Below are 72,089 nucleotides of genomic sequence, written 5' to 3'. Positions count from 1 at the left end.
CGCGTTATGTTTTTCTAACTCCTACTAGTGCATGTAATGTTAGAAACCCATGCAATGCGCACCATCCCGCGATGTTTTTCAGAAACCTGTCCTACATTGCCACCGCATGTTTCCTAACGTCCCCATGATGACCAACCCGTGATGCCTTTCTCCATCCTAGATTGCCACTCACTGCGTATTCTAGTTCAGACCCTCCGATTCATACCACCCTGTGATGTTTTTCTCACTCCTACTAGTGAATGGAAAGTAACACACCCATACAATGCGCACAACCCCGTGATGTTTTTCAGAAACGTATCCTACATTTCCACTGCATGTTTTCTGACCTCTCCATGATGACCATCCCGTGGTTCTCTTCTCCATCCTACATTGCCACTCACTGCCTATCTTTATTCAGACCCTCCTATTCACACCACCTCGTGATATTTTTCTCACTCCTACTAGAGAATGTAATGTAAGAAACCCTTACAATGCGCACGACTCCGCGATGTTTTTCAGAAACCTATCCTACTTTGCCACTGCATGTTTCCTGACCTCCGCATGTTGACCACCCCGTGTTGATTTTCCCCATCCTGGATTGCCACTCACTGCCTATGCTAATTCAGAACCTCCGATTCACACCACCCCGTGATGTATTTCCCACTCCTAGTAGTGAATGTCATGTTAGAAACACATACAATGAGCACCACCCAACGATGTTTATTAGAAACCTATCCTACAGTGCCACTGCAAGTTTCCTGACCTCCCCATGCTGACCACCCCGAGGTGCTTTTCTCCATCCTACATTGCCACTCACTGCCTCTCCTAATCCAGACCTTCGGATTCACACCACCCCGTTATGTTTTTCTAACTGCTACTAGTGCATGTAATGTTAGAAACCCATGCAATGCACACCATCCCGCGATGTTTTTCAGAAACCTGTCCTACATTGCCACCGCATGTTTCCTAACGTGCCCATGATGACCAACCCGTGATGCTTTTCTCCATCCTAGATTGCCACTCACTGCCTATTCTAGTTCAGACCCTCCGATTCATACCACCCTGTGATGTTTTTCTCACTCCTACTAGTGAATATAAAGTAACACACCCATACAATGCGCACAACCCCATGATGTTTTTCAGAAACGTATCCTACATTTCCACTGCATGTTTTCTGACCTCTCCATGATGACAATCCCGTCGTGTTTTCTACATCCTACATTGCCACTCACTGCCTATCCTAATCCAGACCTTCAGATTCACACCACCCCGTGATGTTTTTCTAACTCCTACTAGTGCATGTAATGTTAGAAACCCATGCAATGCGCACCATCCCGCGATGTTTTTCAGAAACCTGTCCTATATTGCCACCGCATGTTTCCTAATGTCCCCATGATGACCAACCCGTGATGCTTTTCTCCATCCTAGATTGCCACTCACTGCCTATTCTAGTTCAGACCCTCCGATTCATACCACCCTGTGATGTTTTTCTCACTCCTACTAGTGAATATAAGGTAACACACCCATACAATGCGCACAACCCCATGATGTTTTTCAGAAACGTATCCTACGTTTCCACTGCATGTTTTCTGACCTCTCCATGATGACAATCCCGTCGTGTTTTCTACATCCTACATTGCCACTCACTGCCTATCCTAATCCAGACCTTCGGATTCACACCACCCCGTGATGTTTTTCTAACTCCTACTAGTGCATGTAATGTTAGAAACCCATGCAATGCGCACCATCCCGCGATGTTTTTCAGAAACCTGTCCTATATTGCCACCGCATGTTTCCTAATGTCCCCATGATGACCAACCCGTGATGCTTTTCTCCATCCTAGATTGACACTCACTGCGTATTTTAGTTCAGACCCTCCGATTCATACCACCCTGTGATGTTTTTCTCACTCCTACTAGTGAATGTAAGGTAACACACCCATACAATGCGCACCACCCCGCGATGTTTTTCAGAAACCTATCCTATTTTGCCACTGCATGTTTCCTGACCTCCACATACTGACCACCCTGTGCTGCTTTTCTCCATCCTACATTGCCACTCACTGCCTATTCTAATTCAGACACTCCGATTCACACCAACCCGTGATGTTTTTCTCACTCCTACTAGGGAATGTAGTGTTACACACATGTACAATGCGCACCACCCCGCGATGTTTTTCAGAATCCTATCCTACATTGCCACTGCATGTTTCCTGACCTCCCCATGCTGACCACCCTGTGGTGCTTTTCTCCATCCTACATTGCCACTCACTGCCTATTCTAATTCAGACACTCCGATTCACACCACCCCATGATGTTTTTCTCACTCCTACTAGTGAATGTAATGTAAGAAACCCTTATAATGCGCACGACCCCGCGATGTTTTTCAGAAACCTATCCTACTTTGCCACTGCATGGTTCCTGACTTCCGCATGCTGACCACCCCGTGTTGATTTTCCCCATCCTGGATTGCCACTCACTGCCTATGCTAATTCAGAACCTCCGATTCACACCACCCCGTGATGTATTTCCCACTCCTAATAGTGAATGTCATGTTAGAAACACATACAATGCGCACCACCCAGCGATGTTTATTAGAAACCTATCCTACAGTGCCACTGCAAGTTTCCTGACCTCCCCATGCTGACCACCCCGAGGTGCTTTTCTCCATTCTACATTGCCACTCACTGCCTATCCTAATCCACACCTTCGGATTCACACCACCCCGTGATGTTTTTCTAACTCCTACTAGTGCATGTAATGTTAGAAACCCATGCAATGCGCACCATCCCGCGATGTTTTTCAGAAACCTGTCCTACATTGCCACTGAATGTTTCCTAACGTCCCCATGATGACCATCTCGTGATGCTTTTCTCCATCCTAGATTGCCACTCACTGCCTATTCTAGTTCAGACCCCCCGATTCATACCACCCTGTGATGTTTTTCTCACTCCTACTAGTGAATGTAAGGTAACACACCCATACATTGCTCACAACCCCGTGATGTTTTTCAGCAACGTATCCTACATTTCCACTGCATGTTTTCTGACCTCTCCATGATGACCATCCCGTGGTGTTTTCTACATCCTACATTGCCACTCACTGCCTATCTTTATTCAGACCCTCCTATTCACACCACCCCTTGATGTTTTTCTCACTCCTACTAGTGAATGTAATGTAAGAAACCCATACAATGCGCACCACCCCGCGATGTTTTTCAGAAACCTATCCTACTTTGCCACTTCATGTTTCCTGACCTCCACATACTGACCACACTGTGCTGCTTTTCTCCATACTATATTGCCACTCACTGCCTATTCTAATTCAGACACTCCGATTCACACCAACCCGTGATGTTTTTCTCACTCCTACTAGGGAATGTAATGTTACACACCCATACAATGCGCACCATCCCGCGATGTTTTTCAGAAACCTATCCTACTTTGCCACTGCATGTTTCCTGACCACCCCATGCTGACCACCCTGTGGTGCTTTTCTCCATCCTACATTGCCACTCACTGCCTATTCTAATTCAGACACTCCGATTCACACCTCCCTGTGATGTTTTTCTCACTCCTACTAGGGAATGTCATGTTACACACCCATACAATGCGCACCACCCCGCGATGTTTTTCAGAAACCTATCCTACATTGCCACTGCATGTTTCCTGACCTCCCCATGCTGACCACCCTGTGGTGCTCTTCTCCATCCTACATTGACACTCAATGCCTCTCTTAATACAGACGATCCGATTCACACCACTGCGTGATGTTTTTCTCACTCTTACTAGTGAATGTAATGTTAGAAAGCCATACAATGCGCACCACCCCGCAATGTTTTTCAGAAACCAATCCTACACTGCCACTGCCTGTTTCCTGACCTCCCCATGCTGATCACACGGTGGTGCTTTTCTCCATCCCACATTGCCACTCACTGCCTTTCCTAATACAGACCCTTTGATTCACACCACCCCGTGATGTTTTTCTCACTCCGACTAGTGAATGTAATGTTACACAAACATACAATGCGCACCACCCAGGGATGTTTTTCAGAAACCTATCCTACATTGCCAATGCATGTTTCCTGACCTCCCCATGCTGACCACCCCGTGGTGCTTTTCTCCATCCCACATTGCCACTCACTGCCTTTCCTAATACAGACCCTTTGATTCACACCACCCCGTGATGTTTTTCTCACTCCGACTAGTGAATGTAATGTTACACACCCATACAATGCGCACCACCCAGGGATGTTTTTCAGAAACCTATCGTACATTTCCACTGCATGTTTTCTAACCGCCCTACGCTGACCATCCCGAGGTGCTTTTCTCTATCCTACCTTGCCACTACCTGCCTATCCTAATTGAGATACTCCGATTCATACCACCCTGTGATGTTTTTCTCACTCCTACCAGTGAATGGCCTGTTAGAAACCCTTACAATGCGAACCACCCCGCGATGTTTTTCAGAAACTATCCTACAATGCCACGGCATGTTTCCTAACCTCCGCATGCTGACCACCTCGTGTTGCTTTTCCCCATCCTGGATTGCCACTCACTGCCTATCCTAATTCAGACCGTCTGATTCTCACCACCCTGTGATGTTTTTCTCACTCCTACTAGTGAATGGCTTGTTAGAAAGCCGTACAGTGCGCCCCACCCCGTGATGTTTTTCAGAAACCTATCCTATATTGCCACGGCATAATTCCTGACCTCGCCATGCTGACCACCCCCTGGTGCTTTTTCCATCCCACATTGCCACTCATTGCCTATCCTTATTCAGACCCTCCGATTCACAGCTACCGAGATGTTATACTCACTCCTACTAGTGAATGTCATGTTAGAAACCCATACAATGCAGACCACTCCGCAATGTTTTTCATAATCTTGGCTACATTGCCACTGCAAGTTTCCTGACCTCCGCATGCTGACCAACCCGTGGTGCTTTTCTCCACACAACATTGCCACTCACTGCCTATCTTAAGTCACACCCTCCGATTCACACCACCCCGCGATGTTTTTCTAACTCCTACTAGTACATGTAATATTAGAAACCCATGCAATGTGCACAATCCCGCGATGTTTTTCAGAAACCTGTCCTACATTGCCACCGCATGTTTCCTAATGTCCCCATGATGACCAACCCGTGATGCTTTTCTCCATCCTAGATTGCCACTCACTGCCTTTTCTAGTTCAGACCCTCCGATTCATACCACCCTGTGATGTTTTTCTCACTCCTACTAGTGAATGTAAGGTAACACACCCGTACAATGCGCACAACCCTGTGATGTTTTTCCGAAACGTATCCTACATTTCCACTGCATGTTTTCTGACCTCTCCATGATGACCATCCCGTGGTGCTTTTCTCCATCCTACATTGCCACTCACTGCCTATCTTTATTCAGACCCTCCTATTCACACCACCTCGTGATGTTTTTCTCACTCCTAGTAGTGAATGTAATGTAAGAAACCCTTACAATGCGCACGATCCCGCGATGTTTTTCAGAAACCTATCCTACTTTGCCACTGCATGATTCCTGACCTCCGCATGCTGACCACCCCATGTTGATTTTCCCCATCCTGGATTGCCACTCACTGCCTATGCTAATTCAGAACCTCTGATTCACACCACCCCGTGATGTATTTCCCATGCCTAGTAGTGAATGTCATGTTAGAAACACATACAATGCGCACCACCCAGCGATGTTTATTAGAAACCTATCCTACAGTGCCACTGCAAGTTTCCTGACCTCCCCATGCTGACCACCCCGAGGTGCTTTTCTCCATCCTACATTGCCACTCACTGCCTATCCTAATGCAGACCCTCCTATTCACACCACCCCTTGATGTTTTTCTCATTCCTACTAGTGAATGTAATGTAAGAAACCCATACAATGCGCACCACCCCGGGATGTTTTTCAGAAACCTATCCTACTTTGCCACTGCATGTTTCCTGACCTCCCCATGCTGACCACACTGTCGTGCTTTTCTCCATCCTACATTGACACTCACTTCCTATTCTAATTCAGACACTCCGATTCACACCACCCCGTGATGTTTTTCTCACTCCTACTAGGGAATGTCATGTTACACACCCATACAATGCGCACCACCCCGCGATGTTTTTCAGAAACCTATCCTACATTGCCACTGCATGTTTCCTGACCTCCCCATGCTGACCACCCTGTGGTGCTTTTCCCCATCCTACATTGACACTCAATGCCTCTCTTAATACAGACCATCCGATTCACACCACTGCGTGATGTTTTTCTGACTCTTACTAGTGAATGTAATGTTAGAAAGCCATACAATGCGCACCACCCCGCAATGTTTTTCAGAAACCAATCCTACACTGCCACTGCCTGTTTCCTGACCTCCCCATGCTGATCACACGGTGGTGCTTTTCTCCATCCTAGATTGCCACTCACTGCCTATCCTAAATTAGTCCCTCCGATTCATAGCACCCCGTGATGTTTTTCTTACTCCGAATAGTGAATGTAATTTTACACACCCATACAATGCGCACCACCCTGGGATGTTTTTCAGAAACCTATCCTACATTGCCACTGCAATGTAATGTTACAAACCCATACAATGTGCACCACGTCGCCATGTTTTTCAGAAACCTATCCTACATTGCCACTGCCTCTATCCTGACCTCCCCATGCTGACCACCCCGTGGAGCTTTTCTCCATCCTCTCACTGCCTATCCTTGTTCAGACACTCCGATTCACAGCTACCGTGATGTTTTTCTCACTCCTACTAGTGAATGTCATGTTAGAAACCCATACAATGCGCACCACTCCACAGTGTTTTTCATAAACCTGTCCTATATGGCCAATGCAAATTTTCTGACCTCCGCATGCTGACCACCCCGTGATGCTTTTCTGCATCCTACATTGCCACTTACTGCCTATCTTAATTCACACCCTCTGATTCACACCATCCCGTGATGTTTTTCTCACTCCTACTAGTGTATGTAATGTTAGAAACCCATACAATGCGCCCTACGCCGGGATGTTTTTCAGAAACCTATCCTACATTGCCACTGCATGTTGCCTGACCTCCCCATGCTGACCACGCCGTGGTTCTTTTCTCCATCCTAGATTGCCACTCACTGCCTATCCTTAATCAGACCCTCCGATTCACTCCACCCCGTGATGTTTGTCTCACTCCTACTAGTGAATGTAATGTTAGAAACCAATACAATGCGCACCACCCTGCGATGTTTTTCAGAAACCTATCCTACATTGCTACTGCCTGTTTTCTGACGTCCCCATGATGACTACCCCCTGGTGCTTTTCTCCATCCTACATTGCCACTAACTGCGTATCCTAATTCAGACCATCTGAATAACACCATCCCGTGATGTTTTTCTCACTTCTATTAATGAATGTAATGATACACACCCTTACAATGTGCAGCACCCCACGATGTTTTTCAGAAACCTATCCTACATTGCCACTGCATGTTTCCTGACCTCCCCATGCTGACCACCCCGTGGAGCTTTTCTCCATCCTCCATTGCCACTCACTGACTATTCTAATTCAGACCTTCTGATTCACACCACCCCATGATCATTTTCTCACTCCTACTAGTGAATGGCCTGTTAGAAACCCTTACAATGCGCACCACCCGCGATGTTTTTCAGAACCCTATCCTACTTTTCCAATGCATGTTTCCTGACCTGCCCATGCTGACCATCCTGGGGTGCTATTCTCCATCCTACCTTGCCACTCACTGCCTATCCTAACTCAGACCACAGGATTCACATCACCCGGTGATGTTTTTCTCAGTCCTACCAGTGAATGGCCTGTTAGAAACCCTTGCAATGTGCACCACCCTGCGATGTTTTTCAGAAACCTATCCTACATTGCCAATGCATGTTTCCTGACCTCCCCAGGCTGACACCTCCGTGGTGCTTTTCTCCATCCTACATTGCCACTCACTGCCTATCCGAATTAGACCCTCCGATTCACACCAAGCCGTGAGGTTTTTCTCACTCCTACTTGTGAATGTAATGTTAGAAACCCATACAAGGCACATCACCCCGCGATGTTTTTCAGAAACATATTCTACTTTGCCACTGCATGTTTCCTGACCTCCGCATGCTGACCACCCCGTTTTGCTTTACCTCATCCTAGATTGCCACTCAGTGCCTATGCTATTTTGGACCCTCTGATTCACACCTCCCCGTGATGTTTTTCTCACTCCTACTAGTGAATATAATGTTACACATCCATACAATACGCACCACCCTGCGATGTTTTTCTGAAACCTATCCTACATTGCCACTGCATGTTTTCTGACCTCCGCATGCTGACCACTCCCTGTTGCTTTTCCCCATCCTAGATTGCCACTCACTGCCTATCCTAATTCACACCCTCTGAATCACAGGAACCCGTGATGTTTTTCTCACTCCTACTAGTGAATGGCCTTTTAGAAAATCTTACAATGCGCACCACCCCGCGATGTTTTTCAGAAACCTATCCTATATTGCCAGTGCATGTTTCCTGACCTCCCCATGCTGTGCCCCCATCGTGCTTTTCTCCATCCTAGATTGCCACTCACTCCCTATCCTAATTCAGACCGTCTGATTCACACCACCCCGAGATGTATTTCTCACTCCTACTCATGAACAGTCTGTTTGAAACACTTACAATGCGCACCACCCCATGAAGTTTTTCAGAAAGCTATCCTACATTGCCACTGCATGTTTCCTGACCTCCCCATGCTGACCTCCCCCTGGTGATTTTCTCCATCCTTCATTGCGCCTCAATGCCTATCCTAATTCCGACCCTCCTATTCACACCACCCCGTGATGTTTTTCTCACTCCTACTAGTGAATGTAATGTGAGAAACCCATACAATGCACACCACCCCCGGGAAGTTTTTCAGAAACCTATCTTACTTTGCCACTGCATGTTTCCTGACCTCCCCATGCTGACCACCCCATGGTGCTTTTCTCCATCCTACATTGCCACTCACTGCCTATCCTTATTGAGAACCTCTGATTCACTGCATCCCGTGATGATTTTCTCACTCCGACTAGTGAATGGCCCTTTGGAAACCCTTACAATGCGCACCATCCCTCGATGTTTTTGAGAAACCTATCCTACATGGCCACTGTATGTTTCCTGACCTCCCCATGCTGACTACCCCGTGGTGCTTTTCTCCATCCTACATTGCCACTCACTGCCTATCCTAATTCAGACCCTTCGATTCGCACCACCCTGTGATGTTTTTCACACTCCTGCTAGTGAATATAATGTTACACACCCATACAATGCGCACCAATCCGCGATGTTTTTAGAAACCTATCCTACGTTGCCACTGTATGTTTCCTGACCTCCCCATGCTGACCACCCTTTGGTGCTTTTCTCCATCCTACATTGCCACTTACTGCCTATCCTAATTCAGACCCTCTGATTCACACCACCCCGTGATGTTTTCTCAATCATACTAGTGAATGTCATGTTAGAAACCCTTACAATGCGCACCACCCCGCGATGTTTTTCAGAAACCTATCCTACTTTGCCTCTGCATGTTTCCTGACCTCCCCATGCTGACCACTCCATGATGCTTTTCTACATCCTACATTACCACTCACTCCCCATTCTAATTCAGATTCCCGAATCACACAAAACCCGTGATGTTTTTCTCACTTCTCCTAGAGAATGGCCTGTTAGAAACCCTTACACTGCGCAGCACCCAGCGATGATTTTCAGAAACCTATCCTACATTGCCACTGCATGTTTCCTGACCTCCCCATGCTGACCACTCCTTTGTGCTTTTCTTCATCCTACATTGCCACTAACTGCCATCCTAATTCAGACCCTATGAATCACACCACCCCATGATGTTTTGCTCACACCTATTATGAATGGCCTGTTAGAAACACTTACAATGCGCACCACCCTGCGACGTTTTTCAGAAAACTATCCTACATTGCCAGTGCATGTTTCCTGACCTCCCCATGCTGACCACCCCGTGGTGCTTTTCTTCATCCTACATTGCAAGTCACTGCCTATCCTAATTCAGACCCTCTGATTTACACCACCCTGTGATGTTTTTCTCACTCCCACCAGTGAATGGCCGGTTAGAAACCCATACAATGCCCACCACCCCGCGATGTTTTTAAGAAACCTATCCTACATTGCCACTGCATGTTTCCTGACCTTCACGTGCTGACCACCCCTTGGTGCTTTTCTCCATCCTACATTGCCACTCACTGCCTATAGTTATTCAGACCCTCCTATTCACACCACCCCGTGATGTTTTTCTCACTTCTACTAGTGAATGTAATGTAAGAAACCCATACAATGTGCACCACCCCGCGATGTTTTTCAGAAACCTATCCTACTTTGCCACTGCATGTTTCCTGACCTACACATACTGACAACCCTGTGCTGCTTTTCTCCATCCTACATTGCCACTCACTGCCTATTCTAATTCAGACACTCCGATTCACACCAACCCGTGATGTTTTTCTCACTCCTACTAGGGAATGTAATGTTACACACCCATACAATGCGCACCACCCCGCGATGTTTTTCAGAAACCTATCTTACATTGCCACTGCATGTTTCCTGACCTCCCATGCTGACCACCCTGTTGTGCTTTTCTCCATCCTACATTGCCACTCACTGCCTATTCTAATTCAGACACTCCGATTCACACCACCCCGTGATGTTTTTCTCACTCCTACTAGTGAATGTCAGGTAAGAAACTCTTACAATGCGCACGACCCCGCGATGTTTTTCAGAAACCTATCCTACTTTGCCACTGCATGATTCCTGACCTCCGCATGCTCACCACCCCGTGTTGACTTTCCCCATCCTGGATTGCCACTCACTGCCTATGCTAATTCAGAACCTCTGATTCACACCACCCCGTGATGTATTTCCCACTCCTAATAGTGAATGTCATGTTAGAAACACATACAATGCGCACCACCCAGCGATGTTTATTAGAAACCTATCCTACATTGCCACTGCAAGTTTCCTGACCTCCCCATGCTGACCACCCCAAGGTGCTTTTCTCCATCCTACATTGCCACTCACTGCCGATCCTAATCCAGACCTTCGGATTCACACCACCCCGTGATGTTTTTCTAACTCCTACTAGTGCATGTAATGTTAGAAACCCATGCAATGCGCACCATCCCGCGATGTTTTTCAGAAACCTGTCCTATATTGCCATGGCATATTTCCTGACCTCGCCATGCTGACCACCCCCTGGTGCTTTTTCCATCCTACATTGCCACTCACTGCCTATCCTTATTTAGACCCTCCGATTCACAGCTACCGTGATGTTATTCTCACTCCTACTAGTGAATGTCATGTTAGAAACCCATACAATGCAGACCACTCTGCAATGTTTTTCATAAACTTGGCTACATTGCCACTGCAAGTTTCCTGACCTCCGGATGCTGACCAACCCGTGGTGCTTTTCTCCACACAATATTGCCACTCACTGCCTTTTCTAGTTCAGACCCTCCGATTCATACCACCCTGTGATGTTTTTCTCACTCCTACTAGTGAATGGAAGGTAACACACCCATACAATGCGGACAACCCCGTGATGTTTTTCAGAAACGTATCCTATATTTCCACTGCATGTTTTCTGACCTCTCCATGATGACCATCCCGTGGTGCTTTTCTCCATCCTACATTGCCACTCACTGCCTATCTTTATTCAGACCCTCCTATTCACACCACCTCATGGTGTATTTCTCAGTCCTACTAGTGAATGTAATGTAAGAAATCTTTACAATACGCACGACCCCGCGATGTTTTTCAGAAACCTATCCTACTTTGCCATTGCATGTTTCGTGACCTCCGCATGCTGACCACCCCGTGCTGATTTTCCCCATCCTGGATTGCCACTCACTGCCTATGCTAATTCAGAACCTCCGATTGACACCACCCCGTGATGTATTTCCCACTCCTAGTAGTGAATGTCATGTTAGAAACACATACAATGCGCACCACCCAGCGATGTTTATTAGAAACCTATCCTACAGTGCCTCTGCAAGTTTCCTGACCTCCCCATGCTGACCACCCCGAGGTGCTTTTTTCCATCCTACATTGCCACTCACTGCCTATCTTAATCCAGACCTTCGGATTCATACCACCGCGTTATGTTTTTCTAACTCCTACTAGTGCATGTAATGTTAGAAACCCATGCAATGCGCACCATCCCGCGAAGTTTTTCAGAAACCTGTCCTACATTGCCACCGCATGTTTCCTAACGTCCCCATGATGACCAACCCGTGATGCCTTTCTCCATCCTAGATTGCCACTCACTGCGTATTCTAGTTCAGACCCTCCGATTCATACCACCCTGTGATGTTTTTGTCACTCCTACTAGTGAATGGAAAGTAACACACCCATACAATGCGCACAACCCCGTGATGTTTTTCAGAAACGTATCCTACATTTCCACTGCATGTTTTCTGACCTCTCCATGATGACCATCCCGTGGTTCTCTTCTCCATCCTACATTGCCACTCACTGCCTATCTTTATTCAGACCCTCCTATTCACACCACCTCGTGATATTTTTCTCACTCCTACTAGAGAATGTAATGTAAGAAACCCTTACAATGCGCACGACTCCGCGATGTTTTTCAGAAACCTATCTTACTTTGCCACTGCATGTTTCCTGACCTCTGCATGCTGACCACCCCGTGTTGATTTTCCCCATCCTGGATTGCCACTCACTGCCTATGCTAATTCAGAACCTCCGATTCACACCACCCCGTGATGTATTTCCCACTCCTAGTAGTGAATGTCATGTTAGAAACACATACAATGAGCACCACCCAACGATGTTTATTAGAAACCTATCCTACAGTGCCACTGCAAGTTTCCTGACCTCCCCATGCTGACCACCCCGAGGTGCTTTTCTCCATCCTACATTGCCACTCACTGCCTCTCCTAATCCAGACCTTCGGATTCACACCACCCCGTTATGTTTTTCTAACTGCTACTAGTGCATGTAATGTTAGAAACCCATGCAATGCACACCATCCCGCGATGTTTTTCAGAAACCTGTCCTACATTGCCACCGCATGTTTCCTAACGTGCCCATGATGACCAACCCGTGATGCTTTTCTCCATCCTAGATTGCCACTCACTGCCTATTCTAGTTCAGACCCTCCGATTCATACCACCCTGTGATGTTTTTCTCACTCCTACTAGTGAATATAAGGTAACACACCCATACAATGCGCACAACCCCATGATGTTTTTCAGAAACGTATCCTACGTTTCCACTGCATGTTTTCTGACCTCTCCATGATGACAATCCCGTCGTGTTTTCTACATCCTACATTGCCACTCACTGCCTATCCTAATCCAGACCTTCGGATTCACACCACCCCGTGATGTTTTTCTAACTCCTACTAGTGCATGTAATGTTAGAAACCCATGCAATGCGCACCATCCCGCGATGTTTTTCAGAAACCTGTCCTATATTGCCACCGCATGTTTCCTAATGTCCCCATGATGACCAACCCGTGATGCTTTTCTCCATCCTAGATTGACACTCACTGCGTATTTTAGTTCAGACCCTCCGATTCATACCACCCTGTGATGTTTTTCTCACTCCTACTAGTGAATGTAAGGTAACACACCCATACAATGCGCACCACCCCGCGATGTTTTTCAGAAACCTATCCTATTTTGCCACTGCATGTTTCCTGACCTCCACATACTGACCACCCTGTGCTGCTTTTCTCCATCCTACATTGCCACTCACTGCCTATTCTAATTCAGACACTCCGATTCACACCAACCCGTGATGTTTTTCTCACTCCTACTAGGGAATGTAGTGTTACACACCCGTACAATGCGCACCACCCCGCGATGTTTTTCAGAATCCTATCCTACATTGCCACTGCATGTTTCCTGACCTCCCCATGCTGACCACCCTGTGGTGCTTTTCTCCATCCTACATTGCCACTCACTGCCTATTCTAATTCAGACACTCCGATTCACACCACCCCATGATGTTTTTCTCACTCCTACTAGTGAATGTAATGTAAGAAACCCTTATAATGCGCACGACCCCGCGATGTTTTTCAGAAACCTATCCTACTTTGCCACTGCATGGTTCCTGACTTCCGCATGCTGACCACCCCGTGTTGATTTTCCCCATCCTGGATTGCCACTCACTGCCTATGCTAATTCAGAACCTCCGATTCACACCACCCCGTGATGTATTTCCCACTCCTAATAGTGAATGTCATGTTAGAAACACATACAATGCGCACAACCCAGCGATGTTTATTAGAAACCTATCCTACAGTGCCACTGCAAGTTTCCTGACCTCCCCATGCTGACCACCCCGAGGTGCTTTTCTCCATTCTACATTGCCACTCACTGCCTATCCTAATCCACACCTTCGGATTCACACCACCCCGTGATGTTTTTCTAACTCCTACTAGTGCATGTAACGTTAGAAACCCATGCAATGCGCACCATCCCGCGATGTTTTTCAGAAACCTGTCCTACATTGCCACTGAATGTTTCCTAACGTCCCCATGATGACCATCTCGTGACGCTTTTCTCCATCCTAGATTGCCACTCACTGCCTATTCTAGTTCAGACCCCCCGATTCATACCACCCTGTGATGTTTTTCTCACTCCTACTAGTGAATGTAAGGTAACACACCCATACATTGCTCACAACCCCGTGATGTTTTTCAGCAACGTATCCTACATTTCCACTGCATGTTTTCTGACCTCTCCATGATGACCATCCCGTGGTGTTTTCTACATCCTACATTGCCACTCACTGCCTATCTTTATTCAGACCCTCCTATTCACACCACCCCTTGATGTTTTTCTCACTCCTACTAGTGAATGTAATGTAAGAAACCCATACAATGCGCACCACCCCGCGATGTTTTTCAGAAACCTATCCTACTTTGCCACTTCATGTTTCCTGACCTCCACATACTGACCACACTGTGCTGCTTTTCTCCATACTATATTGCCACTCACTGCCTATTCTAATTCAGACACTCCGATTCACACCAACCCGTGATGTTTTTCTCACTCCTACTAGGGAATGTAATGTTACACACCCATACAATGCGCACCATCCCGCGATGTTTTTCAGAAACCTATCCTACTTTGCCACTGCATGTTTCCTGACCACCCCATGCTGACCACCCTGTGGTGCTTTTCTCCATCCTACATTGCCACTCACTGCCTAATCTAATTCAGACACTCCGATTCACACTTCCCTGCGATGTTTTTCTCACTCCTACTAGGGAATGTCATGTTACACACCCATACAATGCGCACCACCCCGCGATGTTTTTCAGAAACCTATCCTACATTGCCACTGCATGTTTCCTGACCTCCCCATGCTGACCACCCTGTGGTGCTTTTCTCCATCCTACATTGACACTCAATGCCTCTCTTAATACAGACCATCCGATTCACACCACTGCGTGATGTTTTTCTCACTCTTACTAGTGAATGTAATGTTAGAAAGCCATACAATGCGCACCACCCCGCAATGTTTTTCAGAAACCAATCCTACACTGCCACTGCCTGTTTCCTGACCTCCCCATGCTGATCACACGGTGGTGCTTTTCTCCATCCCACATTGCCACTCACTGCCTTTCCTAATACAGACCCTTTGATTCACACCACCCCGTGATGTTTTTCTCACTCCGACTAGTGAATGTAATGTTACACAAACATACAATGCGCACCACCCAGGGATGTTTTTCAGAAACCTATCCTACATTGCCAATGCATGTTTCCTGACCTCCCCATGCTGACCACCCCGTGGTGCTTTTCTCCATCCCACATTGCCACTCACTGCCTTTCCTAATACAGACCCTTTGATTCACACCACCCCGTGATGTTTTTCTCACTCCGACTAGTGAATGTAATGTTACACACCCATACAATGCGCACCACCCAGGGATGTTTTTCAGAAACCTATCGTACATTTCCACTGCATGTTTTCTAACCGCCCTACGCTGACCATCCCGAGGTGCTTTTCTCTATCCTACCTTGCCACTACCTGCCTATCCTAATTGAGATACTCCGATTCATACCACCCTGTGATGTTTTTCTCACTCCTACCAGTGAATGGCCTGTTAGAAACCCTTACAATGCGAACCACCCCGCGATGTTTTTCAGAAACTATCCTACAATGCCACGGCATGTTTCCTAACCTCCGCATGCTGACCACCTCGTGTTGCTTTTCCCCATCCTGGATTGCCACTCACTGCCTATCCTAATTCAGACCGTCTGATTCTCACCACCCTGTGATGTTTTTCTCACTCCTACTAGTGAATGGCTTGTTAGAAAGCCGTACAGTGCGCCCCACCCCGTGATGTTTTTCAGAAACCTATCCTATATTGCCACGGCATAATTCCTGACCTCGCCATGCTGACCACCCCCTGGTGCTTTTTCCATCCCACATTGCCACTCATTGCCTATCCTTATTCAGACCCTCCGATTCACAGCTACCGAGATGTTATACTCACTCCTACTAGTGAATGTCATGTTAGAAACCCATACAATGCAGACCACTCCGCAATGTTTTTCATAATCTTGGCTACATTGCCACTGCAAGTTTCCTGACCTCCGCATGCTGACCAACCCGTGGTGCTTTTCTCCACACAACATTGCCACTCACTGCCTATCTTAAGTCACACCCTCCGATTCACACCACCCCGCGATGTTTTTCTAACTCCTACTAGTACATGTAATATTAGAAACCCATGCAATGTGCACAATCCCGCGATGTTTTTCAGAAACCTGTCCTACATTGCCACCGCATGTTTCCTAATGTCCCCATGATGACCAACCCGTGATGCTTTTCTCCATCCTAGATTGCCACTCACTGCCTTTTCTAGTTCAGACCCTCCGATTCATACCACCCTGTGATGTTTTTCTCACTCCTACTAGTGAATGTAAGGTAACACACCCGTACAATGCGCACAACCCTGTGATGTTTTTCCGAAACGTATCCTACATTTCCACTGCATGTTTTCTGACCTCTCCATGATGACCATCCCGTGGTGCTTTTCTCCATCCTACATTGCCACTCACTGCCTATCTTTATTCAGACCCTCCTATTCACACCACCTCGTGATGTTTTTCTCACTCCTAGTAGTGAATGTAATGTAAGAAACCCTTACAATGCGCACGATCCCGCGATGTTTTTCAGAAACCTATCCTACTTTGCCACTGCATGATTCCTGACCTCCGCATGCTGACCACCCCATGTTGATTTTCCCCATCCTGGATTGCCACTCACTGCCTATGCTAATTCAGAACCTCTGATTCACACCACCCCGTGATGTATTTCCCATGCCTAGTAGTGAATGTCATGTTAGAAACACATACAATGCGCACCACCCAGCGATGTTTATTAGAAACCTATCCTACAGTGCCACTGCAAGTTTCCTGACCTCCCCATGCTGACCACCCCGAGGTGCTTTTCTCCATCCTACATTGCCACTCACTGCCTATCCTAATGCAGACCCTCCTATTCACACCACCCCTTGATGTTTTTCTCATTCCTACTAGTGAATGTAATGTAAGAAACCCATACAATGCGCACCACCCCGGGATGTTTTTCAGAAACCTATCCTACTTTGCCACTGCATGTTTCCTGACCTCCCCATGCTGACCACACTGTCGTGCTTTTCTCCATCCTACATTGACACTCACTTCCTATTCTAATTCAGACACTCCGATTCACACCACCCCGTGATGTTTTTCTCACTCCTACTAGGGAATGTCATGTTACACACCCATACAATGCGCACCACCCCGCGATGTTTTTCAGAAACCTATCCTACATTGCCACTGCATGTTTCCTGACCTCCCCATGCTGACCACCCTGTGGTGCTTTTCCCCATCCTACATTGACACTCAATGCCTCTCTTAATACAGACCATCCGATTCACACCACTGCGTGATGTTTTTCTGACTCTTACTAGTGAATGTAATGTTAGAAAGCCATACAATGCGCACCACCCCGCAATGTTTTTCAGAAACCAATCCTACACTGCCACTGCCTGTTTCCTGACCTCCCCATGCTGATCACACGGTGGTGCTTTTCTCCATCCTAGATTGCCACTCACTGCCTATCCTAAATTAGTCCCTCCGATTCATAGCACCCCGTGATGTTTTTCTTACTCCGAATAGTGAATGTAATTTTACACACCCATACAATGCGCACCACCCTGGGATGTTTTTCAGAAACCTATCCTACATTGCCACTGCAATGTAATGTTACAAACCCATACAATGTGCACCACGTCGCCATGTTTTTCAGAAACCTATCCTACATTGCCACTGCCTCTATCCTGACCTCCCCATGCTGACCACCCCGTGGAGCTTTTCTCCATCCTCTCACTGCCTATCCTTGTTCAGACACTCCGATTCACAGCTACCGTGATGTTTTTCTCACTCCTACTAGTGAATGTCATGTTAGAAACCCATACAATGCGCACCACTCCACAGTGTTTTTCATAAACCTGTCCTATATGGCCAATGCAAATTTTCTGACCTCCGCATGCTGACCACCCCGTGATGCTTTTCTGCATCCTACATTGCCACTTACTGCCTATCTTAATTCACACCCTCTGATTCACACCATCCCGTGATGTTTTTCTCACTCCTACTAGTGTATGTAATGTTAGAAACCCATACAATGCGCCCTACGCCGGGATGTTTTTCAGAAACCTATCCTACATTGCCACTGCATGTTGCCTGACCTCCCCATGCTGACCACGCCGTGGTTCTTTTCTCCATCCTAGATTGCCACTCACTGCCTATCCTTAATCAGACCCTCCGATTCACTCCACCCCGTGATGTTTGTCTCACTCCTACTAGTGAATGTAATGTTAGAAACCAATACAATGCGCACCACCCTGCGATGTTTTTCAGAAACCTATCCTACATTGCTACTGCCTGTTTTCTGACGTCCCCATGATGACTACCCCCTGGTGCTTTTCTCCATCCTACATTGCCACTAACTGCGTATCCTAATTCAGACCATCTGAATAACACCATCCCGTGATGTTTTTCTCACTTCTATTAATGAATGTAATGATACACACCCTTACAATGTGCAGCACCCCACGATGTTTTTCAGAAACCTATCCTACATTGCCACTGCATGTTTCCTGACCTCCCCATGCTGACCACCCCGTGGAGCTTTTCTCCATCCTCCATTGCCACTCACTGACTATTCTAATTCAGACCTTCTGATTCACACCACCCCATGATCATTTTCTCACTCCTACTAGTGAATGGCCTGTTAGAAACCCTTACAATGCGCACCACCCGCGATGTTTTTCAGAACCCTATCCTACTTTTCCAATGCATGTTTCCTGACCTGCCCATGCTGACCATCCTGGGGTGCTATTCTCCATCCTACCTTGCCACTCACTGCCTATCCTAACTCAGACCACAGGATTCACATCACCCGGTGATGTTTTTCTCAGTCCTACCAGTGAATGGCCTGTTAGAAACCCTTGCAATGTGCACCACCCTGCGATGTTTTTCAGAAACCTATCCTACATTGCCAATGCATGTTTCCTGACCTCCCCAGGCTGACACCTCCGTGGTGCTTTTCTCCATCCTACATTGCCACTCACTGCCTATCCGAATTAGACCCTCCGATTCACACCAAGCCGTGAGGTTTTTCTCACTCCTACTTGTGAATGTAATGTTAGAAACCCATACAAGGCACATCACCCCGCGATGTTTTTCAGAAACATATTCTACTTTGCCACTGCATGTTTCCTGACCTCCGCATGCTGACCACCCCGTTTTGCTTTACCTCATCCTAGATTGCCACTCAGTGCCTATGCTATTTTGGACCCTCTGATTCACACCTCCCCGTGATGTTTTTCTCACTCCTACTAGTGAATATAATGTTACACATCCATACAATACGCACCACCCTGCGATGTTTTTCTGAAACCTATCCTACATTGCCACTGCATGTTTTCTGACCTCCGCATGCTGACCACTCCCTGTTGCTTTTCCCCATCCTAGATTGCCACTCACTGCCTATCCTAATTCACACCCTCTGAATCACAGGAACCCGTGATGTTTTTCTCACTCCTACTAGTGAATGGCCTTTTAGAAAATCTTACAATGCGCACCACCCCGCGATGTTTTTCAGAAACCTATCCTATATTGCCAGTGCATGTTTCCTGACCTCCCCATGCTGTGCCCCCATCGTGCTTTTCTCCATCCTAGATTGCCACTCACTCCCTATCCTAATTCAGACCGTCTGATTCACACCACCCCGAGATGTATTTCTCACTCCTACTCATGAACAGTCTGTTTGAAACACTTACAATGCGCACCACCCCATGAAGTTTTTCAGAAAGCTATCCTACATTGCCACTGCATGTTTCCTGACCTCCCCATGCTGACCTCCCCCTGGTGATTTTCTCCATCCTTCATTGCGCCTCAATGCCTATCCTAATTCCGACCCTCCTATTCACACCACCCCGTGATGTTTTTCTCACTCCTACTAGTGAATGTAATGTGAGAAACCCATACAATGCACACCACCCCCGGGAAGTTTTTCAGAAACCTATCTTACTTTGCCACTGCATGTTTCCTGACCTCCCCATGCTGACCACCCCATGGTGCTTTTCTCCATCCTACATTGCCACTCACTGCCTATCCTTATTGAGAACCTCTGATTCACTGCATCCCGTGATGATTTTCTCACTCCGACTAGTGAATGGCCCTTTGGAAACCCTTACAATGCGCACCATCCCTCGATGTTTTTGAGAAACCTATCCTACATGGCCACTGTATGTTTCCTGACCTCCCCATGCTGACTACCCCGTGGTGCTTTTCTCCATCCTACATTGCCACTCACTGCCTATCCTAATTCAGACCCTTCGATTCGCACCACCCTGTGATGTTTTTCACACTCCTGCTAGTGAATATAATGTTACACACCCATACAATGCGCACCAATCCGCGATGTTTTTAGAAACCTATCCTACGTTGCCACTGTATGTTTCCTGACCTCCCCATGCTGACCACCCTTTGGTGCTTTTCTCCATCCTACATTGCCACTTACTGCCTATCCTAATTCAGACCCTCTGATTCACACCACCCCGTGATGTTTTCTCAATCATACTAGTGAATGTCATGTTAGAAACCCTTACAATGCGCACCACCCCGCGATGTTTTTCAGAAACCTATCCTACTTTGCCTCTGCATGTTTCCTGACCTCCCCATGCTGACCACTCCATGATGCTTTTCTACATCCTACATTACCACTCACTCCCCATTCTAATTCAGATTCCCGAATCACACAAAACCCGTGATGTTTTTCTCACTTCTCCTAGAGAATGGCCTGTTAGAAACCCTTACACTGCGCAGCACCCAGCGATGATTTTCAGAAACCTATCCTACATTGCCACTGCATGTTTCCTGACCTCCCCATGCTGACCACTCCTTTGTGCTTTTCTTCATCCTACATTGCCACTAACTGCCATCCTAATTCAGACCCTATGAATCACACCACCCCATGATGTTTTGCTCACACCTATTATGAATGGCCTGTTAGAAACACTTACAATGCGCACCACCCTGCGACGTTTTTCAGAAAACTATCCTACATTGCCAGTGCATGTTTCCTGACCTCCCCATGCTGACCACCCCGTGGTGCTTTTCTTCATCCTACATTGCAAGTCACTGCCTATCCTAATTCAGACCCTCTGATTTACACCACCCTGTGATGTTTTTCTCACTCCCACCAGTGAATGGCCGGTTAGAAACCCATACAATGCCCACCACCCCGCGATGTTTTTAAGAAACCTATCCTACATTGCCACTGCATGTTTCCTGACCTTCACGTGCTGACCACCCCTTGGTGCTTTTCTCCATCCTACATTGCCACTCACTGCCTATAGTTATTCAGACCCTCCTATTCACACCACCCCGTGATGTTTTTCTCACTTCTACTAGTGAATGTAATGTAAGAAACCCATACAATGTGCACCACCCCGCGATGTTTTTCAGAAACCTATCCTACTTTGCCACTGCATGTTTCCTGACCTACACATACTGACAACCCTGTGCTGCTTTTCTCCATCCTACATTGCCACTCACTGCCTATTCTAATTCAGACACTCCGATTCACACCAACCCGTGATGTTTTTCTCACTCCTACTAGGGAATGTAATGTTACACACCCATACAATGCGCACCACCCCGCGATGTTTTTCAGAAACCTATCTTACATTGCCACTGCATGTTTCCTGACCTCCCATGCTGACCACCCTGTTGTGCTTTTCTCCATCCTACATTGCCACTCACTGCCTATTCTAATTCAGACACTCCGATTCACACCACCCCGTGATGTTTTTCTCACTCCTACTAGTGAATGTCAGGTAAGAAACTCTTACAATGCGCACGACCCCGCGATGTTTTTCAGAAACCTATCCTACTTTGCCACTGCATGATTCCTGACCTCCGCATGCTCACCACCCCGTGTTGACTTTCCCCATCCTGGATTGCCACTCACTGCCTATGCTAATTCAGAACCTCTGATTCACACCACCCCGTGATGTATTTCCCACTCCTAATAGTGAATGTCATGTTAGAAACACATACAATGCGCACCACCCAGCGATGTTTATTAGAAACCTATCCTACATTGCCACTGCAAGTTTCCTGACCTCCCCATGCTGACCACCCCAAGGTGCTTTTCTCCATCCTACATTGCCACTCACTGCCGATCCTAATCCAGACCTTCGGATTCACACCACCCCGTGATGTTTTTCTAACTCCTACTAGTGCATGTAATGTTAGAAACCCATGCAATGCGCACCATCCCGCGATGTTTTTCAGAAACCTGTCCTATATTGCCATGGCATATTTCCTGACCTCGCCATGCTGACCACCCCCTGGTGCTTTTTCCATCCTACATTGCCACTCACTGCCTATCCTTATTTAGACCCTCCGATTCACAGCTACCGTGATGTTATTCTCACTCCTACTAGTGAATGTCATGTTAGAAACCCATACAATGCAGACCACTCTGCAATGTTTTTCATAAACTTGGCTACATTGCCACTGCAAGTTTCCTGACCTCCGGATGCTGACCAACCCGTGGTGCTTTTCTCCACACAATATTGCCACTCACTGCCTTTTCTAGTTCAGACCCTCCGATTCATACCACCCTGTGATGTTTTTCTCACTCCTACTAGTGAATGGAAGGTAACACACCCATACAATGCGGACAACCCCGTGATGTTTTTCAGAAACGTATCCTATATTTCCACTGCATGTTTTCTGACCTCTCCATGATGACCATCCCGTGGTGCTTTTCTCCATCCTACATTGCCACTCACTGCCTATCTTTATTCAGACCCTCCTATTCACACCACCTCATGGTGTATTTCTCAGTCCTACTAGTGAATGTAATGTAAGAAATCTTTACAATACGCACGACCCCGCGATGTTTTTCAGAAACCTATCCTACTTTGCCATTGCATGTTTCGTGACCTCCGCATGCTGACCACCCCGTGCTGATTTTCCCCATCCTGGATTGCCACTCACTGCCTATGCTAATTCAGAACCTCCGATTGACACCACCCCGTGATGTATTTCCCACTCCTAGTAGTGAATGTCATGTTAGAAACACATACAATGCGCACCACCCAGCGATGTTTATTAGAAACCTATCCTACAGTGCCTCTGCAAGTTTCCTGACCTCCCCATGCTGACCACCCCGAGGTGCTTTTTTCCATCCTACATTGCCACTCACTGCCTATCTTAATCCAGACCTTCGGATTCATACCACCGCGTTATGTTTTTCTAACTCCTACTAGTGCATGTAATGTTAGAAACCCATGCAATGCGCACCATCCCGCGAAGTTTTTCAGAAACCTGTCCTACATTGCCACCGCATGTTTCCTAACGTCCCCATGATGACCAACCCGTGATGCCTTTCTCCATCCTAGATTGCCACTCACTGCGTATTCTAGTTCAGACCCTCCGATTCATACCACCCTGTGATGTTTTTGTCACTCCTACTAGTGAATGGAAAGTAACACACCCATACAATGCGCACAACCCCGTGATGTTTTTCAGAAACGTATCCTACATTTCCACTGCATGTTTTCTGACCTCTCCATGATGACCATCCCGTGGTTCTCTTCTCCATCCTACATTGCCACTCACTGCCTATCTTTATTCAGACCCTCCTATTCACACCACCTCGTGATATTTTTCTCACTCCTACTAGAGAATGTAATGTAAGAAACCCTTACAATGCGCACGACTCCGCGATGTTTTTCAGAAACCTATCTTACTTTGCCACTGCATGTTTCCTGACCTCTGCATGCTGACCACCCCGTGTTGATTTTCCCCATCCTGGATTGCCACTCACTGCCTATGCTAATTCAGAACCTCCGATTCACACCACCCCGTGATGTATTTCCCACTCCTAGTAGTGAATGTCATGTTAGAAACACATACAATGAGCACCACCCAACGATGTTTATTAGAAACCTATCCTACAGTGCCACTGCAAGTTTCCTGACCTCCCCATGCTGACCACCCCGAGGTGCTTTTCTCCATCCTACATTGCCACTCACTGCCTCTCCTAATCCAGACCTTCGGATTCACACCACCCCGTTATGTTTTTCTAACTGCTACTAGTGCATGTAATGTTAGAAACCCATGCAATGCACACCATCCCGCGATGTTTTTCAGAAACCTGTCCTACATTGCCACCGCATGTTTCCTAACGTGCCCATGATGACCAACCCGTGATGCTTTTCTCCATCCTAGATTGCCACTCACTGCCTATTCTAGTTCAGACCCTCCGATTCATACCACCCTGTGATGTTTTTCTCACTCCTACTAGTGAATATAAGGTAACACACCCATACAATGCGCACAACCCCATGATGTTTTTCAGAAACGTATCCTACGTTTCCACTGCATGTTTTCTGACCTCTCCATGATGACAATCCCGTCGTGTTTTCTACATCCTACATTGCCACTCACTGCCTATCCTAATCCAGACCTTCGGATTCACACCACCCCGTGATGTTTTTCTAACTCCTACTAGTGCATGTAATGTTAGAAACCCATGCAATGCGCACCATCCCGCGATGTTTTTCAGAAACCTGTCCTATATTGCCACCGCATGTTTCCTAATGTCCCCATGATGACCAACCCGTGATGCTTTTCTCCATCCTAGATTGACACTCACTGCGTATTTTAGTTCAGACCCTCCGATTCATACCACCCTGTGATGTTTTTCTCACTCCTACTAGTGAATGTAAGGTAACACACCCATACAATGCGCACCACCCCGCGATGTTTTTCAGAAACCTATCCTATTTTGCCACTGCATGTTTCCTGACCTCCACATACTGACCACCCTGTGCTGCTTTTCTCCATCCTACATTGCCACTCACTGCCTATTCTAATTCAGACACTCCGATTCACACCAACCCGTGATGTTTTTCTCACTCCTACTAGGGAATGTAGTGTTACACACCCGTACAATGCGCACCACCCCGCGATGTTTTTCAGAATCCTATCCTACATTGCCACTGCATGTTTCCTGACCTCCCCATGCTGACCACCCTGTGGTGCTTTTCTCCATCCTACATTGCCACTCACTGCCTATTCTAATTCAGACACTCCGATTCACACCACCCCATGATGTTTTTCTCACTCCTACTAGTGAATGTAATGTAAGAAACCCTTATAATGCGCACGACCCCGCGATGTTTTTCAGAAACCTATCCTACTTTGCCACTGCATGGTTCCTGACTTCCGCATGCTGACCACCCCGTGTTGATTTTCCCCATCCTGGATTGCCACTCACTGCCTATGCTAATTCAGAACCTCCGATTCACACCACCCCGTGATGTATTTCCCACTCCTAATAGTGAATGTCATGTTAGAAACACATACAATGCGCACAACCCAGCGATGTTTATTAGAAACCTATCCTACAGTGCCACTGCAAGTTTCCTGACCTCCCCATGCTGACCACCCCGAGGTGCTTTTCTCCATTCTACATTGCCACTCACTGCCTATCCTAATCCACACCTTCGGATTCACACCACCCCGTGATGTTTTTCTAACTCCTACTAGTGCATGTAACGTTAGAAACCCATGCAATGCGCACCATCCCGCGATGTTTTTCAGAAACCTGTCCTACATTGCCACTGAATGTTTCCTAACGTCCCCATGATGACCATCTCGTGACGCTTTTCTCCATCCTAGATTGCCACTCACTGCCTATTCTAGTTCAGACCCCCCGATTCATACCACCCTGTGATGTTTTTCTCACTCCTACTAGTGAATGTAAGGTAACACACCCATACATTGCTCACAACCCCGTGATGTTTTTCAGCAACGTATCCTACATTTCCACTGCATGTTTTCTGACCTCTCCATGATGACCATCCCGTGGTGTTTTCTACATCCTACATTGCCACTCACTGCCTATCTTTATTCAGACCCTCCTATTCACACCACCCCTTGATGTTTTTCTCACTCCTACTAGTGAATGTAATGTAAGAAACCCATACAATGCGCACCACCCCGCGATGTTTTTCAGAAACCTATCCTACTTTGCCACTTCATGTTTCCTGACCTCCACATACTGACCACACTGTGCTGCTTTTCTCCATACTATATTGCCACTCACTGCCTATTCTAATTCAGACACTCCGATTCACACCAACCCGTGATGTTTTTCTCACTCCTACTAGGGAATGTAATGTTACACACCCATACAATGCGCACCATCCCGCGATGTTTTTCAGAAACCTATCCTACTTTGCCACTGCATGTTTCCTGACCACCCCATGCTGACCACCCTGTGGTGCTTTTCTCCATCCTACATTGCCACTCACTGCCTAATCTAATTCAGACACTCCGATTCACACTTCCCTGCGATGTTTTTCTCACTCCTACTAGGGAATGTCATGTTACACACCCATACAATGCGCACCACCCCGCGATGTTTTTCAGAAACCTATCCTACATTGCCACTGCATGTTTCCTGACCTCCCCATGCTGACCACCCTGTGGTGCTTTTCTCCATCCTACATTGACACTCAATGCCTCTCTTAATACAGACCATCCGATTCACACCACTGCGTGATGTTTTTCTCACTCTTACTAGTGAATGTAATGTTAGAAAGCCATACAATGCGCACCACCCCGCAATGTTTTTCAGAAACCAATCCTACACTGCCACTGCCTGTTTCCTGACCTCCCCATGCTGATCACACGGTGGTGCTTTTCTCCATCCCACATTGCCACTCACTGCCTTTCCTAATACAGACCCTTTGATTCACACCACCCCGTGATGTTTTTCTCACTCCGACTAGTGAATGTAATGTTACACAAACATACAATGCGCACCACCCAGGGATGTTTTTCAGAAACCTATCCTACATTGCCAATGCATGTTTCCTGACCTCCCCATGCTGACCACCCCGTGGTGCTTTTCTCCATCCCACATTGCCACTCACTGCCTTTCCTAATACAGACCCTTTGATTCACAACACCCCGTGATGTTTTTCTCACTCCGACTAGTGAATGTAATGTTACACACCCATACAATGCGCACCACCCAGGGATGTTTTTCAGAAACCTATCGTACATTTCCACTGCATGTTTTCTAACCGCCCTACGCTGACCATCCCGAGGTGCTTTTCTCTATCCTACCTTGCCACTACCTGCCTATCCTAATTGAGTTGCTCCGATTCATACCACCCTGTGATGTTTTTCTCACTCCTACCAGTGAATGGCCTGTTAGAAACCCTTACAATGCGAACCACCCCGCGATGTTTTTCAGAAACTATCCTACAATGCCACGGCATGTTTCCTAACCTCCGCATGCTGACCACCGCGTGTTGCTTTTCCCCATCCTGGATTGCCACTCACTGCCTATCCTAATTCAGACCGTCTGATTCTCACCACCCTGTGATGTTTTTCTCACTCCTACTAGTGAATGGCTTGTTAGAAAGCCATACAGTGCGCCCCACCCCGCGATGTTTTTCAGAAACCTATCCTATATTGCCACGGCATAATTCCTGACCTCGCCATGCTGACCACCCCCTGGTGCTTTTTCCATCCCACATTGCCACTCATTGCCTATCCTTATTCAGACCCTCCGATTCACAGCTACCGAGATGTTATACTCACTCCTACTAGTGAATGTCATGTTAGAAACCCGTACAATGCAGACCACTCCGCAATGTTTTTCATAATCTTGGCTACATTGCCACTGCAAGTTTCCTGACCTCCGCATGCTGACCAACCCGTGGTGCTTTTCTCCACACAACATTGCCACTCACTGCCTATCTTAAGTCACACCCTCCGATTCACACCACCCCGCGATGTTTTTCTAACTCCTCCTAGTGCATGTAATGATAGAAACCCATGCAATGCGCACAATCCCGCGATGTTTTTCAGAAACCTGTCCTACATTGCCACCGCATGTTTCCTAACGTCCCCATGATGACCAACCCGTGATGCTTTTCTCCATCCTACCTTGCCACTAACTGCCTATCCTAATTGAGACGCTCCGATTCACACCACCCCGTGATGTTTTTCTCACTCCTACCAGTGAATGGCCTGTTAGAAACCCTTACAATGAGAACCACCCGCGATGTTTTTCAGAAACTATCCTACAATGCCTCGGCATGTTTCCTAACCTCCGCATGCTGACCACCCCGTGTTGCTTTTCTCCATCCTAGATTGCCACTCACTGCCTTTTCTAGTTCAGACCCTCCGATTCATACCACCCTGTGATGTTTTTCTCACTCCTACTAGTGAATGGCTTGTTAGAAAGCCATACAATGCGCACCACCCCGCGATGTTTTTCAGAAACCTATCCTATATTGCCACGGCATATTTCCTGACCTCGCCATGCTGACCACCCCCTGGTGCTTTTTCCATCCTACATTGCCACTCACTGCCTATCCTTATTCAGACCCTCCGATTCACAGCTACCGTGATGTTATTCTCACTCCTACTAATGAATGTCATGTTAGAAACCCATACAATGCAGACCACTCCGCAATGTTTTTCATAATCTTGGCTACATTGCGACTGAAAGTTTCCTGACCTCCGCATTCTGACCAACCCTTGGTGCTTTTCTCCACACAACATTGCCACTCACTGCCTATCTTAAGTCACACCCTCCGATTCACACCACCCCGCGATGTTTTCTAACTCCTACTAGTGCATGTAATATTAGAAACCCATGCAATGCGCACAATCCCGCGATGTTTTTCAGAAACCTGTCCTACATTGCCACCGCATGTTTCCTAATGTCCCCATGATGACCAACCCGTGATGCTTTTCTCCATCCTAGATTGCCACTCACTGCCTTTTCTAGTTCAGACCCTCCGATTCATACCACCCTGTAATGTTTTTCTCACTCCTACTAGTGAATGTAAGGTAACACACCCGTACAATGCGCACAACCCTGTGATGTTTTTCAGAAACGTATCCTACATTTCCACTGCATGTTTTCTGACCTCTCCATGATGACCATCCCGTGGTGCTTTTCTCCATCCTACATTGCCACTCACTGCCTATCTTTATTCAGACCCTCCTATTCACACCACCTCGTGATGTTTTTCTCACTCCTAGTAGTGAATGTAATGTAAGAAACCCTTACAATGCGCACGATCCCGCGATGTTTTTCAGAAACCTATCCTACTTTGCCACTGCATGATTCCTGACCTCCGCATGCTGACCACCCCATGTTGATTTTCCCCATCCTGGATTGCCACTCACTGCCTATGCTAATTCAGAACCTCTGATTCACACCACCCCGTGATGTATTTCCCATGCCTAGTAGTGAATGTCATGTTAGAAACACATACAATGCGCACCACCCAGCGATGTTTATTAGAAACCTATCCTACAGTGCCACTGCAAGTTTCCTGACCTCCCCATGCTGACCACCCCGAGGTGCTTTTCTCCATCCTACATTGCCACTCACTGCCTATCCTAATGCAGACCCTCCTATTCACACCACCCCTTGATGTTTTTCTCATTCCTACTAGTGAATGTAATGTAAGAAACCCATACAATGCGCACCACCCCGGGATGTTTTTCAGAAACCTATCCTACTTTGCCACTGCATGTTTCCTGACCTCCCCATGCTGACCACACTGTCGTGCTTTTCTCCATTCTACATTGACACTCACTTCCTATTCTAATTCAGACACTCCGATTCACACCACCCCGTGATGTTTTTCTCACTCCTACTAGGGAATGTCATGTTACACACCCATACAATGCGCACCACCCCGCGATGTTTTTCAGAAACCTATCCTACATTGCCACTGCATGTTTCCTGACCTCCCCATGCTGACCACCCTGTGGTGCTTTTCCCCATCCTACATTGACACTCAATGCCTCTCTTAATACAGACCATCCGATTCACACCACTGCGTGATGTTTTTCTGACTCTTACTAGTGAATGTAATGTTAGAAAGCCATACAATGCGCACCACCCCGCAATGTTTTTCAGAAACCAATCCTACACTGCCACTGCCTGTTTCCTGACCTCCCCATGCTGATCACACGGTGGTGCTTTTCTCCATCCTAGATTGCCACTCACTGCCTATCCTAAATTAGTCCCTCCGATTCATAGCACCCCGTGATGTTTTTCTTACTCCGAATAGTGAATGTAATTTTACACACCCATACAATGCGCACCACCCTGGGATGTTTTTCAGAAACCTATCCTACATTGCCACTGCAATGTAATGTTACAAACCCATACAATGTGCACCACGTCGCCATGTTTTTCAGAAACCTATCCTACATTGCCACTGCCTCTATCCTGACCTCCCCATGCTGACCACCCCGTGGAGCTTTTCTCCATCCTCTCACTGCCTATCCTTGTTCAGACACTCCGATTCACAGCTACCGTGATGTTTTTCTCACTCCTACTAGTGAATGTCATGTTAGAAACCCATACAATGCGCACCACTCCACAGTGTTTTTCATAAACCTGTCCTATATGGCCAATGCAAATTTTCTGACCTCCGCATGCTGACCACCCCGTGATGCTTTTCTGCATCCTACATTGCCACTTACTGCCTATCTTAATTCACACCCTCTGATTCACACCATCCCGTGATGTTTTTCTCACTCCTACTAGTGTATGTAATGTTAGAAACCCATACAATGCGCCCTACGCCGGGATGTTTTTCAGAAACCTATCCTACATTGCCACTGCATGTTGCCTGACCTCCCCATGCTGACCACGCCGTGGTTCTTTTCTCCATCCTAGATTGCCACTCACTGCCTATCCTTAATCAGACCCTCCGATTCACTCCACCCCGTGATGTTTGTCTCACTCCTACTAGTGAATGTAATGTTAGAAACCAATACAATGCGCACCACCCTGCGATGTTTTTCAGAAACCTATCCTACATTGCTACTGCCTGTTTTCTGACGTCCCCATGATGACTACCCCCTGGTGCTTTTCTCCATCCTACATTGCCACTAACTGCGTATCCTAATTCAGACCATCTGAATAACACCATCCCGTGATGTTTTTCTCACTTCTATTAATGAATGTAATGATACACACCCTTACAATGTGCAGCACCCCACGATGTTTTTCAGAAACCTATCCTACATTGCCACTGCATGTTTCCTGACCTCCCCATGCTGACCACCCCGTGGAGCTTTTCTCCATCCTCCATTGCCACTCACTGACTATTCTAATTCAGACCGTCTGATTCACACCACCCCATGATCATTTTCTCACTCCTACTAGTGAATGGCCTGTTAGAAACCCTTACAATGCGCACCACCCGCGATGTTTTTCAGAACCCTTATCCTACTTTTCCAATGCATGTTTCCTGACCTGCCCATGCTGACCATCCTGGGGTGCTATTCTCCATCCTACCTTGCCACTCACTGCCTATCCTAACTCAGACCACAGGATTCACATCACCCGGTGATGTTTTTCTCAGTCCTACCAGTGAATGGCCTGTTAGAAACCCTTGCAATGTGCACCACCCTGCGATGTTTTTCAGAAACCTATCCTACATTGCCAATGCATGTTTCCTGACCTCCCCAGGCTGACACCTCCGTGGTGCTTTTCTCCATCCTACATTGCCACTCACTGCCTATCCGAATTAGACCCTCCGATTCACACCAAGCCGTGAGGTTTTTCTCACTCCTACTTGTGAATGTAATGTTAGAAACCCATACAAGGCGCATCACCCCGCGATGTTTTTCAGAAACATATTCTACTTTGCCACTGCATGTTTCCTGACCTCCGTATGCTGACCACCCCGTTTTGCTTTACCTCATCTTAGATTGCCACTCAGTGCCTATGCTATTTTGGACCCTCTGATTCACACCTCCCCGTGATGTTTTTCTCACTCCTACTAGTGAATATAATGTTACACATCCATACAATACGCACCACCCTGCGATGTTTTTCTGAAACCTATCCTACATTGCCACTGCATGTTTTCTGACCTCCGCATGCTGACCACTCCCTGTTGCTTTTCCCCATCCTAGATTGCCACTCACTGCCTATCCTAATTCACACCCTCTGAATCACAGGAACCCGTGATGTTTTTCTCACTCCTACTAGTGAATGGCCTTTTAGAAAATCTTACAATGCGCACCACCCCGCGATGTTTTTCAGAAACCTATCCTATATTGCCAGTGCATGTTTCCTGACCTCCCCATGCTGTGCCCCCATCGTGCTTTTCTCCATCCTAGATTGCCACTCACTCCCTATCCTAATTCAGACCGTCTGATTCACACCACCCCGAGATGTTTTTCTCACTCCTACTCATGAACAGTCTGTTTGAAACACTTACAATGCGCACCACCCCATGAAGTTTTTCAGAAAGCTATCCTACATTGCCACTGCATGTTTCCTGACCTCCCCATGCTGACCTCCCCCTGGTGATTTTCTCCATCCTTCATTGCGCCTCAATGCCTATCCTAATTCCGACCCTCCTATTCACACCACCCCGTGATGTTTTTCTCACTCCTACTAGTGAATGTAATGTGAGAAACCCATACAATGCACACCACCCCCGGGATGTTTTTCAGAAACCTATCTTACATTGCCACTGCATGTTTCCTGACCTCCCCATGCTGACCACCCCATGGTGCTTTTCTCCATCCTACATTGCCACTCACTGCCTATCCTTATTGAGAACCTCTGATTCACTGCATCCCGTGATGATTTTCTCACTCCGACTAGTGAATGGCCCTTTGGAAACCCTTACAATGCGCACCATCCCTCGATGTTTTTGAGAAACCTATCCTACATGGCCACTGTATGTTTCCTGACCTCCCCATGCTGACTACCCCGTGGTGCTTTTCTCCATCCTACATTGCCACTCACTGCCTATCCTAATTCAGACCCTTCGATTCGCACCACCCTGTGATGTTTTTCACACTCCTGCTAGTGAATATAATGTTACACACCCATACAATGCGCACCAATCCGCGATGTTTTTAGAAACCTATCCTACGTTGCCACTGTATGTTTCCTGACCTCCCCATGCTGACCACCCTTTGGTGCTTTTCTCCATCCTACATTGCCACTTACTGCCTATCCTAATTCAGACCCTCTGATTCACACCACCCCGTGATGTTTTCTCAATCATACTAGTGAATGTCATGTTAGAAACCCTTACAATGCGCACCACCCCGCGATGTTTTTCAGAAACCTATCCTACTTTGCCTCTGCATGTTTCCTGACCTCCCCATGCTGACCACCCCATGATGCTTTTCTACATCCTACATTACCACTCACTCCCCATTCTAATTCAGATTCCCGAATCACACAAAACCCGTGATGTTTTTCTCACTTCTCCTAGAGAATGGCCTGTTAGAAACCCTTACACTGCGCAGCACCCAGCGATGATTTTCAGAAACCTATCCTACATTGCCACTGCATGTTTCCTGACCTCCCCATGCTGACCACTCCTTTGTGCTTTTCTTCATCCTACATTGCCACTAACTGCCATCCTAGTTCAGACCCTATGAATCACACCACCCCATGATGTTTTGCTCACACCTATTATGAATGGCCTGTTAGAAACACTTACAATGCGCACCACCCTGCGACGTTTTTCAGAAAACTATCCTACATTGCCAGTGCATGTTTCCTGACCTCCCCATGCTGACCACCCCGTGGTGCTTTTCTTCATCCTACATTGCAAGTCACTGCCTATCCTAATTCAGACCCTCTGATTTACACAACCCTGTGATGTTTTTCTCACTCCCACCAGTGAATGGCCGGTTAGAAACCCATACAATGCCCACCACCCCGCGATGTTTTTAAGAAACCTATCCTACATTGCCACTGCATGTTTCCTGACCTTCACGTGCTGACCACCCCTTGGTGCTTTTCTCCATCCTACATTGCCACTCACTGCTATCCTACTTAAGACCCTCCGATGCATACCACCCCGTGATGTTTTTCTCACTCCTACTGTTGAATGCCCTGTTAGAAATCCTTACAATGCACACCACCTCTTGATGCTTTTCAGAATCCTATTCTACATTGTCATTGCATTCGTCCTTAACTCCCCATGCTGACCAACCCATGGTGTTTTTGTCTATCCTAAATTGCAACTCACAGCCTATCCTAATTCAGACCCTCCAAATCACACCACCCCGTGATGTTTTTCTCAATCCTACAAGTGAATGGCCTGTTAGAAACCCTTACAATGCGCACTATTCCTCAATGTTTTCAGAAACGTATCCTACATTGCCACTGCATGTTTCCTGACCTCCACATGATGACCACCCCGTGGTGCTTTTCTCCATCCTACTTTGCCACTCAGTGCCTATCCTAGTTCAGAACCTCCGATTCACACCACACCGTGAAGGTTTTCTCGCTCCTCCTAGTAAATGGCCTGTTAGAAACCCTTACACTGCGCACCACCCTGCGATGTTTTTCACAAACCTATCCTACATTGCCACTGCATGTTTCCTGACCTCCCCATGCTGACCACCCCTTGTTGCTTTTCTCCATCCTACATTGCCACTCACTGCCTATCCTAATTCAGACCCTCCGATTCACACCACCCCGTGAAGTCTTTCTCACTTATACTAGTGAATGGCCTGTTAGGATCCCTTACAATGCGCACCATTTCATGATGGTTTTCAGAAACTTATCCTACATTGCCACTGCATGTGTCCTGACCTCCCCATGCTAACCTACCCATGGTGCTTTTCTCCATCCTACATTACCACTCACTGCCTGTTCTAATTCAGACCCTCAGATTGACACCACCCCGTGATTTTTTTCTCACTACTCCTAGTGAATGGCCTGTTATAAACTCTTACAGTGCACACACTCCGCGATACTTTTCACAAACCTATCCTACATGGTCACTGCAGGTGTCCTGACCTCCCCATACTGACCACCCTGTGGTGCTTTTCTCCATCCTACATTGGAACTCACTGGCTATCCTAATTCAGACCCTCTGCTTTACACCACCCTGTGATGTTTTTCTCACTCCTACCAGTGAATGGCCTGTTAAAAACTGTTACAATGCGCACTACCCCGGGATGTTTTTCAGAAACCTATCCTACAATGCCATTGCGTGTTTCCTGACCTACTCATGCTGACCACCCCGTCGTGCTTTTCTCCATCCTACATTGCCACTCACTGCCTATCATAATTCCTACCTCCGATACACACCACTCCATGATGTTTTTTTCACTCCTACTAGTGAATTGCCTGTTAGAAACCCTTACACTGCGCACCACCCTGTGATGTTTTTCAGAAACCTATCCTACATTGCCACTGCATGTTTCCTGACCTCCCCATGCTGAACACCCCTTGTTGCTTTTCTCCATCCTACATTGCCACTCACTGCCTATCCTAATTCAGACTCTCCGATTCACACCACCCCGTGAAGTCTTTCTCACTGATACTAGTCAATGGCCTGTTACGATCCCTTACAATGCACACCACTTAGAGATGGTTTTCAAAAACTTATCCTACATGGCCACTGCATGTTTCCTGATCTCCCCATGCTGACCAACCCATGGTGCTTTTCTCCATACTACATTGCCACTCACTGCCTATCCTAATTCAGTGCCTCTGATTCACACCACCCCGTGATGTTTTTCTCACTCCTCCTAGTGAATGGCCTGTTAGAGACCCTTACAATGTGCACCACCACGGGATGGGTTTCAGAAACCTATCCTACAAGGCCACAGCATGTTTCCTGACCTCCCCATGCTGACCAACCCGTGGTGCATTTCGCCATCCTAAATTGCCACTCACTTCCTATCCTAATTCAGTCCCTCTGATTCACACCACCCTATGATGTTTTTCTGACTCCTTCTACTGAATGGCTGTTAGAGACTCTTACAATGCGCACCACCCTGCGATGTTTTTCAGAAACCTATCCTACATTGCCACTGCATGTTTCCTGACCTCCCCATGCTGACCACCCCTTGGTGCTTTTATCCATCCTACATTCCCATTAACTGCCATCCAAATTCAGACCCTCCTATTCACACCACTCCATGGTGTTTTTATCACTCCTACTAGTGAATGGCCTGTTAGAAACCCTTACAATGCACACCACCGCGAGATGCTTTTCAGAAACCTATCCTACCTTGCCACTGCATGTTTAGTGACCTACCCATGCTGACAACCCCGTGGTGCATTTCTCCATCCTACATTGCCACTCACTCCCTATCCTTATTCAGACTCTCCGATTCACAATACCCCGTGATGCTTTTTTTTACTCCTACTAGTGAATGACCAGTTAGAAACCCTTACAATGTGCCCCACCCCGCGATGTTTTTCAGAAAGTTATCCTACACAGTCACTGCATGTGTCCTGACATCCCCATGCTGAGAACCATGGTGCTTTTCTCCATCCTACATTGCCACTCATGGCCTAACCAAATTCAGACTCTCTGAATCACACCACCCCATGATGTTTTTCTCACTCCTACTAGTGAATGGCCTGTTAGAAACCCGTACAATGGGCAACACTCTGCGATGTTTTTGAGAAAACTATCCTACATTGCCACTCCATGTTTAGTGACCTCCACATGGTGACCACCCCTTGGTGCTTTTCTCCAGCCTACATTGCCACACACTGCCTATCCAAATTCAGACTCTCCGAGTCACACAATCCCGTGATGTTTTTTTCACTGCTACTAGTGAGTGGCCTGTTAGAAACCCTTACAATGCACACCACCCTGTGATGCTTTTCAGAAACATATCCTAGAGTGTCACTGCATGTGTCCTGACCTCCCCATGCTTACCACACCGTGGTGCTCTTCTCATCCTACATTGCCACTCACTGTTATCCTAATTCAGACCCTCCGATTCACACGACCCCTTGATGTTTTTCTCACTCTTACTAGTGAATGGCCTGTTAGAAACCCTTACAATGGGCACGGCCCTCGATGTTCTTGAGAAACCTATTCTACATTGCCACTGTATGTTTAGTTACCTCCACATGAAGACCACCACTTGGTGCTTTTCTCCATTCTACATTGCCACACACTGCCTATGCTATTTCAGACTCTCCGAGTCACACAATCCCGTGATGTTTTTTTCACTCCTATGAGTGAATGGCCTGTTAGAAACACTTACAATGCGCACCACCCCGTGATGATTTTCAGAAACATATCCTACATTGTCACTGCATCTGTCCAGATCTCCCCATGCTGACCAAACAATGGTGCTTTTCTCCATCCTACATTGCAACTCACTGGCTATCCTAATTCAGACCCTCTGATTTACACCACGCTGTGATGTTTTTCTAACTCCTCCTAGTGAAAGGCATGTTAGAAATCCTTACAATGCGCACCACCCCGCGAAGTTTTTCAGAAACCTATCCTACATTGCCACAGCATGTTTCCTGACCTCCCCATGCTGACCACCCCGTGGTGCTTTTCTAAATCCTACATTGCCACTCACTGCTATCCTAATTAAGACCCTCCGATTCATACCACCCCGTGATGTTTTTCTCACTCCTACTTCTGAATGGCCTGATAGAAACTCTTACAATGCGCACCACCCGTGATGCTTTTCAGAAACCTCTACTGCTTTGCACTGCATGTTTCTTGACCTCCACATGCTGACCACCCCGTGGTGCTTTTCTCCATCCTACATTGCCACTCACTGCTATCTTAATTAAGACCCTCCAATTCATAGCACCCCATGATGTTTTCTCACTCCTACTAGAGAATGGCTTCTTAGAAACACTTACAATAGGCACCACCCCGTGATGTTTTTCAGAAACGTATCCTACTTTTGTACTGCATGTTTCCTGACCCCCCCCCATGCTGACCACCCCGTGATGCTTTTCTACATCCTACATTGCCACTCACTGCCTATCCTAATTCAGACCCTCGGATTCACACCACCCCATGATGATTTTCTCACTCCTCCTAGTGAATGGCCTGTTAGAAACCCTTACACTGCACAACATCCGGCGTTGTTATCAGAAACCTATCCGACATTGCCATTGCATGTTTCCTAACCTCCCCATGCTGACCACCCTATGGTGCTTTTCTGCATCCTACATTGCCAGTCACTGCCTACCCTATTTCAGACCGTCAGATTCACAACACACAGTGGTGTTTTTCTTACGCCTCCTAGTGAATGGCCTGTTAGAAACATTTACAATGCGCACTCCCCTGCGATGTTTTTCAGAAACCTATCCTACGTTGCCACTGCATGTTTCCTGTCCTCCACTTGCTGACCACCATTTGTGCTTTTCTCCATCCTACATTGCCACTAACTGCCATCCTAATTCAGATTCCCGAATCACACCAAACCCGTGATGTTTTCCTCACTCCTTCTAGTTAATGGCCTGTTAGAAACACTTACAATGTGCACCACCACGCGATGTTTTTCAGAAACTTATCCTACATTGTCACTGCATGTGTCCTGACCTCCCCATGCTGACCAACCCGTGGTGCTTTTGTCCATCCTACATTGCAACTCACTGCTTATCTTAATACAGACCCTCCAAATCACACCAGCCCGTGATGCTTTTCTCACTCCTCCTAGTGAATGGCCTGTTAGAAACCCTTCAACTGCGCACCACTTTGTGATGTTTTTCAGAAACCTATCCTACATTGCCAATGCATGTTTCCTGACCTCCCCATGCTGACCAACCCTTGGTGCTTTTCTTCATCCTGCATTGACACTAACTGCCATCCTAATTCAGACCCTCCGCTTCACACCACCCTGTGATGTTTTTCTCACTCCTGCTAGTGAATGGCCTTTTAGAAACCCTTACAATGCGCACCACTTCGTGATGATTTTCAGAAACTTTTCCTACATTGCCACTGCATGTTTCCTGACTTCCCCATGCTGACCAAAACATGGTGCTTTTCTCCATCCTACATTACCACTCGCTGCCTATCCTGATTCAGACCTTCCGATTCACACCACCCCATGATATTTTTCTAACTCCTCCTTGTGAATGGCCTGTTTGAAAACATTACACTGTGCACCACCCCGCGATGTTTTTCACAAACCTATCCGACATTGCCACTGCATGTTTCCAGCACTCCCCATGCTGACCACCCCGTCGTGCTTTTCTCCATCCTACATGCCACTCACTGCTTATCTCAATTCAGACCCTCCGATTCACACCACCCCGTGATGTTTTTGTCACTCCTGCTACTAAATGGCTGTTAGAAACCCTTACACTGTGCACCACCCTGCGATGTTTTTCAGAAACCTATCCTACATTGCCACTGCATGTTTCCTGACCTCCCCATGCTGACCAACCCGTGGTGCTTTTCTCCATCCTACATTGCCACTCAAGGCCTATCCTAATTCAGTCCCTCCTATTCAAAACGCGTGATGTTTCTCTCACTCCTCCTAGTTAATGGCCTGTTAGAAACCCTTAAAATGCGCACCACCCCGTGATACTTTTCAGAAACCTATCCTACAGTGTCACTGCATGTGTCCTGACCTCCACATTCAGACCCCACCGTGGTGCTTTTCTCCATCCTACATTGCCACTCACTGCCTATCCTAATACAGACTATCCGATACACAACACCCATTGATGTTTTTCTCACTCCAACTAGTGAATGGTCTGTTAGAAACCCTTACATTGCGCACCTCCCAGCGATGTTTTTCAGAAACCTATCCTACACTGCAAATACATGTTTCCTGACCTCCCCATGCTGACCACATCGTGGTGCTTTTCTCCTTCCTACATTGCCACTCTCTGTTATCCTAATTCAGACCCTCTGATTCACACAACCCCGTGATGTTTTTCTCACTCCTCCTACTAAATGGCCTGTTAGAAATCCTTACAATGTGCACCACCCCGCGATGTTTTTCAGAAACCTATCCTACGTTGCCACTGCATGTTTCCTGACCTCCCCATGCTGACCACCCCGTGGTGCTTTTCTCCATCCTACATTGCCACCCACTGCTATCCTAATTAAGACCCTCCGATTCATACCACCCCATGATGTTTTCTCTCTCCTACTTGTGAATGGCCTGTTAGAAACCCTTACAATAGGGACCACCCCATGATGCTTTTCAGAAACGTATCCTACTTTGGTGCTGCAAGTTTCCTGACCCCCCTTGCTGACCACCCCGTGATGCTTTTCTACATCCTACATTGCCACTCACTCCCCATTCTAATTCAGATTCCCGAATCACACCAAACCTGTGATGTTTTCCTCACTCCTCCTAGTAAATGGCCTGTTGAAACCCTTGAAATGTGCACCACCACGTGATGTTTTTCAGAAACCTATCCTACATTGTCACTGAATGTGTCCTGACCTCCCCATGCTGACCAATCCGTGGTGCTTTTGTCCATCCTACATTGCAACTCGCTGCCTATCCTAACTCAGACCCTCGGATTCACACCACCCCGTGATGATTTTCTCACTCCTCCTACTGAATGGCCTGTTAGAAACCCTTACACTGCGCAACATCCGGCATTGTTATCAGAAACCTATCCGACATTGCCATTGCATGTTTCCTAACCTCCTCATGCTGACCAGCCCGTGGTGCTTTTCTCCATCCTACATTGCCACTCACTGCTATCCTAATTAAGACCCTCCGATTCATACCACCCCATGATGTTTTCTCTCTCCTACTTGTGAATGGCCTGTTAGAAACCCATACAATAGGCACCACCCCGTGATGTTTTTCAGAAACGTATCTTACTTTGGTGCTGCATGTTTCCTGACCCCCCCATGCTGAACACCCCGTGATGCTTTTCTACATCCTACATTGCCACTCACTCCCCATCCTAATTCACATTCCCGAATCACACCAAACCTGTGATGTTTTCCTCACTCCTCCTAGCGAATGGCCTGTTGAAACCCTTGAAATGTGCACCACCATGTGATGTTTTTCAGAAACCTATTCTACATTGTCACTGCATGTGTCCTGACCTCCCCATGCTGACCAATCCGTGGTGTTTTTGTCCATCCTACATTGCAAATCACTGCCTATCCTAATTCAGAACCTCGGATTCACACCTCCCCGTGATGATTTTCTCACTCCTTCTACTGAATGGCCTGTTAGAAACGCTTACACTGCGAAACATCCGGCATTGTTATCAAAAACCTATCCGACATTGCCATTGCATGTTTCCTAACCTCCCCATGCTGACAACCCTGTGGTGCTTTTCTCCATCCTACATTGCCACTCACTGCCTACCCGAATTCAGACCGTCCGATTCACAACACACAGTGATGTTTTTCTCACTCCTCCTAGTGAATGGCCTGTTAGAAACACTTCCAATGTGCACCACCCTGCGATGTTTTTCAGAAACCTATCCTACATTGCCACTGCATGTTTCCTGTCCTCCACTTGCTGACCACCCATTGGTGCTTTTCTCCATCCTACATTGCCACTAACTGCCATCCTAATTCAGACCCTCCGATGCACACCACCCCGTGAGGTTTTTCTCACTCCTACTAGTGAATGGCCTGTTAGCAACGCTTACAATGCGCACCACTTCGTGATGGTGTTCAGAAACTTATCCTACATTGCCACTGCATGTTTCCTGACCTCCCCATGCTGACCAACCCGTGGTGCTTTTCTCCATCCAAATTACAATACACTGCCTATCCTAATTCAGACCCTCTGATTCACACCACCACGTGATGTTTTTCTCACTACTCCTCGTGAATGGCCTTTTATAAACCCTTAGAGTGCCCACCACCCGCGAGGTTTTTCAGAAACATATCCTACATTGTCCCTCCATGTGTCCTGACCTCCCCATGCTGACCACCCCGTGGTGCTTTTCTCCATCCTACATTGCCACTCACTGCCTATCCTAATTCAGACACTCTTATTTACACCACCCCATGATGTTTTTCTCACTCCTACCAGTGAATGGATGTTAGAAACCCTTACAATGCGCACCACCACTCGATGTTTTTCAGAAACCTATGCTACATTGCGACTGCATGTTTCCTGACCTCCCCATGCTGACAACCCCGTGGTGCTTTTCTCCATGCTTCATTGACACACACTGCCTATCCTAATTCTGACCCTCCAAATCACAACACCCCGTGATGTTTTTTTCACTCCTCCTAGTGAATGACCTGTTACAAATCCTTACAATGCGCACACCCCACGAAGGTTTTCAAGAACCAGTCTTACATTGCACTGCATGTTTCCTGACCTCCCTATGCTGACCACCCCGTGATGCTTTTCTACATCCTACATTGCAACTCACTCCCCATCCTAATTCAGATTCCTGAATCACACCAAACCCGTGATGTTTTCCTCACTCCTTCGAGTTAATGGCCTGTTAGAAACCCTTACAATGTGCACCACCACGCGATGTTTTTCAGAAACTTATCCTACATTGTCACTGCATGTGTCCTGACCTCCCCATGCTGACCAACCCGTGGTGCTTTTGTCCATCCTACATTGCAACTCACTGCTTATCTTAATACAGCCCCTCCAAATCACACCACCCTGTGATGTTTTTCTCATTCCTCCTAGGGAATGGCCTGTTAGAAACCTTTCAACTGCGCACCACCGTGTGATGTTTTTCAGAAACCTGTCCTACATTGCCTCTGCATGTTTCCTGACTTCCCCATGCTGACCAAAACATGGTGCTTTTCTCCATCCTACATTACCCTTCGCTGCCTATCCTGATTCAGACCGTCCGATTCACACCACCCCTTGATGTTTTTCTCACTCCTGCTAGTGAATGGCCTTTTAGAAACCCTTACAATGCGCACCACTTCGTGATGATTTTCAGAAACTTTTCCTACATTGCCACTGCATGTTTCCTGACTTCCCCATGCTGATCAAAACATGGTGCTTTTCTCCATCCTACATTACCACTCGCTGCCTATCCTGATTCAGACCTTCCGATTCACACCACCCCATGATATTTTTCTAACTCCTCCTTGTGAATGGCCTGTTTGAAAACATTACACTGTGCACCACCCCGCGATGTTTTTCACAAACCTATCCGACATTGCCACTGCATGTTTCCAGCACTCCCCATGCTGACCACCCCGTCGTGCTTTTCTCCATCCTACATGCCACTCACTGCTTATCTCAATTCAGACCCTCCGATTCACACCACCCCGTGATGTTTTTGTCACTCCTGCTACTAAATGGCTGTTAGAAACCCTTACATTGCGCACCTCCCAGCGATGTTTTTCAGAAACCTATCCTACACTGCAAATACATGTTTCCTGACCTCCCCATGCTGACCAACCCGTGGTGCTTTTCTCCATCCTACATTGCCACTCAAGGCCTATCCTAATTCAGTCCCTCCTATTCAAAACGCGTGATGTTTCTCTCACTCCTCCTAGTTAATGGCCTGTTAGAAACCCTTACAATGCGCACCACCCCGTGATACTTTTCAGAAACCTATCCTACAGTGTCACTGCATGTGTCCTGACCTCCACATTCAGACCCCACCGTGGTGCTTTTCTCCATCCTACATTGCCACTCACTGCCTATCCTAATACAGACTATCCGATACACAACACCCATTGATGTTTTTCTCACTCCAACTAGTGAATGGTCTGTTAGAAACCCTTACATTGCGCACCTCCCAGCGATGTTTTTCAGAAACCTATCCTACACTGCAAATACATGTTTCCTGACCTCCCCATGCTGACCACACCGTGGTGCTTTTCTCCTTCCTACATTGCCACTCTCTGTTATCCTAATTCAGACCCTCTGATTCACACAACCCCGTGATGTTTTTCTCACTCCTCCTACTAAATGGCCTGTTAGAAATCCTTACAATGTGCACCACCCCGCGATGTTTTTCAGAAACCTATCCTACGTTGCCACTGCATGTTTCCTGACCTCCCCATGCTGACCACCCCGTGGTGCTTTTCTCCATCCTACATTGCCACCCACTGCTATCCTAATTAAGACCCTCCGATTCATACCACCCCATGATGTTTTCTCTCTCCTACTTGTGAATGGCCTGTTAGAAACCCTTACAATAGGGACCACCCCGTGATGCTTTTCAGAAACGTATCCTACTTTGGTGCTGCATGTTTCCTGACCCCCCTTGCTGACCACCCCGTGATGCTTTTCTACATCCTACATTGCCACTCACTCCCCATTCTAATTCAGATTCCCGAATCACACCAAACCTGTGATGTTTTCCTCACTCCTCCTAGTAAATGGCCTGTTGAAACCCTTGAAATGTGCACCACCACGTGATGTTTTTCAGAAACCTATCCTACATTGTCACTGAATGTGTCCTGACCTCCCCATGCTGACCAATCCGTGGTGCTTTAGTCCATCCTACATTGCAACTCGCTGCCTATCCTAACTCAGACCCTCGGATTCACACCACCCCGTGATGATTTTCTCACTCCTCCTACTGAATGGCCTGTTAGAAACCCTTACACTGCGCAACATCCGGCATTGTTATCAGAAACCTATCCGACATTGCCATTGCATGTTTCCTAACCTCCTCATGCTGACCAGCCCGTGGTGCTTTTCTCCATCCTACATTGCCACTCACTGCTATCCTAATTAAGACCCTCCGATTCATACCACCCCATGATGTTTTCTCTCTCCTACTTGTGAATGGCCTGTTAGAAACCCATACAATAGGCACCACCCCATGATGTTTTTCAGAAACGTATCTTACTTTGGTGCTGCATGTTTCCTGACCCCCCCATGCTGAACACCCCGTGATGCTTTTCTACATCCTACATTGCCACTCACTCCCCATCCTAATTCAGATTCCCGAATCACACCAAACCTGTGATGTTTTCCTCACTCCTCCTAGCGAATGGCCTGTTGAAACCCTTGAAATGTGCACCACCATGTGATGTTTTTCAGAAACCTATCCTACATTGTCACTGCATGTGTCCTGACCTCCCCATGCTGACCAATCCGTGGTGTTTTTGTCCATCCTACATTGCAACTCACTGCCTATCCTAATTCAGAACCTCGGATTCACACCTCCCCGTGATGATTTTCTCACTCCTTCTACTGAATGGCCTGTTAGAAACGCTTACACTGCGAAACATCCGGCATTGTTATCAGAAACCTATCCGACATTGCCATTGCATGTTTCCTAACCTCCCCATGCTGACAACCCTGTGGTGCTTTTCTCCATCCTACATTGCCATTCACTGCCTACCCGAATTCAGACCGTCCGATTCACAACACACAGTGATGTTTTTCTCACTCCTCCTAGTGAATGGCCTGTTAGAAACACTTCCAATGTGCACCACCCTGCAATGTTTTTCAGAAACCTATCCTACATTGCCACTGCATGTTTCCTGTCCTCCACTTGCTGACCACCCATTGGTGCTTTTCTCCATCCTACATTGCCACTAACTGCCATCCTAATTCAGACCCTCCAATGCACACCACCCCGTGAGGTTTTTCTCACTCCTACTAGTGAATGGCCTGTTAGCAACGCTTACAATGCGCACCACTTCGTGATGGTGTTCAGAAACTTATCCTACATTGCTACTGCATGTTTCCTGACCTCCCCATGCTGACCAACCCGTGGTGCTTTTCTCCATCCAAATTACAATACACTGCCTATCCTAATTCAGACCCTCTGATTCACACCACCACGTGATGTTTTTCTCACTACTCCTCGTGAATGGCCTTTTATAAACCCTTAGAGTGCCCACCACCCGCGAGGTTTTTCAGAAACATATCCTACATTGTCCCTCCATGTGTCCTGACCTCCCCATGCTGACCACCCCGTGGTGCTTTTCTCCATCCTACATTGCCACTCACTGCCTATCCTAATTCAGACACTCTTATTTACACCACCCCATGATGTTTTTCTCACTCCTACCAGTGAATGGCCTGTTAGAAACCCTTACAATGCGCACCACCACTCGATGTTTTTCAGAAACCTATGCTACATTGCGACTGCATGTTTCCTGACCTCCCCATGCTGACAACCCCGTGGTGCTTTTCTCCATGCTTCATTGACACACACTGCCTATCCTAATTCTGACCCTCCAAATCACAACACCCCGTGATGTTTTTTTCACTCCTCCTAGTGAATGACCTGTTACAAATCCTTACAATGCGCACACCCCGCGAAGGTTTTCAAGAACCAGTCTTACATTGCACTGCATGTTTCCTGACCTCCCTATGCTGACCACCCCGTGATGCTTTTCTACATCCTACATTGCCACTCACTCCCCATCCTAATTCAGATTCCTGAATCACACCAAACCCGTGATGTTTTCCTCACTCCTTCGAGTTAATGGCCTGTTAGAAACCCTTACAATGTGCACCACCACGCGATGTTTTTCAGAAACTTATCCTACATTGTCACTGCATGTGTCCTGACCTCCCCATGCTGACCAACCCGTGGTGCTTTTGTCCATCCTACATTGCAACTCACTGCTTATCTTAATACAGCCCCTCCAAATCACACCACCCTGTGATGTTTTTCTCACTCCTCCTAGGGAATGGCCTGTTAGAAACCTTTCAACTGCGCACCACCGTGTGATGTTTTTCAGAAACCTGTCCTACATTGCCTCTGCATGTTTCCTGACTTCCCCATGCTGACCAAAACATGGTGCTTTTCTCCATCCTACATTACCCTTCGCTGCCTATCCTGATTCAGACTGTCCGATTCACACCACCCCTTGATGTTTTTCTCACTCCTGCTAGTGAATGGCCTTTTAGAAACCCTTACAATGCGCACCACTTCGTGATGATTTTCAGAAACTTTTCCTACATTGCCACTGCATGTTTCCTGACTTCCCCATGCTGACCAAAACATGGTGCTTTTCTCCATCCTACATTACCACTCGCTGCCTATCCTGATTCAGACCTTCCGATTCACACCACCCCATGATATTTTTCTAACTCCTCCTTGTGAATGGCCTGTTTGAAAACATTACACTGTGCACCACCCCGCGATGTTTTTCACAAACCTATCCGACATTGCCACTGCATGTTTCCAGCACTCCCCATGCTGACCACCCCGTCGTGCTTTTCTCCATCCTACATGCCACTCACTGCTTATCTCAATTCAGACCCTCCGATTCACACCACCCCGTGATGTTTTTGTCACTCCTGCTACTAAATGGCTGTTAGAAACCCTTACACTGTGCACCACCCTGCGATGTTTTTCAGAAACCTATCCTACATTGCCACTGCATGTTTCCTGACCTCCCCATGCTGACCAACCCGTGGTGCTTTTCTCCATCCTACATTGCCACTCAAGGCCTATCCTAATTCAGTCCCTCCTATTCAAAACGCGTGATGTTTCTCTCACTCCTCCTAGTTAATGGCCTGTTAGAAACCCTTACAATGCGCACCACCCCGTGATACTTTTCAGAAACCTATCCTACAGTGTCACTGCATGTGTCCTGACCTCCACATTCAGACCCCACCGTGGTGCTTTTCTCCATCCTACATTGCCACTCACTGCCTATCCTAATACAGACTATCCGATACACAACACCCATTGATGTTTTTCTCACTCCAACTAGTGAATGGTCTGTTAGAAACCCTTACATTGCGCACCTCCCAGCGATGTTTTTCAGAAACCTATCCTACACTGCAAATACATGTTTCCTGACCTCCCCATGCTGACCACACCGTGGTGCTTTTCTCCTTCCTACATTGCCACTCTCTGTTATCCTAATTCAGACCCTCTGATTCACACAACCCCGTGATGTTTTTCTCACTCCTCCTACTAAATGGCCTGTTAGAAATCCTTACAATGTGCACCACCCCGCGATGTTTTTCAGAAACCTATCCTACGTTGCCACTGCATGTTTTCTGACCTCCCCATGCTGACAACCCCGTGGTGCTTTTCTCCATCCTACATTGCCACCCACTGCTATCCTAATTAAGACCCTCCGATTCATACCACCCCATGATGTTTTCTCTCTCCTACTTGTGAATGGCCTGTTAGAAACCCTTACAATAGGGACCACCCCGTGATGCTTTTCAGAAACGTATCCTACTTTGGTGCTGCATGTTTCCTGACCCCCCTTGCTGACCACCCCGTGATGCTTTTCTACATCCTACATTGCCACTCACTCCCCATTCTAATTCAGATTCCCGAATCACACCAAACCTGTGATGTTTTCCTCACTCCTCCTAGCAAATGGCCTGTTGAAACCCTTGAAATGTGCACCACCCCGCGATGTTTTTCACAAACCTATCCGACATTGTCACTGCATGTTTCCAGAGCTCGCCATGCTGACCACCCCGTCGTGCTTTTCTCCATGCAAAAGCCACTCACTGCTTATCCCAATTCAGACCCTCCGATTCACACCACCCCGTGATGTTTTTCTCACTCCTCCTACTGAATGGCTGTTAGAAACCCTTACAATGCGCACCACCCTGCGATGTTTTTCAGAAACCTATCCTACGTTGCCACTGCATGTTTCCTGACCTCCCCATGCTGACCACCCCTTGGTGCTTTTATCCATCCTACATTGCCATTAACTGCCATCCTAATTCAGACCCTCCTACTCACACAACTCCGTGGTGTTTTTATCACTCCTACTAGTGAATGGCCTGTTAGAAACCCTTACAATGCACACCACCCCGAGATGCTTTTCACAAACCTATCGTACCTTGCCACTGCATGTTTCCTACCTCCCCATGCTGACAAACCCGTGGTGCTTTTCTACATCCTACATTGCCACTCACTCCCCATCCTAATTCAGATTCCTCAATCACACCAAACCCGTGATGTTTTCCTCACTCCTTCGAGTTAATGGCCTGTTAGAAACACTTACAATGTGCACCACCACGCGATGTTTTTCAGAAACTTATCCGACATTGTCACTGCATGTGTCCTGACCTCCCCATGCTGACCAACCCGTGGTGCTTTTGTCCATCCTACATTGCAACTCACTGCTTATCTTAATACAGCCCCTCCAAATCACACCACCCTGTGATGTTTTTCTCACTCCTCCTAGGGAATGGCCTGTTAGAAACCTTTCAACTGCGCACCACCGTGTGATGTTTTTCAGAAACCTATCCTACATTGCCACTGCATGTTTCCTGACCTCCCCATGCTGACCAACCCTTGGTGCTTTTCTCCATTCTACATTGACACTAAGTGCCATCCTAATTCAGAACCTCCGCTTCACACCACCCCGTGATGTTTTTCTCACTCCTGCTAGTGAATGGCCTTTTAGAAACCCTTACAATGCGCACCACTTCGTCATGGTTTTCAGAAACTTTTCCTACATTGCCACTGCATGCTTCCTGACTTCCCCATGCTGACCAACACATGGTGCTTTTCTCCATCCTACATTACCACTCGCTGCCTATCCTGATTCAGACCGTCCGATTCACACCACCCCTTGATGTTTTTCTAACTCCTCCTTGTGAATGGCCTGTTAGAAAACATTACACTGTGCACCACCCCGCGATATTTTTCACAAACCTATCTGACATTGCCACTGCATGTTTCCAGACCTCCCCATGCTGACCACCCCGTCGTGCTTTTCTCCATGGTAAAAGCCACTCAATGCTTATCCCAATTCAGACCCTCCGATTCACACCACCCCGTGATGTATTTCTCACTTCTCCTACTGAATGGCTGTTAGAAACCCTTACAATGCGCACCACCCTGCAATATTTTTCAGAAACCTATCCTACCTTGCCACTGCATGTTTCCTGACCTCCCCATGCTGACCAACCCATGGTGCTTTTCTCCATCCTACATTGCCACTCAAGGCCTATCCTAATTCAATCCCTCCGATTCAAAACACAACGTGATGTTTGTCTCACTCCTCCTAGTTAATGGCCTCTTAGAAACCCTTACAATGAGCACCACCCCATGATACTTTTCAGAAACCTATCCTACAGTGTCGCTGCATGTGTCCTGACCTCCACATTCTGACCACACCGTGGTGCTTTTCTCCATCCTACATTGCCACTCACTGCCTATCCTAATACAGACTATCCGATACACAACACCCACTGATGTTTTTCTCACTCCAACTAGTGAATGGTCTGTTAGAAACACTTACATTGCATACCACCCAGCAATGTTTTTCAGAAAACTATCCTACATTGCAAATACATGTTTCTGACCTCCCCATGCTGACCACACCGTGGTGCTTTTCTCCATCCTACATTGCCACTCACTGTTATCCTAATTCAGACCCTCCGATTCACACAAGCCCTTGATGTTTTTCTCACTCCTCCTACTGAATGGCCTGTTAGAAACCCTTACAATGTGCACCACCCTGCGATGTTTTTCAGAAACCTATCCTACCTTGCCACTGCATGTTTAGTGACCTCCCCATGCCAACAACCCCGTGGTGCATTTCTCCATCCTACATTGCCACTCACTCCCTATCCTTATTCAGACTCTCCGATTCACAACACCCCGTGATGCTTTTTTTTACTCCTACAAGTGAATGACCTGTTAAAAACCGTTACAAAGCGCACCACCCTATGATGCTTTTCAGAAACATAACCTAGAGTGTCACTGCATGTGTCCTGACCTCCCCATGCTAACCAAACCGTGGTGCTCTTCTCCATCCTACCTTGCCACTCACTGTTATCCTAATTCAGACCCTCCGATTCACACCACCCCTTGATGTTTTTCTCACTCTTACTAGTGAATGGCCTGTTAGAAACCCTTACAATGTGCACCACCCTGCGATGTTTTTGAGAAAACTATCCTACATTGCCACTGCATGTTTAGTGACCTCCACATGGTGACCACCCCGTGGTGCTTTTCTCCATCCTACATTGCCACACACTGCCTATCCTAATTCAGACTCTCCGAGTCACACAATCCCGTGATGTTTTTTTCACTCCTACTAGTGAATGGCCTGTTAGAAACCCTTACAATGCGCACCACCCTGTGATGCTTTTCAGAAACATATCCTGCAGTGTCACTGCATGTGTCCTGACCTCCCCATGCTTACCACACCGTGGTGCTCTTCTCCATCCTACATTGCCAATCACTGTTTTCCTAATTCAGACCCTCCAATTCAAACCACCCCTTGATGCTTTTCTCACTCTTACTAGTGAATGGCCTGTTAGAAACCCTTACAATGGGCACCACCCTCGATGTTTTCAGAAACCTGTCCTACATTGCCACTGCATGCTTAGTGACCTCCAAATGAAGACAACCCCGTGGTGTTTTCGCCATCCTACATTGCCACACACGGCCTATCCTTATTCAGACTCTCCGAGTCACACAATCCCTTGATGTTTTTTTCACTCCTACTAGTGAATGGCTTGTTAGAAACATTTACAATGCGCACCACCCCGCGATGTTTTTTAGAAACCTATCCTACGTTGCCATTGCATGTTCCTGACCTCCCCATGCTGACCACCCCTTGGTGCTTTTATCCATCCTACATTGCCATTAACTGCCATCCTAATTCAGACCCTCCTATTCACACCACTCCGTGGTGTTTTTATCACTCCTACTAGTGAATCGCCTGTTAGAAACCCTTACAATTCACAGCAACCCGAGATGCTTTTCACAAACGTATCCTACCTTGCCACTGCATGTTTCCTGACCTCCCCATGCTGACCACCCCATGATGCTTTTCTCCATCCTACATTGCCACTCACTTCCCATCCTAAATGAGATTCCCGAATCACACCAAACCCGTGATGTTTTTCTCACTCCTCCTAGTGAATGGCCTGTTAGAAATCCTTACAATGCGCACCACCCCGCGAAGTTTTTCAGAAACCTAACTTACATTGCCACAGCATGTTTCCTGACCTACCCAGGCCGACCATTCCGTGGTGCTTTTCTCCATCCTACATTGCCACTCACTGCTATCCTAATTAAGACCCTCCGATTCATACCACCCCGTGATGTTTTTCTCACTCCTACTAGTGAATGGCCTGTTAGAAACCATTACAATGCGCACCACACCGTGATGTTTTTCAGAAACCTATTCTACTTTGCACTGCATGTTTCTTGACCTCCCCATGCTGACCACCGTGTGGTGCTTTTCTCCATCCTACTTTGCCACTCACTGCTATCCTAATTAAGACCCTCTGATTCATACCACCCCATGATGTTTTCTCACTCCTACTAGTGAATGGCCTGTTAGAAACCCTTACAATAGGCACCACCCCGTGAAGTTTTTCAGAAACATATACTACTTTGGTACTGCATGTTTCCTGACAACCCATGCTGACCACCCCGTGATGCTTTTCTACATCCTACATTGCCACTCACTCCCCATCCTAAATCAGATTCCCAAATCACACCAAACCTGTGAGGTTTTCCTAAATCCTCCTAGTGAATGGCCTGTTGAAACCCTTGAAATGCGCACCACCACGTGATGTTTTTTAGAAACCTATCCTACATTGTCACTGCATGTGTCCTGACCTCCCCATGCTGACCAATCTGTGGTGCTTTTGTCCATCCCACATTGCAACTCACTGCCTATCCTAATTCAGACCATCTGTTTCACAACACACAGTGATGTTTTTCTAACTCCTACTACTGAATGTAATGTTACACACCCATACAATGCGCACCACCCCGCGATGTTTTTCAGAAACCTATCCTACATTGCCACTGCATGTTTCCTGACCTCCCCATGCTGACCACCCCGTGGTGCTTTTCTCCATCCTACATTGACACTCAATGCCTATCCTAATTCAGACCCTATGATTCACACCACCCTGTGATGTTTTTTCACTCCTACTAGTGAATGTAATATTACACACCCATACAATGCGCACCACCCCGCGATGTTTTTCAGAAACCTATCCTACATTGCCACTGCATGTTTCCTGACCTCCCCATGCTGACCACCCCGTGGTGCTTTTCTCCATCCTACATTGCCACTCACTGCCTATCCTAGTTCAGACCCTATGATTCACACCACCCCGTGATGTTTTTCTCACTCCTACTATTGAATGTAATGTTACACACTCATACAATGCGCACCACCCGCGATGTTTTTCAGAAACCTATCCTACATTGCCACTGCATGTTTCCTGACCTCGCCATGCTGACCACCGCGTGGTGTTTTCTCCATCCTACATTGCCACTCACTGCTTATCCAAATTCAGACCCTAGGATTCACACCAACATGTGATGTTTTTCTCACTCCTCCTACTGAATGGCCTGTTAGAAACCCTTACAATGCGCACCACCCCGCGAAGTTTTCAGAAACCTATCCTACATTGTCACTGCATGTTTCCTGACTTCCCCATGCTGACCACACGTTGTGTTTTTATCCATCCTACATTGCCACTAACTGCCATCCAATTCACATCCTCCGATTCACACCACCCCGTGATGTGTTTCTGAATCCTCCTAGTGAATGGCCTGTTATAAACCCTTACAATGCTCATTACCATGCGATGTTTTTCAGAAACCGATCCTACATTGCAATTGCATGTCCTGACCTCCACAGGATGACCACCCCTTGGTGCTTTTCTCCATCCTACATTGCCACTCACTGCCTATCCTAATTCAGACCCTCAGATTCACACCACCACGTGATGTTTTTCTCACTCCTAATAGTGAATGGCCTCTTATAGACCCTTACAATGCGCACCACCCTGCAATGCTTTTCCGAAACCGATTCTACATTGCCACTCACTGCTTATCCTAATTCAGACCCTCCCATTCACACCACCCTGTGATGATTTTCTCACTCCTCCTATTGAATGCCCTGTTGGAAACCCTTACAATGCGCAACATCCGGGGATGTTTTCAGAAACCTATCTTACATTGCCACTGCATGTTTCCTGAACTCCCCATGCTGACCACCCCTTGGTGCTTTTCTCCATCCTACATTACCACTCACTGCCTATACTAACTCAGACCATCCGAATCACACCACCCCGTGATGTTTTTTTCACTCCTCCTAGTGAATGGCGTGTTAGAAATCCTTACAATGTGCACCACCCGAAGATATTTTTCAGAAATTTATCCTACATGGCCACTGCATGTTTCCTGACCTCCCCATTCTGACCACCCATTGGTGCTTTTCTCCATCCTACCTTGCCACTCACTGCCTATCCTAATTCAGACCCTCAGATTCACACCACCACGTGATGTTTTTCTCACTCCTAATAGTGAATGGCCTCTTATAGACCCTTACAATGCGCAACACCCTGCAAAGTTTTTCCGAAACCGATTCTACATTGCCACTCACTGCTTATCCTAATTCAGACCCTCCCATTCACACCACCCTGTGATGATTTTCTCACTCCTCCTATTGAATGCCCTGTTGGAAACCCTTACAATTCGCACCACCCCGCGAAGTTTGGCAGAAACCTATCCTACATTCTCAGCGCATGTATCCTGACCTCCCCATGCTGACCACCCCACGGTGCTTTTCTCCATCCTACATTGCAACTCCCTGCCTATCCTAATTCAGACCCTCCAAATCACACCACCCCGTGTTGTTTTTCTCACTCCTTCTACTGAATGGCCGTTTAGAAATCCTTACAATGCGCACCACCCCGATGTTTTTCAGAAACCTATCCTACATTGCCACTGTATGTTTCCTGACCTCCCCATGCTGACCACATCTGGTGGTTTTCTCCATCCTACATTGCCACTCACTGCTTTTACTAATTCAGACCCTCGGATTCACACCACTCCGTGATGTTTTTATCATTCCTTCTAGTGAATAGCCTGTTAGTAACCCTTACAATACACACCACCCAGCGATGTTTTTCAAAAAGCTATCCTACATTGGCCCTGCATGTTTACGGACCTCCCAATGCTGACCACCCCGTGGTGCTTTTCTCCATCCTACATTACCACTCACTGCCTATCCTAATTAAGACCCTCCGATTCACACCACCCCGTGAATTTTTCTCACTCCTACTAGTGAATGGCCTATTAGAAACCCTTACAATACGCACCACCCCGCGATGTTTTTCAGAAACCTGTAATACATTGCCAATGCATGTTTCCTGACCTCCGCATGCGGCCATCCCGTGGTGCTTTTCTCCATCCTACATTGCCTCTCGCTGCGTATACTAATTCAGACCCTCGGATAGACACTACCCAGTGATGTTTTTCTCAGTCCTTATATTGAATGGCCTGATAGAAACCCTTACAATGCGCACCACCGGCAATGTTTTTGAGAAACGTATCTTACATTGCCATGGCATGTTTCCTGACCTCCCCATAGTAACCACCCGTGGTGCTTTTCTCCATCCTACATTGCCACTCACTGCCTATCCTAATGAAGACCCTCGAATTCACACCTACCTGTGATGTTTTTCTCACTAGTACTATTGAAAGGCCTGTTAGAAACCCTTACAATGCGCACCATCCTGCGATGTTTTTCAGAAACCTATCCTACATTGCAACTACATGTTTCCTGACCTCCCCATGCTGACCACCCCTGGTGCTTTTCTCCATCCTACATTGCCACTCACTGCCTATCCTAATTCACACGCTAGGATTCACACCACTCTGTGATGTTTTAATCACTCCTTCTAGTGAATGGCCTGTTAGAACCCTTACAATACGCACCACCCCGCGATGTTTGTCAAAAAGCTATCCTACATTGCCCCTGCATGTTTCCGGACCTCGCCATGCGGAACACCACGAGCTGCTTTTCTCCATCCTAGATTGCCACACACTACCTATCCTAATTCAGACCTTCCGATTCACACCACCCCTTGATTTTTTCTCACTCCTACTAGTGAATGGCCTGTTAGAAACCCTTACAATATGCACCACCCCGCGATGTTTTTCAGAAACCTATCCTACGTTGCCAATACATGTTTCCTGACCTCACCATGCGGCCATTCTGTGGTGCTTTTCTCCATCCTACATTGCCTCTCGCTACGTATCCTAATACAGACCCTCGGATACACACCACCCTGTGATGTTTTTCTCACTCCTAATATTGAATGGCCTGATAGAAACGTTTACAAGGAGCACCACGCGGCGATGTTTTTGAGAAAACTATCCTAAATTGCCACTGCATGTTTAGTGACCTCCACATGATGACCACCCCGTGGTGCTTTTCTCCATCCTACATTACCACTCACTGCCTATCCTAATTAAGACCCTCCGATTCACACCACCCCGTGATGTTTGTCTCACTCCTCCTGCTGAATGGCCTGTTAGAAACCCTTACAATGCACACCACACTGCGACGTTTTTTAGAAACCTATCCTACATTGCCACTGCATGTTTGCTGACCTCCCCAGGCTCAACACCCCTTTGTGGTTTTATCCATCCTACATTGCCACTAACAGCCATACTAATTCAGACCCTCTGATTCACATAACCCCGCGATGTTTTAATCACTCCTACTAGTTAATGGACTGTTAGAAAACCTTACAATTCGCACCACCCCGCGATATTTTTCAGAAACCTATCCTACATTGCCACTGTATGTTTCCTGACCTCCCCATGCTGACCACATCTGGTGATTTTCTCCATCCTACATTGCCACTCACTGCCTATATTAATTCAGACCCTCAGATTCAAACCACTCCGTGATGTTTTTATCATTCCTTCTAGTGAATAGCCTCTTAGAAACCCCTACAATACGCACCACCCAGCGATGTTTTTTTTTTTTTTTTTTTTTTGTCTTTTTCGTTTTTATCGGTACCAGGGATGGAACTCACGACTGCCTGCTTGTAAGGCAGGCGCTTATGCCGCTGAGCTAAATCCCCAGCCCCCCAGCGATGTTTTTCAAAAAGCTATCCTACATTGCCCCTCCATGTTTCCTGACCTCCCCATGCTGATCACCACGAGCTGCTTTTCTCCAACCTGCATTGCCACTCACGGCCTATCCTAATTCAGACCTTCCGATTCACACCACCCCTTGATTTTTTCTCACTCCTACTAGTGAATGGCCTGTTAGAAACCCTTACAATATGCACCACCCCGCGATGTTTTTCAGAAACCTATCCTACATTGCCACGGCATGTTTCCTGACCTCCCCATGCTGACCACCCCGTGGTGCTTTTCTCCATCCTACATTGCCACTCACTGCCTATCCTAATTCAGACCCTCCGATTCACACCACCCCGTGATGTTTGTCTCACTCCTCCTGCTGAATGGCCTGTAAGAAACCCTTACAATGCGCACCACCCTGCGATGTTTTTCAGAAACCTATCCTACATTGCCACTGCATGTTTGCTGACCTTCCCATGCTAAACACCCCTTGGTCCTTTTATCCATCCTACATTGCCACTAACTGCCATCCTAAATCAGACCCTCCGATTCACATGACCCAATGATGTTTTTCTCACTCCTACTAGTGAATGGCCTGTTGGAAACCCTTACAATGCTCAGCACCCCGTGATATTTTTCACAAACCTATCCTACATTGCCACTGCATGTTTCCTGACCTACCCATGTTGACCACCCCTTGGTGTTTTCTCCATCCTACGTTGCCACTCACTGCCTATCCTAATTCAGTCCCTCTGGTTCACACCACCCTGTGATGTTTTTCTCACTCCTACTAGTGAATGGCCTCTTAAAGACCTTACAATGCGCACCACCCTGCAATGTTTTTCCGAAACCTATTCTACATTGCCACTCACTGCTTATCCTAATTCAGACTCTCCCATTCACACCACCCTGTGATGATATTCTCACTCCTCCTATTGAATGGCCTGTTGGAAACCCTTACAATGCGCAACATCCTGCGATGTTTTCAGAAAACTATCTTACATTGCCACTGCATGTTTCCTGAAAGCCCCATGCTGACCACCCCGTGGTGCTTTTCTCCATCCTACATTAACACTCACTGCCTATACTAACTCAGACCCTCCGAATCACACCACCCCGTGATGTTTTTTTCACTCCTAGTGAATGGCGTGTTAGAAATCTTTACAATGCGCATCACCCAGTGATATTTTTCAGAAACCTATCCTACATTGCAACTACATGTTTCCTGACCTCCCCATGCTGACCACCCCTGGTGCTTTTCTCCATCCTACATTGCCACTCACTGCCTATCCTAATTCACACCCTAGGATTCACACCACTCTGTGATGTTTTAATCATTCCTTCTTGTGAATGGCCTGTTAGAAACCCTTACAATACGCACCACCCCGCGATGTTTGTCAAAAAGCTATCCTACATTGCCCCTGCATGTTTCCGGACCTCCCCATGCTGACCACCACGAGCTGCTTTTCTCCATCCTACATTGCCACTCACTGCCTATCCTAATTCAGACCTTCCGATTCACACTACCCCTTGATTTTTTCTCACTCCTACTAGTGAATGGCCTGTTAGAAACCCTTACAATGCGCACCACCCCGCGATGTTGTTCAGAAACCTATCCTACATTGCCATGGCAGGTTTTCTGATCTCCCCATATTGACCACCCGTGGTGCTTTTCTCCATCCTACATTGCAACTTACTGCCTATCCTAATTCACATCATCAGATTAACACCACCTCGTGATGTTTTTCTCACACCTACTAGTGAATGGCCTATTAGATACCCTTAGAATGCGCACCACCCCGCAATGTTTTTCAGAAACCTATCCTATATTGCCACTGTATGTTTCCTGACCTCCAAATGCTGACCACATCTGGTGATTTTCTCCATCCTACATTGCCACTCACTGCCTATACTAATTCAGACCCTCAGATTCACACCACTCTGTGATGTTTTTATCATTCCTTCTAGTGAATAGCCTGTTAGAAACCCCTACAATTCGCACCACCCTGTGATGTTTTACAAAAAGCTATCCTACATTGCCCCTGCATGTTTCCTGACCTCCCCATGCTGACCACCACGAGCTGCTTTTCTCCATCCTACATTGGCACTCACTGCCTATCCTAATTCAGACCTTCCGATTCACACCACCCCTTGATTTTTTCTCACTACTACTACTGAATGGCCTGTTAGAAACCCTTACAATACGCACCACCCCGCGATGTTTTTCAGAAACCTATCCTACATTGCCACTGCATGTTTCCTGACCTCCCCATGCGGACCACCCCTTGGTGCTTTTATCCATCCAACATTGCCACTAACTGCCATCCTAATTCAGACCCTCAGATTCACAGCACACCATGATGTTTTTATCACTCCCACTATTGAATGGCCTGTTAGAAACACTTAAATTGCACACACCCCATGATGGTTTTCAGAAACCTCTCCTACATTGACACTGCATGTTTCCTGACCTCGGCTACCTGACCAACCGTGGTGCTTTTCTCCTTCCTACATTGCCACTCACTGCCTATCCAAATTCAAATCCTCTGATTCACACCACCCCGTGATGATATTCTCACTCCTTCTAGTGAATGGCCTGTTAGAAACCCTTACAATGCGCAGGACCCCGCGATACTTTTCAGAAACCTATCCTACAGTGTCACTGGATGTGTCCTGTCCTTCCCATGCTGAAAACCCTGTGGTGATTTTTTTCATCCTACATTGCCACTAACTGCCATCCTAATTCAGACCCTCCGATTCACACCACCTCGTGATGTTTTTATCACTCCTACTAGTTAATGGACTGTTAGAAACCCTTACAATTCGCACCACCCCGCGATGTTTTTCAGAAACATATCCTACATTGCCACTGCATGTTTGCTGAGCTTCCCATGCTGAACACCCCTTGGTGTTTTTATCCATCCTACATTGCCACTAACTGCCATCCTAATTCAGACCCTCCGATTCACAACACCCCGTGATGTTTTTATCACTCCTACTAGTTAATGGACTGATAGAAACCCTTACAATTCGCACCACACCGCGATGTTTTTCAGAAACATATCCTACATTGCCATGGCATGTTTCCTTACCACCCCATATTGACCACCCGTGGTGCTTTTCTCCATCCTACATTGCCACTCACTGCGTACCCTAATTCAGACCATCCAATTCACACCACCCTGTGATGTTTTTCTCACACCTACTAGTGAATGGCCTGTTAGAAACCCTTAGAATGCGCACCACCCCGCGATGTTTTGCAGAAACCAATCCTACATTGCCACTGTATGTTTCCTGACCTCCCCATGCTGACCACACCGTGGTGCTTTTCTCCATCCTACATTGCCACTCACTGTTATCCTAATTCAGACCCTCTGATTCACACAACCCCGTGATGTTTTTCTCACTCCTCCTACTGAATGGCCTGTTAGAAACCCTTACAATGTGCACCACCCCGTGATGTTTTTTAGAAACCTATCCTACCTTGCCACTGCATGTTTAGTGACCTCCCCATGCCAACAACCCCATTGTGCATTTCTCCATCCTACATTGCCACTCACTCCCTATCCTTATTCAGACTCTCCGATTCACAACACCCCGTGATGCTTTTTTTTTACTCCTACTAGTGAATGGCCTGTTAGAAACCCCTACAATGCGCACCACCCTATGATGCTTTTCAGAAACATATCCTACAGTGTCACTGCATGTGTCCTGACCTCCCCATGCTAACCACACCGTGGTGCTCTTCTCCATCCTACATTGCCACTCACTGTTTTCCTAATTCAGACCCTCCAATTCACACCACCCCTTGATGTTTTTCTCACTCTTACTAGTGAATGGCCTGTTAGAAACCCTTACAATGGGCACCACCCTCGATGTTTTTCAGAAACCTGTCCTACATTTCCACGGCATGTTTAGTGACCTCCAAATGAAGACTACCCCGTGGTGCTTTTCTCCATTCTACATTGACACACACTGCCTATCCTAATTCAGACACTCCGAGTCACACAATGCAGTGATGTTATTTTCACTCCTACTTGTAAATGGCTTGTTAGAAACCCTTACAATGCGCACCACCCCGTGATGCTTTTCAGAAACATATCCTACAGTGTCACTGCATGTTTCCTGACCTCCCCATGCTGACAACGCTGTGGTGCTTTTCGCCATCCTACATTGCCTCTCACTGTTATCCTAATTCAGACCCTCGGATTCACACATCCCTGTGATGTTTTTGTCTCTCCTTCTAGTGAATGGCTTGTTAGAAACATTTACAATGCGCACCACCCCTCGAAGTTTTTCAGAAACCTATCCTACATTGCCACAGCATGTTTCCTGACCTCCCCATGTTGACCACCCGGTGGTGCTTTTCTCCATCCTACATTGCCACTCACTGCTATACTAATTAAGACATTCCGATTCATACCACCCCGTGATGTTTTTCTCACTCCTGCTAGTGAATGGCCTTTTAGAAACGTTTACAATTCGCACCACCCTGCGAAGTTTGGCAGAAACCTATCCTACATTGTCAGTGCATGTATCCTGACCTCCCCATGCTGACCACCCCACGGTGCTTTTCTCCATCCTACATTGCAACTCCCTGCCTATCCTAATTCAGACCCTCCAAATCACACCACCCCGTGTTGTTTTTCTCACTCCTTCTACTGAATGGCCTGTTAGAAACCCTTACAATGCGCACCATCCTGCGATGTTTTTCAGAAACCTATCCTACATTGCCACTGCATGTTTGCTGACCTCCCCATGCTGAACACCCCTTGGTGCTTTTATCCATCCTACATTTCCACTAACTGCCATCCTAATTCCGACCATCTGAATCACACCACCCCTTGATGTTTTTATCACTCCTACTAGTCAATGGCCTGTTAGAAACCCTTACAATTCGCACCACTCCGCGATGTTTTTCAGAAACCTATCCTACATTGCCATGGCATGTTTCCTGACCTCCGCAGGCTGACCACCCGTGGTGCTTTTCTCCATCCTACATTGCCACTCACTGCCTATCCTAATTCGACTCTGCGTACACACCACCCCGTGATGTTTTTCTGACTCCTACTAGTGAATGGCCTGTTAGAGACCATTACAATGCGCATCACCCAGTGATATTTTTCAGAAACCTATCCTACATTGCAACTACATGTTTCCTGACCTCCCCATGCTGACCACCCCTGGTGCTTTTCTCCATCCTACATTGCCACTCACTGCCTATCCTAATTCACACCCTAGGATTCACACCACTCTGTGATGTTTTAATCATTCCTTCTTGTGAATGGCCTGTTAGAAACCCTTACAATACGCACCACCCCGCGATGTTTGTCAAAAAGCTATCCTACATTGCCCCTGCATGTTTCCGGACCTCCCCATGCTGACCACCACGAGCTGCTTTTCTCCATCCTACATTGCCACTCACTGCCTATCCTAATTCAGACCTTCCGATTCACACTACCCCTTGATTTTTTCTCACTCCTACTAGTGAATGGCCTGTTAGAAACCCTTACAATGCGCACCACCCCGCGATGTTTTTCAGAAACCTATCCTACATTGCCATGGCAGGTTTTCTGATCTCCCCATATTGACCACCCGTGGTGCTTTTCTCCATCCTACATTGCAACTTACTGCCTCTCCTAATTCACATCATCAGATTAACACCACCTCGTGATGTTTTTCTCACACCTACTAATGAATGGCCTATTAGATACCCTTAGAATGCGCACCACCCCGTGATGTTTTTCAGAAACCTATCCTATATTGCCACTGTATGTTTCCTGACCTCCAAATGCTGACCACATCTGGTGATTTTCTCCATCCTACATTGCCACTCACTGCCTATACTAATTCAGACCCTCAGATTCACACCACTCTGTGATGTTTTTATCATTCCTTCTAGTGAATAGCCTGTTAGAAACCCCTACAATTCGCACCACCCTGTGATGTTTTACAAAAAGCTATCCTACATTGCCCCTGCATGTTTCCTGACCTCCCCATGCTGACCAGCACGAGCTGCTTTTCTCCATCCTACATTGGCACTCACTGCCTATCCTAATTCAGACCTTCCGATTCACACCACCCCTTGATTTTTTCTCACTACTACTACTGAATGGCCTGTTAGAAACCCTTACAATACGCACCACCCCGCGATGTTTTTCAGAAACCTATCCTACATTGCCACTGCATGTTTCCTGACCTCCCCATGCGGACCACCCCTTGGTGCTTTTATCCATCCAACATTGCCACTAACTGCCATCCTAATTCAGACCCTCAGATTCACAGCACACCATGATGTTTTTATCACTCCCACTATTGAATGGCCTGTTAGAAACACTTAAATTGCACACACCCCATGATGGTTTTCAGAAACCTCTCCTACATTGACACTGCATGTTTCCTGACCTCGGCTACCTGACCAACCGTGGTGCTTTTCTCCTTCCTACATTGCCACTCACTGCCTATCCAAATTCAAATCCTCTGATTCACACCACCCCGTGATGATATTCTCACTCCTTCTAGTGAATGGCCTGTTAGAAACCCTTACAATGCGCAGGACCCCGCGATACTTTTCAGAAACCTATCCTACAGTGTCACTGGATGTGTCCTGTCCTTCCCATGCTGAAAACCCTGTGATGATTTTTTTCATTCTACATTGCCACTAACTGCCATCCTAATTCAGACCCTCCGATTCACACCACCTCGTGATGTTTTTATCACTCCTACTAGTTAATGGACTGTTAGAAACCCTTACAATTCGCACCACACCGCGATGTTTTTCAGAAACATATCCTACATTGCCACTGCATGTTTGCTGAGCTTCCCATGCTGAACACCCCTTGGTGTTTTTATCCATCCTACATTGCCACTAACTGCCATCCTAATTCAGACCCTCCGATTCACAACACCCCGTGATGTTTTTATCACTCCTACTAGTTAATGGACTGATAGAAACCCTTACAATTCGCACCACACCGCGATGTTTTTCAGAAACATATCCTACATTGCCATGGCATGTTTCCTTACCACCCCATATTGACCACCCGTGGTGCTTTTCTCCATCCTACATTGCCACTCACTGCGTACCCTAATTCAGACCATCCAATTCACACCACCCTGTGATGTTTTTCTCACACCTACTAGTGAATGGCCTGTTAGAAACCCTTAGAATGCACACCACCCCGCGATGTTTTGCAGAAACCAATCCTACATTGACACTGTATGTTTCCTGACCTCCCCATGCTGACCACACCGTGGTGCTTTTCTCCATCCTACATTGCCACTCACTGTTATCCTAATTCAGACCCTCTGATTCACACAACCCCGTGATGTTTTTCTCACTCCTCCTACTGAATGGCCTGTTAGAAACCCTTACAATGTGCACCACCCCGTGATGTTTTTTAGAAACCTATCCTACCTTGCCACTGCATGTTTAGTGACCTCCCCATGCCAACAACCCCATTGTGCATTTCTCCATCCTACATTGCCACTCACTCCCTATCCTTATTCAGACTCTCCGATTCACAACACCCCGTGATGCTTTTTTTTACTCCTACTAGTGAATGGCCTGTTAGAAACCCCTACAATGCGCACCACCCTATGATGCTTTTCAGAAACATATCCTACAGTGTCACTGCATGTGTCCTGACCTCCCCATGCTAACCACACCGTGGTGCTCTTCTCCATCCTACATTGCCACTCACTGTTTTCCTAATTCAGACCCTCCAATTCACACCACCCCTTGATGTTTTTCTCACTCTTACTAGTGAATGGCCTGTTAGAAACCCTTACAATGGGCACCACCCTCGATGTTTTTCAGAAACCTGTCCTACATTTCCACGGCATGTTTAGTGACCTCCAAATGAAGACCACCCCGTGGTGCTTTTCTCCATCCTACATTGACACACACTGCCTATCCTAATTCAGACACTCCGAGTCACACAATGCAGTGATGTTATTTTCACTCCTACTTGTAAATGGCTTGTTAGAAACCCTTACAATGCGCACCACCCCGTGATGCTTTTCAGAAACATATCCTACAGTGTCACTGCATGTTTCCTGACCTCCCCATGCTGACAACGCTGTGGTGCTTTTCGCCATCCTACATTGCCTCTCACTGTTATCCTAATTCAGACCCTCGGATTCACACATCCCTGTGATGTTTTTGTCTCTCCTTCTAGTGAATGGCTTGTTAGAAACATTTACAATGCGCACCACCCCGCGAAGTTTTTCAGAAACCTATCCTACATTGCCACAGCATGTTTCCTGACCTCCCCATGTTGACCACCCGGTGGTGCTTTTCTCCATCCTACATTGCCACTCACTGCTATACTAATTAAGACATTCCGATTCATACCACCCCGTGATGTTTTTCTCACTCCTGCTAGTGAATGGCCTTTTAGAAACGTTTACAATTCGCACCACCCTGCGAAGTTTGGCAGAAACCTATCCTACATTGTCAGTGCATGTATCCTGACCTCCCCATGCTGACCACCCCACGGTGCTTTTCTCCATCCTACATTGCAACTCCCTGCCTATCCTAATTCAGACCCTCCAAATCACACCACCCCGTGTTGTTTTTCTCACTCCTTCTACTGAATGGCCTGTTAGAAACCCTTACAATGCGCACCATCCTGCGATGTTTTTCAGAAACCTATCCTACATTGCCACTGCATGTTTGCTGACCTCCCCATGCTGAACACCCCTTGGTGCTTTTATCCATCCTACATTTCCACTAACTGCCATCCTAATTCCGACCATCTGAATCACACCACCCCTTGATGTTTTTATCACTCCTACTAGTCAATGGCCTGTTAGAAACCCTTACAATTCGCACCACTCCGCGATGTTTTTCAGAAACCTATCCTACATTGCCATGGCATGTTTCCTGACCTCCGCAGGCTGACCACCCGTGGTGCTTTTCTCCATCCTACATTGCCACTCACTGCCTATCCTAATTCGACTCTGCGTACACACCACCCCGTGATGTTTTTCTGACTCCTACTAGTGAATGGCCTGTTAGAGACCATTACAATGCGCATCACCCAGTGATATTTTTCAGAAACCTATCCTACATTGCAACTACATGTTTCCTGACCTCCCCATGCTGACCACCCCTGGTGCTTTTCTCCATCCTACATTGCCACTCACTGCCTATCCTAATTCACACCCTAAGATTCACACCACTCTGTGATGTTTTAATCATTCCTTCTTGTGAATGGCCTGTTAGAAACCCTTACAATACGCACCACCCCGCGATGTTTGTCAAAAAGCTATCCTACATTGCCCCTGCATGTTTCCGGACCTCCCCATGCTGACCACCACGAGCTGCTTTTCTCCATCCTACATTGCCACTCACTGCCTATCCTAATTCAGACCTTCCGATTCACACTACCCCTTGATTTTTTCTCACTCCTACTAGTGAATGGCCTGTTAGAAACCCTTACAATGCGCACCACCCCGCGATGTTTTTCAGAAACCTATCCTACATTGCCATGGCAGGTTTTCTGATCTCCCCATATTGACCACCCGTGGTGCTTTTCTCCATCCTACATTGCAACTTACTGCCTCTCCTAATTCACATCATCAGATTAACACCACCTCGTGATGTTTTTCTCACACCTACTAATGAATGGCCTATTAGATACCCTTAGAATGCGCACCACCCCGTGATGTTTTTCAGAAACCTATCCTATATTGCCACTGTATGTTTCCTGACCTCCAAATGCTGACCACATCTGGTGATTTTCTCCATCCTACATTGCCACTCACTGCCTATACTAATTCAGACCCTCAGATTCACACCACTCTGTGATGTTTTTATCATTCCTTCTAGTGAATAGCCTGTTAGAAACCCCTACAATTCGCACCACCCTGTGATGTTTTACAAAAAGCTATCCTACATTGCCCCTGCATGTTTCCTGACCTCCCCATGCTGACCAGCACGAGCTGCTTTTCTCCATCCTACATTGGCACTCACTGCCTATCCTAATTCAGACCTTCCGATTCACACCACCCCTTGATTTTTTCTCACTACTACTACTGAATGGCCTGTTAGAAACCCTTACAATACGCACCACCCCGCGATGTTTTTCAGAAACCTATCCTACATTGCCACTGCATGTTTCCTGACCTCCCCATGCGGACCACCCCTTGGTGCTTTTATCCATCCAACATTGCCACTAACTGCCATCCTAATTCAGACCCTCAGATTCACAGCACACCATGATGTTTTTATCACTCCCACTATTGAATGGCCTGTTAGAAACACTTAAATTGCACACACCCCATGATGGTTTTCAGAAACCTCTCCTACATTGACACTGCATGTTTCCTGACCTCGGCTACCTGACCAACCGTGGTGCTTTTCTCCTTCCTACATTGCCACTCACTGCCTATCCAAATTCAAATCCTCTGATTCACACCACCCCGTGATGATATTCTCACTCCTTCTAGTGAATGGCCTGTTAGAAACCCTTACAATGCGCAGGACCCCGCGATACTTTTCAGAAACCTATCCTACAGTGTCACTGGATGTGTCCTGTCCTTCCCATGCTGAAAACCCTGTGGTGATTTTTTTCATTCTACATTGCCACTAACTGCCATCCTAATTCAGACCCTCCGATTCACACCACCTCGTGATGTTTTTATCACTCCTACTAGTTAATGGACTGTTAGAAACCCTTACAATTCGCACCACACCGCGATGTTTTTCAGAAACATATCCTACATTGCCACTGCATGTTTGCTGAGCTTCCCATGCTGAACACCCCTTGGTGTTTTTATCCATCCTACATTGCCACTAACTGCCATCCTAATTCAGACCCTCCGATTCACAACACCCCGTGATGTTTTTATCACTCCTACTAGTTAATGGACTGATAGAAACCCTTACAATTCGCACCACACCGCGATGTTTTTCAGAAACATATCCTACATTGCCATGGCATGTTTCCTTACCACCCCATATTGACCACCCGTGGTGCTTTTCTCCATCCTACATTGCCACTCACTGCGTACCCTAATTCAGACCATCCAATTCACACCACCCTGTGATGTTTTTCTCACACCTACTAGTGAATGGCCTGTTAGAAACCCTTAGAATGCACACCACCCCGCGATGTTTTGCAGAAACCAATCCTACATTGACACTGTATGTTTCCTGACCTCCCCATGCTGACCACACCGTGGTGCTTTTCTCCATCCTACATTGCCACTCACTGTTATCCTAATTCAGACCCTCTGATTCACACAACCCCGTGATGTTTTTCTCACTCCTCCTACTGAATGGCCTGTTAGAAACCCTTACAATGTGCACCACCCCGTGATGTTTTTTAGAAACCTATCCTACCTTGCCACTGCATGTTTAGTGACCTCCCCATGCCAACAACCCCATTGTGCATTTCTCCATCCTACATTGCCACTCACTCCCTATCCTTATTCAGACTCTCCGATTCACAACACCCCGTGATGCTTTTTTTTACTCCTACTAGTGAATGGCCTGTTAGAAACCCCTACAATGCGCACCACCCTATGATGCTTTTCAGAAACATATCCTACAGTGTCACTGCATGTGTCCTGACCTCCCCATGCTAACCACACCGTGGTGCTCTTCTCCATCCTACATTGCCACTCACTGTTTTCCTAATTCAGACCCTCCAATTCACACCACCCCTTGATGTTTTTCTCACTCTTACTAGTGAATGGCCTGTTAGAAACCCTTACAATGGGCACCACCCTCGATGTTTTTCAGAAACCTGTCCTACATTTCCACGGCATGTTTAGTGACCTCCAAATGAAGACCACCCCGTGGTGCTTTTCTCCATCCTACATTGACACACACTGCCTATCCTAATTCAGACACTCCGAGTCACACAATGCAGTGATGTTATTTTCACTCCTACTTGTAAATGGCTTGTTAGAAACCCTTACAATGCGCACCACCCCGTGATGCTTTTCAGAAACATATCCTACAGTGTCACTGCATGTTTCCTGACCTCCCCATGCTGACAACGCTGTGGTGCTTTTCGCCATCCTACATTGCCTCTCACTGTTATCCTAATTCAGACCCTCGGATTCACACATCCCTGTGATGTTTTTGTCTCTCCTTCTAGTGAATGGCTTGTTAGAAACATTTACAATGCGCACCACCCCGCGAAGTTTTTCAGAAACCTATCCTACATTGCCACAGCATGTTTCCTGACCTCCCCATGTTGACCACCCCGTGGTGCTTTTCTCCATCCTACATTGCCACTCACTGCTATACTAATTAAGACATTCCGATTCATACCACCCCGTTATGTTTTTCTCACTCCTGCTAGTGAATGGCCTTTTAGAAACGTTTACAATTCGCACCACCCTGCGAAGTTTGGCAGAAACCTATCCTACATTGTCAGTGCATGTATCCTGACCTCCCCATGCTGACCACCCCACGGTGCTTTTCTCCATCCTACATTGCAACTCCCTGCCTATCCTAATTCAGACCCTCCAAATCACACCACCCCGTGTTGTTTTTCTCACTCCTTCTACTGAATGGCCTGTTAGAAACCCTTACAATGCGCACCATCCTGCGATGTTTTTCAGAAACCTATCCTACATTGCCACTGCATGTTTGCTGACCTCCCCATGCTGAACACCCCTTGGTGCTTTTATCCATCCTACATTTCCACTAACTGCCATCCTAATTCCGACCATCCGAATCACACCACCCCTTGATGTTTTTATCACTCCTACTAGTCAATGGCCTGTTAGAAACCCTTACAATTCGCACCACTCCGCGATGTTTTTCAGAAACCTATCCTACATTGCCATGGCATGTTTCCTGACCTCCGCAGGCTGACCACCCGTGGTGCTTTTCTCCATCCTACATTGCCACTCACTGCCTATCCTAATTCGACTCTGCGTACACACCACCCCGTGATGTTTTTCTGACTCCTACTAGTGAATGGCCTGTTAGAGACCATTACAATGCGCATCACCCAGTGATATTTTTCAGAAAACTATCCTACATTGCAACTACATGTTTCCTGACCTCCCCATGCTGACCACCCCTGGTGCTTTTCTCCATCCTACATTGCCACTCACTGCCTATCCTAATTCACACCCTAGGATTCACACCACTCTGTGATGTTTTAATCATTCCTTCTTGTGAATGGCCTGTTAGAAACCCTTACAATACGCACCACCCCGCGATGTTTGTCAAAAAGCTATCCTACATTGCCCCTGCATGTTTCCGGACCTCCCCATGCTGACCACCACGAGCTGCTTTACTCCATCCTACATTGCCACTCACTGCCTATCCTAATTCAGACCTTCCGATTCACACCACCCCTTGATTTTTTCTCACTCCTACTAGTGAATGGCCTGTTAGAAACGCTTACAATGCGCACCACCCCGCGATGTTTTTCAGAAACCTATCCTACATTGCCATGGCAGGTTTTCTGATCTCCCCATATTGACCACCCGTGGTGCTTTTCTCCATCCTACATTGCAACTTACTGCCTATCCTAATTCACATCATCAGATTAACACCACCTCGTGATGTTTTTCTCACACCTACTAATGAATGGCCTATTAGATACCCTTAGAATGCGCACCACCCCGCGATGTTTTTCAGAAACCTATCCTATATTGCCACTGTATGTTTCCTGACCTCCAAATGCTGACCACATCTGGTGATTTTCTCCATCCTACATTGCCACTCACTGCCTATACTAATTCAGACCCTCAGATTCACACCACTCTGTGATGTTTTTATCATTCCTTCTAGTGAATAGCCTGTTAGAAACCCCTACAATTCGCACCACCCTGTGATGTTTTACAAAAAGCTATCCTACATTGCCCCTGCATGTTTCCTGACCTCCCCATGCTGACCACCACGAGCTGCTTTTCTCCATCCTACATTGGCACTCACTGCCTATCCTAATTCAGACCTTCCGATTCACACCACCCCTTGATTTTTTCTCACTACTACTACTGAATGGCCTGTTAGAAACCCTTACAATACGCACCACCCCGCGATGTTTTTCAGAAACCTATCCTACATTGCCACTGCATGTTTCCTGACCTCCCCATGCGGACCACCCCTTGGTGCTTTTATCCATCCAACATTGCCACTAACTGCCATCCTAATTCAGACCCTCAGATTCACAGCACACCATGATGTTTTTATCACTCCCACTATTGAATGGCCTGTTAGAAACACTTAAATTGCACACACCCCATGATGGTTTTCAGAAACCTCTCCTACATTGACACTGCATGTTTCCTGACCTCGGCTACCTGACCAACCGTGGTGCTTTTCTCCTTCCTACATTGCCACTCACTGCCTATCCAAATTCAAATCCTCTGATTCACACCACCCCGTGATGATATTCTCACTCCTTCTAGTGAATGGCCTGTTAGAAACCCTTACAATGCGCAGGACCCCGCGATACTTTTCAGAAACCTATCCTACAGTGTCACTGGATGTGTCCTGTCCTTCCCATGCTGAAAACCCTGTGGTGATTTTTTTCATCCTACATTGCCACTAACTGCCATCCTAATTCAGACCCTCCGATTAACACCACCTCGTGATGTTTTTATCACTCCTACTAGTTAATGGACTGTTAGAAACCCTTACAATGCGCAGGACCCCGCGATACTTTTCAGAAACATATCCTACATTGCCACTGCATGTTTGCTGAGCTTCCCATGCTGAACACCCCTTGGTGTTTTTATCCATCCTACATTGCCACTAACTGCCATCCTAATTCAGACCCTCCGATTCACAACACCCCGTGATGTTTTTATCACTCCTACTAGTTAATGGACTGATAGAAACCCTTACAATTCGCACCACACCGCGATGTTTTTCAGAAACATATCCTACATTGCCATGGCATGTTTCCTTACCACCCCATATTGACCACCCGTGGTGCTTTTCTCCATCCTACATTGCCACTCACTGCGTACCCTAATTCAGACCATCCAATTCACACCACCCTGTGATGTTTTTCTCACACCTA

Source organism: Cavia porcellus, unplaced genomic scaffold, assembly GCF_034190915.1.
Source record: "Cavia porcellus strain 051 isolate PalLab524CR breed Dunkin Hartley unplaced genomic scaffold, mCavPor4.1 scaffold_13, whole genome shotgun sequence".
Lineage (NCBI taxonomy): Eukaryota > Metazoa > Chordata > Mammalia > Rodentia > Caviidae > Cavia > Cavia porcellus.
Note: the sequence above shows the minus strand (reverse complement) of the source record.